Raw genomic sequence first — 72,089 nt, 5'->3', positions numbered from 1 at the left:
TCCTCAGACCACATGCCTTGGGAAAATTGACACTTTTTAATATTTGTTTATTAGCTAATACTTGTTAATCTTACAAAGAGTGAAACCCCAGCATATAAGTCATCACATGAAAACAGGGGCTTACCCAAATCATTGGTAAAAACGTTTTAATGGTTCATTAATATGCTCTTAAAACAAGATCATTTCCTCGGCTAATCACACAGATGTCAGAATTGTTATTTACTCATTTACAAGGTCCTACCTTGTTTGATTGAGCAACAAATCGTTAACACTATGTATAGGAACATCATTGAACTAAAATCCCAACAAAGGGTATTACTGGCTAGAGGCAGATATCTCAAAGAAACAGAAATGTGCATAGGATAAAAACAAGATAAAAATCTTAGTCTTTTCATTATATATGTAGATAATTACATTAAAGACAAAAACAGAAAGAAAATTACAAAATGAAACATATAACAAAATGAAGCTACTATAATAACTGAGAAAGAAGAGAAAGGAGTCCTAAGCTATGCCTTGGCCTTTGGGGGAGGGTCTTCCTTAGATTTGGTCACAATTTTCTTTGTCTTATGATCAGCCCCTTTTGACTTGGCATCAGTCTCTTTGGTCTTGGGAGCCACCTCTTTGAGCTTGAGGGAAACGTCTGGAACCTTGGCCTCAGGCAGAGCTCAACCTCCTTGCCCTTTTCCTTCCCTCCTGGCCGAGGACCACCCTGACCAACCCCCTCACTCTGGACCATCTTAGCCTCCTGACTCTGGTCACCAGCCTGGTCAAGCCCTGTGGGGACCTTAGGAGGAGGGAGAGAGCTTTAGGTAGTAGAGGGTTGCATGGGGAGAATTGGCTCGAGGGCAATGGGAGGCGGAAGGATAGTTGGAACCACACGGATGTCTTAGGGAAACCATACATTTTCAGCCCTCCTCCATTCCGAGGTAGTAGGGAATCCTGCCACATTAAGGGCCTCTGCCCATACCATTTGGCAGTAATCCCTACATACCTCGGCAAGCTCTTCGGCCAGGCGAATCTCTATTTCCTCAACCTTGCAATTATAGGAAGCCTGTGCCAAAGCCTCCACAGTCTCCTTTATGGTGTAAGTCGCTTCCTTAGCTTAGGCCAGCTCCGCCTTCAAGTCCAAAACTTGTTGTTGGGCTGTGGCTAGCTCTATCCCAGTGTAGTGGAGTTTTTTGCGTTGCTCTTCCACCTGAGTTTCAGCATTTTTAAGCCCGGCCTCAACACTCCTTCTCCCTTTCTCCTCTTCTACCAGCCTCGCAGCGAGCTCTTTATTCTCCTACTCGGCCAAACCTAAGGCCTTGTCAGCCTCGGCTTTAGCCTCGTTCCAAGCCTCATTTACCCATTTCTCAGTGACAAACACCTCCTGGATAGTCTGCATGAAAGTAACAAACAAGTATGTCACAACAGAAAGAAGAATATAAGAAGACATTCAAACTAATAGTTAGTAATGCTGGCAATAGAACTTACCAAGGCTAAGTCCCTTTTCAAGGATAGAAAGAGCTCTTGCTGCCTCATTTTCTTTAGAATAGCCATATCCTTAGGTAGAAGGATGGGCTACTCTAAGACTTTGGCCAAATAATGGGCGTGCCCTTTTTGAAATTCCCTTATAGTGGAGCTTTGGGGAATGGCAACCCCGTCCAACTCCAACCAAGGAGCCCAATTGGACTGAGAGTGACACACCTCGACCACTTCATGGTCTTCCTTGTTCTCCACAGAAGAAGCTCGTATCTGGCCCTTAGCTGTCTTCTGTTGTTTGGGCCCCTTCTGCCGAGCCAACTCCCCCTCCTCAGTTTCATCTTTGTCTTGTCTTTTCTTTTTGAGGTTGGGTATAAGGAGCAAACTACCTAGAGAATGAGAAGGGGGCGGGGAACGGTAGGGGGCTGGGACCCCGAAACACCCTTTGTAGTTTGCTCCTTGGCCCTATCTGCAAGGATGTCCCTCAAGCCTCTCCTCGTTCGCAAGGACATTTCTTCTTCCTCTTCCTCGGCACTACTATCCACACAAGCAACTACTAAATCGGGATAACGAATACCCGAGTTTCTGTCTGATTCACCCTCTTTGTCCAAAAGGTTGACAACAGGGCCTCCCGGCTCTTTCTCTTCTTCCTTAATTCAGAACTGGTCAATTTCCTCCTCAAGAAGAAGCGGTCTCTTCCCTTGGACTCGCTCGTTGTCGGATAATTTTCACTACGTCCTCTCTAGCTAAAAAACCTTGCACCTTGACGTCAATAAGATTGAGTCGAGGATCGCCCACAAGGATTGCGTTGCCAATGTCCTGAAAGGTGTTAGACAGGGGCTCAAAATCGAGGATGATGTGGACAGCCCTCAGTTGCTTGTCTGCGCTTACGAATACCTCGGATCTTAGCAGTTTGTTAAGATCGTCGACATCGACAAGTCTGATATTAGGGGCCAGCGCCTTTTATCTGCAAAACACAGCAGAGAAGAAAACTCGTAGTCAGAAAGATGAATACTTAAAAATGGGAGAGAAGAATCACAAAACTAAGCCTCATGACGAGGAACCTAAAACTAGGGTACCCCACCTGGCTCCCCCTCCCGTATGGGACAGTGAAGACCGTCATGCCACTCCCCAAAGGCGATTAAATAGTCATCCTTCATACTCTTATTGGACTTAGGAAGACACGAAATAAGCCTGACGGCCTAGGACTTGGACTTTAGGTAATACCCCGTGTCACCGAATGAATGATACTCGTACATCTAGACGACGTCGTGCCAAGTGAGCTTCAGGTCCATGTGCGCATTAAGGGCATCTATGCTACTCAGAACCTTAAATAGGTTAAGCGCACATTGATATGGACATATTCTATAGGCGATCAGATAGTCCCTAGTCACGCTACCCATAGGAAGCGTTATTCCCCCTTCTATGAAGGCGATCATGGAAATGACGACCTCCCCCTCTTTTCTATCAATATGCCACTTCCCCGGAGCACAATATCGAAGGGAGACTCCTGGGGGGGATGTGATATTTAGCCCTAAAACCCTCCATACCGGTGGGGAAATCTACGAGATGTTTGAATCTACCCATCTAAACAAGCTAGAGAGATAAGGAAGATATATCTAAAGGAAGAAGATAGAAAATTGAAGGCCGAGAAGACTGGCCGAGGAGAAAACAGTCTAAAAGAATATTAAAAAAAAAAAAAAAACTTACGAAAGTAAGTAGAAGGAACACCTCAGAAACTTCTTGAGAACAAGAAGGATCAAGAAATCTTAGAAACCTAGAAAGTTTGAAGGTGTGCAAAATGAGGGAAATGAATTCTCCAGGCGCTTTATATAGGAGGCGGGATTTGGATGGGAGTTATCCCGCCCAAAATTCGAGGAAAAATATTAACCATGAGATTTTCATCTCATCGTTGAATGCGGGGAACAGGGCGCCGCCTAGAGCATTTGATGAGGTGTTGCGGACTCCGAAGCGTCAAGTACAGTTACGGGACATGCGAAATGACATTCTCGCATCAAATCAATTGCTTACAGTCAAAACCCCATTTCCCTCCTGGGATGGGAGGAAACAAATTGGAGTTTTGAGGGGCTATTGTGGGGTACAAGATTCCAAGTAAGGTGATCACACCACATGTCACGCCTGGCCGAGAAGGACGGTTGGTGAGCCAAGAAGGCCATGTCCTTGGATTTTATGATCATGTCATCAATGCATTATCAGAGGAGGCTCTACTATGCAGAAAAAGGCTTTGGGAAGGGGGATGGCACTGACGTGATTGAAAAGTTAGAAACTGCCACCACATTTAATATATCCCACCAAACCTTCTGGCTGCATTTATGTGGAGAAGACTTTTGAACAATGTTGCCTTGGGCGCCGCATCTCCCAGGAACTTGAAGAAAGTGCTAGATGGAACTAGAACTGGGGGGATGACTTGCACGATCAACAGGTGGAAGGCCAGGATCATCTGAAATGGTCTATATAAGATAAAAGGTCCACCATAGGAAAGGGGATCAGAGAAAAAGAGAGAGGGAGAACACTGTAGACTCAAGAACAATGTCTGTAATTTGTCTTTAGAAGAGAGAAATATAAGAATCAATCTCCTCGGCTTGAGTCCAAGAACAAATCTCATTATACAAACTATTCCATCTTCATCCCACTATAATTTTAGCCCATTATATTCATTAACTCTCAATAAATTTATTGTATTGGGCTCTTTGGGTCTATACCCATCTTGTTTTGGGTTTAGGTGCAAATTGCGACCTTACACATTATTTGTTATTGGAAAAACTAGCCTCTAAGCATGCAACTTTTCTATTTTTTGGGGTAAAGGTTAATAATTTGTAACTATTATAATTTGGGAATACTACATTTTCCAATCACAACAAATAAAAAAAATAAAACCTAGGTGTGTGATGAATATTATACGCTTGTGAGTGATTTTTTTTATTACACCCTTAGGTTTTTTTGTGATTGAAAAATCTAGTAATCTCAAATTATAATAGATGCAAATTATTAACTTTTATCCAAAAAATAGAAAGGCCTTTGAGCACACATGTGAGCGCGTGCTCAAAGGCTAGTCTATAACTAATTGGTGTTTATCACTTTGTTTTAAATTTAATTATTTTTGTTTAAGATTTTAAAAAACCATGATTTTGATATGAGAATTTTTTTTTTTTGACATTTTTTCTTTCTTTTCTTTAAAGTAACCCAACATACTTCCCTATAAAACAGATTTTTTTTTTTTTTTAAAGGAGTAACCGAACAATTAAAAGTTTTGAGTTAAAAAAAAAAAGAAGCTTAAATTCCAAAAAAAATGAGTAAATTTTTTTTTTTTTTTTTTTTTAAGAAAAACCAAACCGAGTAGCCTAATTCTCCAAAAAAAATTGCGTAAATTCCAAAAAAAATCCCCAAAAGAGATTTTGCAAAAAGAAAAAGAAAGAGTCATACTAATATCCTTTCTCAAGAAGCCAGTTCAAGCACAAACCCTCTTGTCTGAAATTTCTATGTCAGCCACGACCTACGGGTAATAAGCAACTGTCAAACACCGTTCAATCTCTAGTCACATTCACCCACGAGTAAGTATTTGGCAGCCATGGCAGGTAAAAACTCAAAGAAAGTTAATGATAAACAAAGAAAAATAAAATAAAATAATGAGAAACTTGCAAAAAAATAGAACTTGGAAAGCCGCTGGAGCCTTTGATAAAGTCCATTTAAATTGTTTAGAAACCAAATCTAAAAGTAGAAGAAGAAGAAGAAGAAAGAAGAGGATGTAGAGCTAAACTGAATGTTTTCAATCTGAAGAAGAATGAGAGAAACTGTCAAAACGTACGTGAGTTTGTGGGTCTTGAAGTGTAAGAATTTTACATATTTATCCTCGTTAGTTGAAAACTTGTAATTGAGTATGATGAGGGTATTTTAGGAATCAAAATTGAGGAATCCAAATAGAGGAAGCCCCTTAAATAGTAGTATAGATAAATCTCTCCTTTTAATTAGTTGTGGGTGGAGCTGATTCTTTTTACAGTATTTTTTAACCTTTGCTTGTTCCATTGCACATTGTAATTTTTTATTTGACATTAACAATTTATCCATATGTATAAAACTGAAATATTATTGACGTTGAGACATGGGAGCTCTTTTTTTTATCTTTTTTTTTTATATAAGAGACAGGGGAGCTCTTTTAACATGAATATCCTACCCTTTATAATTTTTTTTTTTTATAAGTATCCTATCATTCATAAATGGTTTAAATTCTTTTTATTTTTTTACCTTTGCTTGGTCCATCACACATTGTAATTTTCTACTTGATACAAATAGATTACTCATTTTCCATTAAAAAAAAGATTATTCACTTGTAAATTAATATGATATCAGCATTGAAACATGATAGCTTTTTCAATATGAATATCCTACCATCCATAAATAGTTTAAAATCCATGCTTCCTATCTAACACAAATGTAGAAGTCATTTTGCCAAGATCACTAACAACACACTATTACTTTAGTAAATTTTAATTTGTCGAAAATTTAATGTGCATGGTGAACACAACCAAAAGCATTAGAGAGATGTAAAGCAATAATAAAAACAAAAAAATCTAAATATACAACAAAATTTTGTTGAGATAATATGTTATGATATTTAACAAAAGCAATATCAATGGCCTCACATATTGTGAAAAAAGTTCTAAAATTTATTGTCTAAAGCATTATTGAAGCAATGCTGCCAAGATTTCACCCAAAGAAAATCCGAAACAAAGAGATATTTAAGCACCACTAATCCCTTTATAAAAATATATTGCTACAATTACATTGTTTGATCTCTAAACACATAAACCTACAAACACCTATGATATGTATCAATTTCAATATTGAAATTACTTGCCAAAAAAAAGAGATTCAATATCGAAATCAAGGACACAAACAATAAAAAGAAGCAATCCTAAAAGTGTATTCAAATGAATCTAAAATGTGCCTTTCATCTTTGCCTACCATTTGAATATAAGAGGGGAACAAAGCAATTGCGATAGTAGACACCATTTGTAGTTCCTACACATATGTAGCACACCTTTTTCACAGCAATTGAAAACACTCACACACTAATTATGCACCCATTAGGCCAAATAGAAGACATCATTGTGCACAGCAGCAGTAGCTTATGACGGGGTTGCTTTGCTGCTGAGCCTGTTTCGGATGAATTGTCAAGAAAATTTAGAAAATAGTATATAGTTAATTCATCATGGAATGATCCAATCAAAATGATTAACGAATGAAGTCTAAATGCACAATTTTTATGAATACAAAATTCTTTCAAATGCAAAATAGCACAATTTTTCAATCACTCTGTTGGGAAATTTGGACCCTAGTTAATAGAATTAATAAGTTTTAAACCCAAGTTGTTAATTAGATTTATTATGAATAAACCTTGTTAAAACAAACAAACATCAATATCATGTCAATATCATGTAAAGCGGAAAAGTAAATAAGACAAGATATGATGACCCAGGAAAACCAATGAAATAAACTAGTTTCACAGTAAAAAACTTAGGGGGAAACCTTCCCAAAAAGCAATCCACTATAATAAAGAGAAGTTTTAGATCTAGTACAAAACCTTTGTCATTGGACTCTACAATTCCAATAAATAAACTTATAGCAGAAACCTTCTACCGCTTCAGAACCTCTGAACTCTCTAGTATATGAACGCCACCAATGATGCACAGATCCCAGTACATAACTAACTCCAGCAACTTGAAGTAGATGTTTTTGGCTGCAAAGTTCTTCACTTCATCAATAATGAAGATCAAGAAGCACTTAGTTACAAAACCATAAGGCGCAAAGACGCAGTAACTTCTTGCAAAGAGAATAAAATACTAGGTCACTTTCTACATGTGTTCTATATGTATAACGGCCTTTAAAATAAGTCTTATATATGTCTAGGGTTGTGAGAAAAGAAACCCTACACATACATGTCAGCATAAGCCAAAAATCAGATCTAAAAATTCTGATTTTGTAGATCTCGACAGATTCAGCTTCTGTCGAGCTTTGTTCTTAAGTCTCGATAGGTACTGTTTCTGTTAAGGTATCTATCGAGCTTTAAAGAACAGCTTTTCTTCACTTGTTTCTTGGTCCAATCTTCATGGCTTTAATACTTGGCTTGAACAACATGTTTTTTGAAGTACTAAACTCATCCTAGATCTACCCAATTATAAGTAAAGTTCATTTTGTCAAAGAATCAGTCAATTACATAAAATATGTCCCTAACACAATCTACTAATGAGATTGAAAACATGGCTGAAATTTGGTCCAAACAATAAGACCATATACATACAGAGTGAAGAAATTATGTGGTTTGTGAGCTATACCTCTAATTTTTTCACCTGTTTCTGGTATTGTGACACCAGTTGCCTCATATGTTGCAGACCTTGATGTTGCATATTCATTGCTTGTTGGAGAGTTAAAATTTACCAATTGTGAAAATTTTAAAACAATAGAAAAAATTAAACATACATCCTGCTAAGTGCTATTGTTGTTCAAATAATCCATAAAGAAAAGCACAAAATAAGATAGAGCTCTTCAAAAAAATTTCTTCCTATACATTTGAACTCCTAAAGTTTGGATTAAAATGAAATTGTTAAGATTCCATACAAATAAATGGATTTTTCATTTTGTGGACAAATTTTACCCCATATTGTTTGGTCCACACATAAGTCAATCTCACAAATGTTTTTGATTGCTACATTTTAACCCTTAAGATTTTGATTGAAATGAAATCATTAGGGTTACTTCAGAGTTCAGATGAAATTTTAACGATTTCATTTTAGTCCAAACTTTAATGGTCAAAACTCAAATGTAACAATTGAAAATTTGTGGAATAATATTATGAAATGACCAAACTGTAAAGGCAAGTAACACAACATCTAATAAGGGTGAAGCATATGACAAGGCAAAAGGGAAACAACCTATAGTAAAATAACTTTATAGTCTAAACTATAGGTAGTATATGCTTAAATGTATTAATGAAGTCAATGATGGTTGCAAGTCCACGTGTAAGCATCTGATGAGTTAGGCTATAGTTAGTTACAGTGATCCTAAACTTTATGGAATAGGTTGAGTATATGTACTGGATTCAGTAAATGAATGAAATTAGTTCATCAAATTTCATCTCTTCCTTGCTTTCGTTTCTGCTCTTTACTCTGCTTCTTCATATTTTCCCTTTTCTTCATATTGCTTTTCACGGTATCAGAGCCACCATTAATGGCTTCTGCTCCGAGCTCTAATTCCTCAACAACTCCCTCTACTTCCACTACAACAACTACTCCTACAAATTCTTTAGTGACTCCATCGTTGCTACTCCTATCTAATATGGCGAGTATGATGACAATGAAGCTGGATTTCACCAATTATATGGTCTACAAACATCAAATCGTTGTGATTCTTGAAGCTTATGTTATGATAGGCTTTGTTGATGGTTCATGTAGCTTTACTAGTGAGCCAAACCCTGAGTATCTCAATTGGAAGAATCGAGAGCAAGCCCTATTCACATTCATTAACTCCACTCTGTCTCCATCAGTTTTAGACATGACAGTGGGTCAAAAATCTACTAAGGGAGTCTGGAATTTGCTTGAGAAAAGGTTTGCTTCTGTTTCTCGATCTCATGTGTTAAGTCTGAGAAATGAATTGTTAAGTATTAAGAAAGGTTCTAAGAGTATTGATAGTTTCTTTCAAAGAATCAAAGAGTTAGGGATAGATTGAGTTCTATTGCTGTTGTTATTGATGAAGAACTTATACATCTAGTTCTAGAAGCCTTGCCTCAAGAATATGGTGCATTTTGTTCAGCAATAAGAACTAGGAATGATGTGTTTACTTTAGAAGAGTTAAATATTTATTAAATGCTAAAGAAAGAGCTATTAAAAAGAAATTTGAGGCTAGAGATACTTCTATCGCTATGATTCTTCAAAGTGGATTTGATGAGAATAATAATAGAGGTAGAGGCAAGAATGGTAATCAGAGGGGTCATGGCAGAGGTTTTAATAACTTTGGTCCTAATTTTGGTTTTAATAATGGCCAACCATCTGGGAATCCCAATTTTGGGTTCAATTCTGGTCATTCTTCTAAGACTGCCAATACTACTCCTCAATTTCCTAGTTTCCTATCACATTCTTGGTTCAAGAATGGTGGAACTAGTTCTGGTTTTCATCAAGTTCAAGGTCAATTTCAGAAGTCTAGACCTACTTGTCAAATTTGTGGCAAAAATGGACACACTGCCTTAGACAACTATCATCGTATGAAATTTGCCTATCAAGGCGGGAATGCACCAGCTAAACTAGCCTCTATGGTAGCTAGTTATGTGGCTGCTTCAGCAACTGCTAATTCTACTTCAGCATCCAATTCTGCTTGTCTCACTAATATTGGATGCTCAGATCATGTGACTCCAGATTTATCTCAGCTTTCCATACATTCTCAGGTAACTTCAGGGAATGAATCTGTTACTGTTGGCAATGGACAAGAATTTCCTGTGATTCATATTGGAAATGGTAAGCTTCTTACACCTTCTTATCAATTTCGTTTAGATAATATCCTTAGGTTCCCTGCTTTAGCTTCCAATTTGTTGTTTGTTCATAAACTTTTCTCACAAAACAATGCTTATTGCTATTTTGATGCTACTCAGTTCTTAATTGTGGACTTACCTATAAGGAAGGTTCCCTATCAAGGCCAGAGTAAGGATGGTGTCTATCCAATCCCTCTTTCCTTTCAACTATCTACTCCTCCCACTCCTTCATCCTTTGCATTCCAATCATCTATAAATAGTGTTGTCTCTCCACAAGCATTGTTATGGCATCAAAGACTTGGACATCCTTGCTCCAAGTTTCTTCAATCTGCCTTGTCTTCTTTCAATAATACTGTCAAAATTTCTGTTAATGATGACATTCATTCACAATGTACATATTGTATAAGTGCTAAGATGCACAAGTTTCTTTTTCCAAAACATGTTATGTCAAGTACTTTTCCTTTACAATTGGTTCACAGTGATGTTTGGGGCCCTGCCCCTATGACTTCTATCCTTGGCTATGGATTCTATGTCATTTTTGTTGATGATTTTACTAGGTTTACCTGGTTATTTCTACCTAAGCACAAATCTGAAGTGTTTACCATTTTTCTACACTTTAAAGCTTTTGTAGAAAATCAGTTTGGGTCTACCATCACAACCCTTGGTGGGGGTGAGTACATTAGTAATCATTTCAAGTCTTTTTGCTTAGAAAATGGTATCCAACATTAGTTGTTATGTCCATATACCCCTCAACAGAATGGGGTATGAAAGAAAACACAAACAAATTGTTGGGAGTGGTTTGTCTATGCTTCACCAATCTAAGCTTCCTTCTTCTTTTTGGTGTTATGCGTTTAGTTCTACTACTTTCCTAGTTAATAGACTTCCCTCATTTGTTCTTGGTTTCAAATCTCCATGGGAAAGGCTTTTCCATACTACTCCTTCTTTACAGGGTTTAAAAACTTTTGGTTGTGCTTGTTTTCCCTTTCTCAAACCTTATACTAACTACAAGCTTCAACCAAAGTCAACTGAGTGCATTTTCCTAGGGTATCCACCTTTATCCAAGGGTTACATTTGTTATGACCCTCAGTCCCAGAAAGTGTATATCACTTCACATGTCATTTTTCATGAATCAATCTTTCCTACTCTTCTTGCACCTTTATCTGCTCCTTCTTGCTGTACTGGTTCTAACAACCCCTCCTTTGACCTTTGGTTATCAACTCTTTTACCTACTTCTCTTGCTACTCCTTTATCTATCATCTCTGATGCCCTTCCCTCATTTATTAACCCTTCTTTTCCTATCCCTAGGTCTGATACAGTTTCCAATGTCTCTGCTAATATTGTTTATGATGATGTACTTCCTTCCTCATCTGCTTTTGTGCCTACTTCCAGTGTTGTTCCATCACAATCTACCCCTTCTGAGTCCACTCCTTCTGTCCCTTAATTTAGTTCTTCTTCTCACACTAATACTCATCCAATGCTTACCAGATCCAAACATGGCATATTCAAGCCCAAAGCCTTTGCCATTGTAAGGGATTACTTTCAGGTAGAACCACCAAGTTTTAATGTTGCTTCTCAGTTCGCTCATTGGACTAAAGCTATGGGTTCTGAGTTTCATTCACTTCAAAAGCAGCATACTTGGTCTTTAGTTCCTCTTCCACCTGGTAAGAATGTGGTTCATTGCAAGTGGTTGTATAAGATTAAAAGAGGGAGTGATGGTGTTGTTGCTAGATACAAGGCATGTTTGGTTGCTAAGGGGTTTTTGCAACAATATGGTTTAGATTATGGAGAGACATTTAGCCATGTTGTCAAACCAACTACTGTGAGAATCATTTTAGCCTTGGCTATGCAAAATCATTGGTCTTTGAAGCAATTGGATGTGTCTATTGCTTTTCTTCATGGCATTTTGCAAGAGGAAGTTTTCATGTCTCAGCCCCCTAGCTATGTTGATATTGCTCACCCTGATCATGTGTGTCTTCTTCATAAGGCCATTTATGGTCTAAAACAGGCACCAAGGGTCTGGTTTGACAGCTTCACCTCTGAACTATTGCACATTGGTTTTAAGGCCTCTGATGCTGATTGTAACTTGTTCACACTTCACCATGATTCATTTGTGGTTTATTTGCTGTTGTATGTTGATGATATTATTATCACTGGGAATAGTACTTCCTTTATTGCTCATATTGTTTCCAAACTTAGGTCTGCTTTTGATTTGAAGGATCTTAGCTCTCTGAAGTACTTCCTTGGTCTTCAAATTAAGTACACTTCTCAAGGTCTCTTTGTGCATCAGTCTAAATATGCTTCAGATTTGCTTACCAAGTTCAATATGTTGGATTGCAAACCTTGTCTCACTCCTTGTTCCCCCACTGTGCATGTTAGCTCCCAAGTCAATCCTTTACTTCCAGATCCTACTGTCTATGGGAGTATGGTTGGTGCTTTGCAATACTTAACCTTCACTAGACCTAATTTGTCTTATTTAGTTCAGCAGGTTTGTCAATTTATGAGTCAACCTACCCAACATCACTTGATGGCAGCCAAAAGGATCCTTAGATATCTCAAGGGTACCTTGCATCATGGAGTTCATTTTCAGCCTGGTCATTTAGCTCTGTCTGCTTATTGTGATGCTGACTGGGCTGGTGATCCTCTTGATCGTAGGTCCATTACTGGCGTGGTGGTATTTCTAGGGAATTCTCCACTTACTTAGTCTGCCAAGAAGCAATTGACTGTGGCTAGGTCTTCAACTAAGGCTAAATATAAAGCCTTGGCTTCTACAGCTGCTGAACTGTGTTGGATAAGGATGATTCTTAAGGATTTAGGGGTTTACTTATCTCTCCCTCCTATACTATGGTGTGATAATGTGTTTGCTTTGTCTTTAGCTTCCAATCCTATTTTCCATGCTAGAACTAAGCATATTGAGGTAGACTATCATTTCATCAGGAGAAGGTTCTTAATAGAGACTTGTAGATCAATTTTATTTCCACACATGATCGGTTGGCTGATATTTTTACTAAGCGTTTGTCTTCCCCTCAGTTTTCGGATCTTGCATACAAACTGATGGGTCTTCCTCCCCTCAGTTTGAGGGGGGATGTAAAGGCAGGTGACACAACATCTAATAAGGCTGAAGCATATAACAAGGCAAAAGGGAAATGACCTATAGTAGAGTAGCTTTATAGTCTAAACTGTAGGTAGTTTATGCTTAAATGTATTAGTGAAGTCAGTGATGGTTGCAACTCCATGTGTAAGCATCTGATGAGTCAGGCTATAGTTAGTTACAGTGATCCCAAACTTTACGGAATAGGTTGAGTATATGTACTAGATTCAGTGAATGAATGAAATCAAGAAACTCAGATTTAGTTCATCAAATTTCATCTCTTCCTTGCTTTCTTCTTTGCTCTTTACTCTGCTTCTTCATATTTTCCATTTTCTTCATATTGCTTTTCACAAACCACAATGAGACCGATTGTAATTTTCTGTAGATTTAAAACTCCTACACCCCAACCCCACTCTAGATTTACCAAAGAAAAAGAAAAGGAAAGAACTATAAGGGAATTTATAATACATTGTAGTAAAAACCACAATAGAAGTAACATAAATAATAGCAAAATAAACAACCTGGATAATCTCAACATTTCTACGTGCAAGGATGGATGACTCGATAGCCTGAAGCAATCTTGAAGTACAAGCCAGAGCTTTGAGTAAGGGAGGCGGCTTTACTGTTAGTTGTGTGTAACGGTTTTAACCTTTGACTTTGCTACTACTTAGCTGTTGAGTTTTTTTTTTTTTTTTTTTGTCGGTAAGAACAAAATTATTTTTATTTAGAATTTTTTAAATGATAGGGTTGTTTATTTTAAATAAAATTGGTTAATTGAGCTTAATTTTTTTTTAAGTTTTACTATTGGTAAGTTTTGTTATTGAGCTAATTTTTTTTGGAGCTTGTATATTTTGTTTTAAATTTTAGATCTATAAATTTTTTTATAATCACTAAAATGAGGAAAATACTATCGCTACAAACTTTTTTTTTATAGATTATTGATGTAATAAGTGGTTACTAGTAACTAGTAAGTAAAAAAATGATGTGAGTGATGGGTCTATGTGCGAACTAATAAGAATTTGCTACCGAAACAGTTTCTAAAAAAGTTTGTGAGTATAAAATTAAAAGAATCAATGATATTGTTTAAGGGAAAAAAAATGTAATTTTATAGAACAAAATTGCTAAAATTAGTATATATATACATATATAATAATATTTTTCTTAAAAAAAAAGTAGGGGGGGCATTGCCCCCTAGTCCAAAACTAGCTACGTGCCTGTATAAGATCAAGTATATTGGAGGCACTCCACACTTCTCTAACAAAGAACCCCACCCAGTACCAAATAATGTCCATGGGAGCGTTCTGTTACTTCTGTTTATGTAAGAAAGGATCAATTAGTAGGGGTCAAAAGCATGCTTTCTTAAGCAATAAAGGAGAAATTGCCAATAAGAAAGAAAGAATTGAAGAAAGCAAATCAAAATTGGAGAAACCCCATTAGAGATTATAGAAAAGGAAACAAAATAAAGTGTTGCATATATAAATGTAAAAATTGGAAAAGAAGCTTCCTTTATGCTATTTTTGTTTACTAAGAAAAAGTTGGATAAGAAAGACATTTAAATTTTGTAATCTCTAATCTCTCATTTGTAACCGGGTGTATAAAACAAAGTTCCCCACACACAACAAGTTTTCTTTCTTTCTTTCCTCAGTCTTATTGACAATCAAATATAAAAATTGGAAGATAAGCTTCCTTTATGCTATGTTTGTTTAATAAGAAAAAGTTGGATAAAAAAAGAAAAGGCATTTTAATTTTGTGATCTCTAATTTTTTATTTGGAACCCGGTATATAAAACCAAGTTCCCCACACAACTTTTTTTTTTTTTTTTTTCCTCAGTCTTCTCGATAATCAAACAAAAAGTCAAAAACTATCAACAACAAAAATAACAAGCTCTCAGCTGTTCAAGACCAAAGAAGCTACAAGAAAATATTTTTAAAAAAAAAAAAAAAAAAGCAGTCAATATAGTACATAAAGAATTGCATTCTTTATTATTGGTGACTTGAACTTGCAAATATAAAATGAAACTACTAGAAGAGAATCAATAAAAAGAACCCACATGATTGTGACTGTGAAAATAAAAAACCAAATGCTATATTGAATATTAAATTATAGTGCTGGAGACATTTATTCAAACTAGAAAGGACAATAATGAAGAAAATGGGAGTACCTTTGAGAGAGAAGTAGAGGTTAGAGAGATTGAGACGTGAGAGCTAACAGTGACTCTTAGTTTGAGAATTGAGAAATATGAGAGCAAAAAGGGATACACCGATGCATGGACACTTCATTTTGAGTGCAATACACGTGTCATACCCGTGTTGTAACGGTATTCAATTTATTATATTATGTTATAATTTTTTGAAAATTACTCATGTCACAATATTGTATCATACCCATGTTTGTGTCCATGCATCTTAGGCAAAAAGGTGAAGAAAATTGAGTACTCTACAAGGCTATGACATATAAACTGACCGAGTGAATTAGTTAGTTAATTAGTTACTTTACGCTCCTTTGAATTTTGTTTGGATTTTCTTTTCTTCTCTTTCCTTTTTTATCAGCTTTTAAAGGAACTTGTTTTTTTTTTTCTTTTCTTTTCTTTTCTTTTCTTTTTGATTTTTATCAGCGGCGGTCAAAGTGATCAACGATGGACGGTTTATGAGCCACGTTAGCTTTTAAAGGAACTTGTTTTTTACTTTTTTACGGAGTTTGGGTCTCTTTTGAGAGAAAGTGTCTCCTAAATTTTGATCTTTTTTATATATAATACTGATATAACAGTAAATTGCTACAAATCACTATTTATTTTCTTCAATTTTTCCTTCCTACCAAATAAAGGAAAGATAAACCAATTTTCCAACTTCCTACTTTGTTATCCTTCCTACCTAGCACTAGAATGGAAAATTAGTACTCTCTCCCTCTCTCATATTAATAATATTTTACAATTGCTTGTAAATATGTGATTAAATTTTAAAGATGGTTCAAAAATCTTCCAATTTCACCAAAAAGCATTCTTCTAAAATAAATCACTAAAAGCGTAGTTGAGAGTTTTGTAACTCAGCCAGTTAGTGTCCAGAAATTAAATCCCTCCACTCCTAATTATCATTGTATTAAAAAATGAAGAAAATAAATAGTGATTGTGGGATGTAAGAGACCAAAGGCCAGGGGGTTAACATTTTTAAAAATAGGGTTTTACACACATATATTTAGATTAGACTAAAGTAAAATTTTGTCTTAGATAAATAAAAAAATAAAGAAAATCTTAAATGTTTAATAATTAATAACAACAAAAGCAAAAAGTACCAACCAAAAAGTTGATACTCCGTACTCAGGTAGTTGTGAAAGAAAATGATATTGTCTTTTGAATATTGAATCATTGCAATTTGATAAAGAAGACTTTAAATTCATTAAAAAAATCAATCATAGTCGACTAATAATACAAGGTAAAGATGTGGAGAAACATCCTCCATCCACACCGTAAAATATACAACATGCCTTACATGTTTAGCAAGATTATGAGTAACAAAATTGTCTAATTTGCAAGTGTGGGGAAAAAGAAATACAATTGACATTTGTAATAGCTTTGGCCAAAGCTAGAATGTGACCAAAAGGAGATAGAGAATCTTCATTACTCTTGAGAGATTTTATTACCAGTTCGGAGTTGCCTTCCAAGATGAATTCAGAGAAGCCAAGTTCTTGAGCAAAGGATATTGCCATTATTGCTGCCAAGGCTTCAACCAGATCAGAAGAGAAAGGTAGCTGAATCTGTTCCGAGAGGGAAGCAATCGCCTGTCCATGATCGTTGCAGATTATAACACCCAAACCAGCCTTGTCAAAATCTGTGAATGTTGCCCCATCAAAGTTAACCTTGAGAGAGCTTTCAGGTGGAGGGATCCATGAAACCCGATTGGAGGTTGACACCAAAACCTGGACCGGTGAGCAATGTTCGCACGGTGGAAAGCAAAAAGAGCTTGTCGAGAGTTTTGGATTATCTATGAGATGGGATATCCTTATTGCTTACTCTTATTTGATTCTTGCGAAACCATATAGTTGTTTTTTGGTTGTTTTTTTACTACTTTTACTCAGCGTGTACTTTGGTTCCCGTGATTCTTTTTTATTTCTTAGGGCATGTTTGGTAGACTGTAATAGGCACTGTAATATAATAGTTATTCCTATAGTTTAGTTATATTTTTATTACAAGGAATAGTCATTCCTTATAAATAGTTATTGTTCAAAATGAGGAATAATTATTCCTCTTTAAAATGTTATATTAGTTATTCCTTAGTAAGTGCAATAATTTCAAAATTTAATTTATTTCCAGCTAAACAAACTTTCCATATACATCTAACAATTATAAAAGTAAAAAATCATTAAAAAAAAATAACACATATCTCTCTTAAATTAAAATATAAAATTTTTTAAGGAAATATAATTGTATGAGTAAGATATTTCTTAAAATAAATATTAATTTTCATTCTAATGTTATAACTCACAACCAAACTAATAAATAGATTTAGTTATTACATTACAACACTTTTATTCCTAGTAATAAAGATTACAATAACTGTCATAATCTTCATTCAGTCTACCAAACATACCCTTAATGTTTGTTTTTCCTTATCTTTGCTCAGTCCATCACACATTGTAATTTTTTATGTCAAATAAACAGATTATTCATTTATAAATTGATATGATATTGACTCTGAGACATGAAAGCAATTTATTCACTATGAATATCCTACCATTCTTATATGGTTTAACTCTATGCTTTCTTTAACATGGAAGTAGATGTCATTTTGCCAAGATCACTAACAATAACAAAGTATAATGATATTTTAACTATCTTGATTTTAAAATGATCATGACCACCATTAACTTTAAATAAGATTGATTTGTACGACCTCTTCAATTCCTTATGTCCATGTTTATGTTTTTTCTTAAATAAAAAATACGAATAAAACTCTGTTGTAAACCAACTGATATATTTAGTGATTTTAGTCTTCTATTATTATTATTTTATTATAAACCATTGCGTTTTAAGATGAGAAGCAACTTTTAATGGCTTCACTTGGCTATTAACTTAATATAAAACATATATCCTAGTTTTGTAAATTCATGTCGACTTTGAAAGTTTGAAAATAAAGGTGGACACAAAACTGTATAGTAGGGCGTTGAGCATGACTTTGAGCTTGTTAAACTCATGGTGGATCAAAGGATGCACATTGCTCAGTTCAATGGGGTATGAAAAACCATTTTGTTTTTGTTTCTTTAGGAGTGACACTTACACTATGCTGATTTGGTGGGGCTCAGCTACAGTGTTCTCACTTGCACATTAGGCCCAATTGCCAGTTGCACGAATCATTTTCCCTTGTATGCATAGATAGAACAAATGGTTTGGAGAGCATGCCCACCATAGGTGAGTGGGAGAATGTAGATTGTAGACATTGAGCCTTATGTTTAGGCCTAAAGAAAGTAAGGAAAGCCCAAGCGGGCAACCCATCCAGAATTTAAAAAAAAAAAAAAAAAAATCTTAATCTAGAATTGTGTGTGTATTATTTCAACTATGAATGTCTTTATTGAAAATATCAAGAGATTTCTATTGAGCTATAAGATTCTTGGTTTTACACATGTGAGTGGGAGAATGTAGATTGTAGACATTGAGCCTTATGTTTAGGCCTAAAGAAAGTAAGGAAAGCCCAAGCGGGCAACCTATCCCCAAAAAAAAGAAAAAAAAAAATTGACACAATAAATTTGATAACTTTTGTCACAAAATCTAAGATGATAAATTATAATTAATGTAAACATTATTTTCACTTAAAACTACCACTGATATCATTTTTTATTATACATCGATCATAACACGCACTGAAATTACATAAACTTGAAAAGATAGCAATGTTCATTAGATTCTCAAAGTACACATGGCAAGAATTTGTAGCATGGCATACAAATAAATAAATTTGAATTTGCTGGATAAGGACCCAAGAGCCTAATAAATTTCGTTGGAAGCTGCAATGTGATAACAAATGAAAATGGTCAAATCCCACCTTCCCTACACAATCAGAAACTTTGAGACACCCTAGGCTGTTTCTACAATTCTTAATTTGCTTTCACAAAATGGGAAACTTCATATCTGTTTTCAACAATAACGATTACAATTACTCCATGGAAAGAAAAGAAATCAAGTTTCTTGTGGTCCTATAGAGAAGTTTTGTACGGTCCAAAGATTTGACCAAAATGCTATGTTCTTTCTGTTTGACATGAATCACAAAATCTAAAAATGTCAGCGGGATGAGTTGTATAATGAATTTATTGACCCATTCCCTACGATTTCTCGTTCCCATTACATGGGTCAAGGGCTCCACCAAACAACAACGCTGATGTCGATGGCTGGCTAGGACCACCGACTTACTATTATCATTCGCTTGTGCTCACATCATTATTATATCTTGGCCCTTATAATAGTTATATCACTTATTTGGCCTTTGGGCTGTCTTTTTGTGAATAGTGCATGAAGATTGGTCGTGGCTCGAGGATAGCTGCACTTGCACCCATTCCAATAATCAGTCCACATATTGCAGCCACGTTAGTAACTGAGTATAAATTCCATAATACAACCTATAGGAAAAATAAATAAATAAATACCACATAGTCTATGGTTTGAAAGTAGGAGTCTTTGTCTCAGCATGTAGAGAGAAGTGATTTGAGCAATAATTTCAATAAGGTTGGTACACGTGGTAATATCTATTTCCATCACGTAGCGTGAGGTCAATGAACCCACACCGAAGACCCATTTTTTTATTCGATAAAAAAATGAATAAGTAAAATACTATTGTGAGGAAAAAAGGTCTAGGGCATGTTTTTGGGCCTTGGGCCTAATCCAAGGGTATTAACTTGTCTGAGTAGGGTTTAGTGGTAGTAACGGTACCTAACTTAAAAGCCCACAAGCAAGCTGTTGCGAAAGAGGCTGATGGAAATAGTCCGAGGAGGTACATCTCCTCGGCTAAATGAAATGAAGATCATATGATATACCATGATGTTTAAAAGGAGATTCTAGTAGGTCTGGTGAATGAAGATGTGTTCCACAAGGGCACAGAGAGGAAGAATGAATGAGAAATATCTTAGAAAAAATTGCTACCACCGTATTAAAGACACTGCACCTACTCCTCTGGCCGCATTAATGAGGAAATAACATCTGAACAGTGGGGATCAGCCTTACAACTATTGTTGGAAGACTTCAAGAGGGCGGTGGATGGGACAAGTATCTGGATTGGTGATCTAATCCATACGTGGAGGATTGAGGGAAGGGGGAAGATGATATAAAACGAAAAGAAAGGCATTCAAGGAGGGGGGATCGGAGAAGAAAGAGAGAAACACTATACACATCACCCTCAATTGTAATCTATCTTTAGAACAAGGAAAAGAAATACAAACCGTCCTCGGCATACGTCCGAGGAGAATTTCTGTTACATAAACAGTTCGTTGCATGTGAATTGGGATCTAGCCCATCATTTTTGTTATTCAACATCCATAGAACTTAGGTTTCAAGCCCACTCTCTATAAATTTCATTGTATTGAACTTATTGGACCTGTTCCCTTGATACTATTGGGTTCAAGCACAAATTGTGACCTTACAACTATTTTAATTCTTAAACTTTACCTGAAGTTCATTTTCATCCTTGAACTTTAAAGAGTTCTTGTTTTATACTTAAACTTTGTAGAGAGTTTTCTTCATAGTTTAAGGACAAAAATATGGATAAAAAAGAACTTTTTTTAATAGTTTAGAGAAAAACAATTTTTTTTTTTTGTAAAGTTTATGGACAAGAATAAAATATTTTCAATAATTTAGAGACTACAAACAAACTTTTCAATAGTTTATAAACAAAAAATGAATTTTTTTTAAAATTTAAGGATGAAAAATAAAATTTTAGTAAAATCTAAGTACCAAAATAGTATTGAACCAAAAAAAACTTTTTAAAATTATTTTTACTTTTTTGTGAGATCATCAAACAATAATAATAGGGTATGGGAAGGAATTGAGACAGTGAGAGGTGGTTAAAGTACATTAATTACAGAAAAAAAAATATCCACCACAACTAAAAACTATAAATGCAATATATAAAAAGGGTATGAACACGAACACACACAATTAAACAAAAGAATTTATTGTTATTCGCAAACATTTTGTTCTTGCAAATTTTAAATTATGGTTACACATAAGTTATAGGGGTTGAGTTCAAGTTATATTTTGTGTAATTTTAAACAGTGTTATACTACTTAATATTTTTTTAATTGAATGCAAATTCTGACAAATTCACCATTAGATTACAATATCTTTATATATTCTCAATGATTGCAAAATTTCAAGGTGATCAAAGATTAAGAGTCATGTCATTAATCAATTGCTTAAATTCAAGTTTTTGTAATTTAGAATAATGTATAAAAGATGAGTTTATAGATTAAATGGTAAATAACGTCCAATATATACCGAAATTGATCTGAATTTTAAGAATATATAGAACATATAATTTAACGGTGAGATTTTCAAAATATGAATTCTATAACAAGTTATTGGGTGGTGTAACATTACTTAGAGTTATATCAAGTGTAACTTGAACCCAAACTTAGTTAAAAATATAAATCGACTTCTATTATTACTATTTTTATCAATCGACCTAATAAAATTTTTAAATGTGATTGAAATAAATAATTTCTATAGATGCATCACATTTAACATCTGATAGAGGTGACGTACTCTTTTTTTGGGTTAAAGGATGAAAATATTCTCTCTTTATTCATTTATTTTTTGGGAATCCCATAAAAATATTCTTAGTTTTATTTTTAGGAAAAATATTCTTAGTTTTTTTTAGTTCTATGCCATTTGTACATATTAAAAAACAAGATTACTATTAAAATCATAAGATTAATATAATTAATCGAAGTTTGATTTAACGATGTGAAAAATGAGATCGAAGATATATTAACTTTTGAACTAATGCAGACCATTGTTTAGAGTTTGTTTAGCAAAAAATGAATAAGAAAATGAAAATCTTTTTTTTTTGTGGGCCCTAGTGGAATCTTTGATAAGTTTTATATTATTTTTCGTACAAATAAAGGGTGTCCACAATTGTCGTTGGGCCTATTCTCAAAAATAAAATAAAATAAAAGGGATATGATCAGTTTCAATAACGGTCATGTTTTATAAAGCTAAAAGAAATAAAATATCTTCTTGTGCATATTGCTTATCTTATTTTACTTCTCTCCATTTTGTTTGAATATGCACATGTTGGCCACTAACATCTTACTATGTTTGACGCGCAAATTGACAAGTGTACCCCATAGCCTCAAAAAACAATAATAACTTGTTTATTTTAGATGTTCATTCTTCCTTTCCTTCACATGCTCACCCAATACCTACCTAGTTGATCACAATTAATTAATCTAAAGATGAAATTATTTTATAATTTTTTTTTTTACAATTAAGAAAATGGTAAGTCCATATAAAAATAAAAATTCTCAAATCACAACTTTATATTTTTTAGATAAAATTGCAAAATATATCTTGAGCGTGTTTGAATTTTACACCCTAAAATTTTTAAATTTAGATTTCACTAGTAAAGTTATAATCTATTTGCATCAAGGCAAATACTACATCTATATTTTTTGTTAAATTCCACATAAGCTTGCCACATTTATTTAATTTGTTCAATAAAATGATGCCACATCATTTTTGTTTCCTAAAAAGTTTAAATAAAAATTATGTGACATCATTTTATTGGACGAATTAAATACGCATGACAAATTTATGGGACACTTAACGTAAATTATGGATGGAGTGGCTGCTGATGTAAATAGAATATAACTTTAGAGAGTAAAATTCAAATTTTAAAATTTTAGGGTGTTAAATTCAAACACTCTTGAATTTTAGGGGTATAATTTATGATTTACCCTTTTCTTATATAACTTTAGAGAGTAAAATTCAAATTTTAAATTTTTAAGGTGTTAAATTCAAACACTCCTGAACTTTAGGGGGTGTAATTTATGATTTAGCCTTTTGTTATACATAAATAATTAGAAATTCAGGATTTTAAAAAGCTAATATAAATGTTAATTAAGTTACAAGATTTTCGACAAACCCAAACATTACTCACCGAATTTCTAGTAGACATAGACATGCAAACATCCCCAAAGACAATTTTACCAAGACCTTGAATAATTAAATATATGTTGGACATGGTCAAAATTTTTATGGTGGGTTTAGGTTGAGTACTTGAGTTTAATCATATTAGTTTTCTTCAACACTCAAACCCGTCTACGTGTTAACTGTTGACAGCTGAAATACATAGCCTTGGAAGACTAATAGAAATGCCCCCACTAGGGGAAGAAAGAAAGTTTTCTCAAGAACATGTTGAGCAAAACAAAAAAAAGTCAGTCTGGCTATATTATTGCTAGTGTAAAACGTTGTGTCGGTGAGACAATTTTGTATGTAAACTGATGCCAAAAAACGCGTATAGGTGTTCGTGTATATATGGCTATAGCTGGATCTCATAATGAAATTCTGAAGTTTCAAGACTTACAAAACTGTACTCAAATGTCACCTAGGAAATGATTTATTCTTTTTCGCTAAGATCCCATTGGAAATGATTGGTGAAGCATTGGGATAGATATTGTGAGAGGGAATAATAATTACATAAATCTATGATATTAAGATTATATAACCGCCCCCATTGGAGAGATTGTAATGATTTGCTTTTGACCATCGCGCACCCTTGACGTAATGGTCACTTACAAGTATAAGTATTTATGGGGTGTGTCGGGTAAGTGTCGGGGTTCAAATCTCCAAAAATAAATTTCACATACATATACACTTAAATTATACTAGAATAAAATTTTATCTTGTATTTTCCAAAAAAAAAAAAAAAAGATTTGCCTTTGCACCAATGTGTAATTTTTAATACGTACCAATAAATCACGAAGAAAAAGATAAGAGCCAATTAGGCATTTCTTTAAGGAAAAGGAAGAAGGTGAATCATATAATGAAGCCAAATCCTTTCTTTTTTGGGTGGGGAAGTTGGGGTCGGTGGGGGTGGTAAAATGTAATCGATTCCATCTTGTTGACATTTAGAGATATGTGTGGGTTTGGTTAAGTTGATTATTTATGTATCACATTGTAATCCTTTTTTTAAGTATAATTAAGTGTATTTTAGATATAACTATTTTAGTTTAAAAGTGAAAAACTAATCCAATTGCACAATGAAAATATTCTCCCATATCAATAAAACTATTTTATATTACTTTATCATATGACTGAGATCCATCTAAAATGGGCTTCAGCAAGAAGATTGTGACTATTAGAAATAAGTAATAAAAAAAATTGGAGAATGAGAGCATTCACATCTAAAAATAGACTCGTTTCACATGCTTCAATTAACCCCAAACAAAATCTCATCTTTTTTTAATGTAATGCAAGAGAACAAAAATTTTAATTGGAGATACGCGTGGGATCAAATACAACAAAAAAATTGCAGAAGAAAAGTTAAATAGCCCATGGTCCACTTTAATTGATAATTATTTAAATTTGCTTGTTAGCTGATATATCGGCAAGTATTGAATTGAAAGAATATTTTTTTGGGTAGACCTTCAACGAAATAATGATCAAGGTGGACCATGCTTTAATTTTTTTTTTTTTTTTGGTGCTAATTTGTTTGAATATTTTCTAATAATAACAAATTAGTACGCTTTTTTTCTTTTTCTTTTTTATAATTCAATTCAGAGGGAAATTTGAATCATAAATATAAAAAGCATCAAGAAGTGTCAACTAGTTGAGTTATAAAGTTTTTAGCAACAAATTACAACAATGATCTCATTAAAAAAACAGTACACTGATTTTTAAATTAAAAAATGATAATTTTCCACTTTAGCTTTGCATACTTCATATATATATAAAAGCTTAGCGTTGCATAGTCATTACTTACTATTATTAGAATATTATCATCCTATAGATTCCTAGGTTTATATGCAAATGTGCAATGAGAACAAAGAATTTAGGATTTTTTTTTTTTGAGAAGGTAAAAATTTCCCTTCTCCTCTTATAATTTATATATATATATATATAAATAGGAAATTTTTGAAAGCTAAAGGAGCCATGGCCCCCTCTGTCCCCCATTTCAGTCGAGTTTGCTACATCACAAGGACATAAGGTACTAAATTAAAAATTCAAACAATTAAGCTTGTTTCAGAATGATACTATGGGGATTTTCTAAATCCTCTACCTATTAATCTAAGGAAAACATATCTTAATACAATCCAACAACATCACAAAAATTACAGTAAAATATTTAGGTTCATTCTTATTTGAGATCTAAAACGCCAATTTATTGTGAAATTCAACTGAAAAAAAAAAAAAAAAAAAAAAAAACCAAATCTCTTTTGAGAGATTGACCCTCAAGAATCATTAATATGAGTACAATTACATATATTGGCAGTTGAGGGCTTTATCGCAAAAGATACAAGTAATAGAAACTTCAACAGAAACTAGGTCCTTCGAAAAGGATCGTGTACCAGTTCATGAATGGTTACTAGCTTTTTTAGCTAGTAGTCTAATCATCTGATAATCATGAACAATAATTTGGAAAACATATATGCTTGTATACAATATAAATACCTGTAAATCCTTACAGGCATACAGCTTGAATATTTTCAGGAATATAAGGAGTGGGTACATATCTAAAACTTTATTTCCTTGCTTGTTCCATATAATTTATCAAACATAATAAAGAAAATAATAATGGAAAAAGTAATATTTTATTTTTACATAAAATGATTAAAGTAACAAAAATTTATCAAGTATATATATATAATATCCAAGGAGTTATAGGGGCTCGTTTGGTAAAGGAGTTTAAATAATGTTGTTTGTAATTTTTTAAAATACGTGTGAATGAAAAAGTATGTAGAAATGTGTATAAAGTTGTTTAAAAACTGAAAATATAAGTTTAAATTACTCTGCCAAACAGACCCTAGTATGTCAGGATTTCAAATTCCTAGCGGATTAAGGGGAAAAGTAATACACAATTTATGACAAAAGTAAAATTACATAGAAATTGAAAGTCTACAACCAAGGCTGTACCTAGCTGTCCGAGCATGTCCATCTATCTCTATGCCGTAGATTTTCTATCATCAACCCTATAAAATAAGGCTCTAGACAAATTTACATATCTCGGGCATGAACTAGTCAATGACTTTTAGGTCAAAAATATGTTTTTTCCAACGAAAACGTTTGAGTCCAAACCTCCACTCCGCTCCTAACCTCCACTCCGCACCTCTCCTTCACTTAAAATGTATTTTAAAAACAAATCACCATATCCCATGTTGACGAAGCTTTTAGACTATGTATATATTCCCATGTTCAAATCTCCTCCCACAACTTGTGTGTGTCAAAGCTCACCAATATTTATAAATGCAGTGATTATTTCCTTTCTATTCTTTGAGATCTTCAACAGCAAATTCAGCTGCCAAATAACTAATGCACATGTTTTGACATGCATATAGCTGCATGAAAAAAAATCATGAGCTTTGCATATATATCAAGGCTGAAATAGGAACCAAACCAATATCTTTTCACTGAAAAACTGAATCAATATGTCATCTTCCCCCTAGGCCTTGCCACCACCTTGAGGAGGACCATGTATATATTACCTAAGAAGTAATACAAATATTATTGCTTTATGAAAACTAAAATGCAACTTTTGCTCCATCAAAAAGGCTTAGTAAAACTTTTAAACCAAAATAAAGACAATATCTTAACTTTTTTTTTTATGATGGAACAGGATCATCCATTTCTATACAGTCCGTTTTTCTAGGAGTTGATTGCTAAATTGTATAAAACAGTAGTCAACTAAACAGGACTAGCACCAATAATTAAACATGTAAGAACCGAGATGTTTGTATACAAATAATGTATCTGTATCACTCATCATAGTATATCTGTATCGAAGTGAAAGTAACTACACTCTTGTGAAGTTGAGAGCCATTAGCAAGAATGGAGCATTAACGTAAAAACCGAGCATCATAATGGAATGCTTATTCTAATTGACATTATCTCAAACATAATGTTTTGTGGTTTTCACCTACTTAAATATGAATGTAAATTGTGTTCTTTTATCTCTCAATGATGACAAAAGTACTGCATGATGAAGATTAGACTTATGAGAGCAAAAACAGCTTATATAATACAATGAAAAGATGCGAACTTTGTACACTGGATACGCCTTTAGTCTCAGTGAGGAAAAAACGATGATTTGCATATATGATAAAGCTATAAGAACAAAATCATCTCCAACATGTGAGTTCCAAGACAAACCTCTCAGTTTCAAAGCTTGCAAGCTCGTCCATCTCTTTGAAACACAAAGCTCAAAAGAAAAATGATCAAAAGCTAGCCAATCAGCTACTAAGTAATACTGCTACTACATATCCTCTCTCCTAATCTTGCTTAGCAAAGCTGTGATAAGAGCGTCCCTTTTCTCAGCCCTAGCTTCTTCTCTCATCCTCCTTTGCTCTTCCCTCTCTCTCCACCTCTGCTCCATCAATATCCTCTCATTCTCCAATGCTTCCATGTGTTGCCTCCACTCCATTTCCTTTAATCTCCTCTCGTTTTCTCTAGCCTCAAACGCTTCCCTCCATTGCACTTCTATCTGCAACTGTTGCTTCATGAAATCATCCAATATCTCCTTCAAATGGTTGAAATTATTTCCACTCCCACTACCAACACCGCTAGTACTACTTCCAGTAATATTGTTCTTGCTGCTCTTTTTAATCTTCTTCCTAGTGTTACCTTTGATCTCTCCCTCACTGTCTTCGATATCTTCCTCTTCATCAGATGAAAGCTGTGCAGCCTTCTTTTTTGAACCACTTGCTGCTCCTTCAGCTTCAGCCCATAACATTCTCTGCATCCTTGCAGTGAAAATCGCTTGGAGTTCATTGTAAAACGGGAATTGTTGACGCATGGCTTCAGGTTCCATTGTCTCACACCCCTTAAAATCACCAACAAAGAAATATTAACAAAACCCATAACAACCAAAGACTTTTAAGTCAAACGATACTTTTTGTTGTTTCCAAAAAGATATTTAGGTTTAAAAAAAAAAAAAAAAACAGAAACCCAAGCATAAACAGCTAAAACTTTTTCCTAATCCAAAAACTACAAAAATCTTCAAAACCAATCAGTAGGGATTGATCATATCATCATAAAAATAAAGATCAGGTTTTTTTTATATGGGTATTGAGTAAAAGTACCTTATAACGAGTAACGAGGTTTTTCCACTTGCACTTGCACTGTTCAGCGCTGCGATTGAAACCCTTTTCTTTCATCTTGGTAGAGATAACTTCCCAGAGAAGCTTGTTCCTCTTTGTTTCCATGAAAGTTCGATCCAGCTCAGCTCGGATCATCAAGAACTCCTTTGTCTCTTGGACACTCCATTGAGGAAATCTATCACTCGTATCAACGTTGACACTGATATGATGTTGCTGTTGCTGATGCTGATGTTGAAGATGATGAGGATGAGGATGAGGATGATGTCCCTCCATTAACAACCACACAAAAAATAAAAATAAAAAAATAAAGTAGGAAAAGATTAAAATTTTCTGTTCCAAAAGATGGATTGTAATAAGAGAGAGAGATAGAAAGACCAAAAGAGAAAGCGGTAGAGAGATTTATATGTATAGGTGGTGTGAAAACTATGAAAACCCAGGTGTGAATCGCCGAGAAAGAAACAAGGTTGATTTTCTTTGTTGCTTAGGTGTCCCCTAAAACAAAGTGTTATTTTTATTCGTTCAGATTCAGAAAATGAAACCAAAGAAAAGCTCTCTCTCTCTCTCTCTCTTTATTTCATTCTTTTCTTCTTCTAAACAGTCTCTTCTCAGTCTCATCTGTCTACGCGGAAACTCTCTCTCTCTCTCTCTCTCTCTCTTTCTCTTTCTCTCTTTCTTTCTCTTTCATTTTTCTTTTTCTTTTTCATTTCCCATTTGTTCCCATTGCGTTTACGCGTCGTCACGCTTACGAAAAAGTCTTCCATTGTGGGGACTTTATTCTCTGCGACCATTCATAGTAAACTTGCTATGCAAGCTTTTGATTTTTTTTAATTATTTCAAATAAAAAAAAGTAAAAAACAAATGAAAATTTAGAAAAAGAAAAAAAGTTTCGGGTTCTTTCTTTTTGAAGCGTGTGAGATTGTGAAGTTGACAAGAAAGAAAAGCTTAAAAATGGTACGTGGAGGAGCTCAATAACGATTTGATATTGTGAGGGAGCTAAAATGTTTGCATGGATTTTTTGAAATCAAAAAAGTGGGACAAGAATGAAGAATAAAAAAAAAAGATATTAATTTTTTTTTTTTTAGGGAGCTATGTGGGCCGTTGATTTTTTGAAATTTTTAATCACCAACGCGTTTGGGCCATGTCCCACGTGTAAACGCCTACCATGATTTTCCACGTGGCATGCATGCAAAGTTTGCTAGAGAAAAGTGTTCGGACCCACAGGTCTTCTGGTTCACACCAATGACTTATTCTGAATCCTTGACCTTTTTTTGCCCAAAATATTTGACCCCAATTAATGTATATCCTTCTATTAATCAATACCAACACGACACGTCGTTTGCAGGAAGGTTATGGTTGTCATTTCCGAGACTTTTGAGGAATGATACATGGGTTCATGGGCACAGGATATTGTATCAAAGATGGTAATTGTGTTTTGTGTAAGAGATAATACCTGTGTATTTTTGCTCAAAAAAAAAAAAAAACTTGTGTTTTGTGTAATAGTTTTGTACAAAGACACTCATATATGGTGATGGATCCCACACTTATGGGATTTACTTGCATATAAGCAGAATGCGGGATATCATTCTACCAAAAAAAGAGAATGGAGGATATTGAACCCAAGGCTTACACAATAATAAATCATTTTATAAAGCATCTCTAACAGTGTTTCATGACATATAAGACCTATAAATAGAAGTGTACATGATAAAACTTGATTGATTTTAGGGGAGGTTTTCCATTGAGCTAATTAATTAGGTTGATTTCTCCTCGACCGTCATAGCATTGCAAAACTATAATGGGGAGACTAGCCTCTACTCATGGTCCTTCGATTTTTAGATTGGGCTAGACATGAGGCTTGAGCGACATCACCGAAGGGATGAACTTTGTCCATGAGACAGAGAGATTGACAAAGAAAGGAATGAGATAGTGAGGGTGTGAGAGAGATAAAAGAGACTTGACAAAGTAAACGAGTGTAAATCAAGAAATGAAAATCTGATGAACTTTGAAGGTCTTCTTTAAGCCCCATTAAAAAATGACGTCCCTCACTCAAAAAAAAAATTTAAAATAATAATAATAATAACCCTTACATGAAATTACATTGTTTCATGTAATTTTATGAAATTTTTATTCCATTCATTATGGGTATGCAATGAATGGAATAAAAATGACCTGTGAAATATTCATAAATGTCTAATAGAATTGAAGAACCAATTAACGTATCTACAAAATCAACATTACACCCCAGAGATAGTCAAACAAGAGAAAGAGAAACAGCAGGAACTACAACTACTATTAGATATGGAAGAATCCTTTTGGGCACAGAAAGCTAGAAAAGACTGGATACAAAAAGGGGATGAAAATATAAAGTACTTTCATGCTTTAGTAAAGCAAAAGGAGGATAAATTAATTGTGTAGTTCGCATTAGACAGGACTCGGGGCAATGGTTGGAGGACGATGAAACTATCAGAACACATATTAGAGAACACTTTGAAAAGCTTTACCAAATGCCAAAAAAGCTGAGTAAGGAAGACATACTAAGGAAGTTGGATAGTTTCGGGGTTATCTTTCCTTCATAGGCAAAAACTAGACAAAGACTTCATAGAAAGGAAGTTAAGGATGTTGTTTTCCAATTGGGAGCCTGGAAGACACCTAGACCAGATGGTATTCCTGCTTTGGTTCCCCAAAAGTGTTGGATTATCGTGGGACCTACAATCACACAAGCTACTCTTGGGTTTTTAAAATCATATTTCATCCTCAAAGAACTCAAAAAAACTTTTATTACCTTGATCCCAAAGTGCCAAAGTCCCGGAAATAGTTGGAGCTTTAGACCAATCAGCCTATGTAACATTGTCTACAAGGTAGCATCGAGAGTTCTGGCAAACAGATTAAAACCCATTATGGAAGACATCATCACTCCATACTAGAATGCTTTCATCAAAGGGCGTCTCATTTCAGACAATCTTATTATTGCTCAGGAATTACTCCATATATACCATAAAAACCAAGAAAAAAGGTCAAGCTCGATTTGCAGCTATAAAAGTAGATTTGAGTAAAGCTTAAGACCACCTAAGTTGGAATTTTTTGGAAGCTGTCCTCCAAAGAATGGGATTTAGCCAGCTATGGATAAACTCAATTATGCAATATGTAAGCACAGTAACCTACAGAATCCTAATCAATGGTGCACCAACTGAAAACATCAAACCAACAAGAGGCATCAAACAAGGTGATCCGCTTTCCACTTACCTCTTTATTCTTTGTGCTAATATTCTATCTTGCATGTTACTGGATATAGAGAATAAAGGACTCATACAGGGAATTGATCTACACAAAGGAGAAATGCCTATATCACATTTATTTTTTGTTGACAACATCCTTTTATTCATGAAACTAAACAAACAAACTCCAGAGCAATTATAAGAGGTCTTGGAAAGCTTTTGTAAAATTTATGGAGAAAGAATAAATGATAGTAAATCCATCATGCTGTTAGTCCAAACTGCAATTCAGAAGAAAGGGAAGATTTACAACACAAGTTCAAGATTCAGATAAAAAACAAGATTGAGAAATATTTGGGGATTCCCATTGACCCATGTACCAAAATGAAGAACATAGGAAATCAAATTATTGACTAAATTAAAAGTAAACTACAAAAATGGAAAGGTAAGTTATTGTCCCAAGCAGGCAAACTCACTTTGATCAAATCAGTCATGCAAGCTATGCCAATTTATACAATGTCGGTACATCTCCTTCCAAAAGATACTTGCAATCGAATTGATAAAATAATGCGAGACTTTTGGTGGGGTGATAATATTGAGAAGAAAAATATTCACACAATTGCTTGGGAAAAGATTTGTTAAATAAGAAGCAATGGGGGTATTGGAATCAGGAAAACAGTAAAGCCTTAGTAGCAAAACAATCCTAGAGGATAGGGCAAAATCCGCAATTGTTATTAGCCAAAACCTTGAAAAACAAATATTACCCCAAGACCAACCATATATGCGAAATAGATCAAGTTCCTAAAAACTCCAGCAAGATGTGGAAAAATATATGGCAAACAAGGAACCCTTCACTAGCGCAAGCAAAGTGGCAAGTGGGAAGAGGGAACAACATCAGATTGAGAGACTCCCTTTGCTACAAGCCAAGGAATGCTGACAGTTTAGATCATCTTCAACTACAGTATGGTACAGTTAAAGACCTTATAGATCCAACATTGAGGAACTGGAATAGTTAATTGATTAATACTGTTTACAATAGGCCTGAAGCAGAAGCTATCCTGAGCATGACTTTTTCCAAATTTGGAAACATTGATAAGGTAATCTGGCCCTACTCTAGTAGCGATGAATACCAAGTAAAAAAGGGCTACAAAATGTTAATGGCCATAAATCAAGAAAATGCTAATCGTAATGACCACACAAGGAAAAAATGCTGGCTTAAATTATGGAAATTGGAGATTCCTTTTAGAGTGTCTACATTCTTGTGAAAAATTCTTCACCGTGGACTACCTACAAGAACCATATTAGCCAAGAAGCAGATAATTACGGATGAGACTTGTGCGGTTTGTGGAGAAGACCAGGAAACTCGAAATCACCTGTTCATGTCTTGTCACTTTGCTAGAGCTATATGGTATGGTGTTGTGCAAGGGCTGAGAACTCATCTGACTAACACAACAGATATGGCTAACTAGATGAAGTCACAAATTGAAAATTGTAATATAAAAAGTCAAGGGGATATAGAGATATTGACCGAACAAGGGGCGATTCTTTAGACAATTTGGAAGACAAGAAATAGAGCTATTTTTTAGAAACTTGAACCAGACATCCATCAAGCTTTGTGTATAGTCCAAAGATTAAAGGGTGAATGGATGCAAGCAATGTTATTCCAAGAGCAACACCACTACACCCCACAAGAGAAAAGACATTACAAAAATTACTCAAACTGTAAGAAATGACAGATTTTAATTATCATAGGAAACAAAAACCTTTGCGGCAAAAAAAATTGGGATGGAGGAGCCTTTGTGATTAAAAATCACTTAAGACAGTCCATCAAGAAAGGATGTTTCTCATGGCATGTGAGGAATAAGAAGACCAACAATCTTTTGACTATTTGCGAGGCGCTCTACACTGCTTGGAAGGAAGGATATAAAAAAGTCATCTTACTTGTTAGCTTAGAAAACTTAGCAGAAGAGCTGGAAACTATAAATACACACAACAAGAGAGCAGAGATCCTCCTAGAAGATATCCGAACCCAAAAGAGAATGTTTCAAAGTCTACAAATCAAATTTGCTCCTGAACCCATATTCAAAGAAGTCCAACAATAGGCAAAGATGGCAACCCAGTCTTTTGTGCACACCCTTTGGCATTGATTTTCCATTGTTACCAAAAAAAAATGTATGACATTTTTTTTTAAATATAAAAATATAATATATTAATTATATATGTCATATATCTAGCAATTTTTTTTTAGCTTTTTAAAAACTAAATTGGTAATCACACGAATTGTAACACCTTTAGTTTCAAACTTTTCTTCTGACCATCATGGATGAAATCTTCAATTTTCGGCATTAACAGCCTGTTTTGGTCGATTTATATTAATTAAGTTTGGAGAGATGCTATGTCCACAATATTTTCATAATATTTTCACAACAAATTCTAAGTAGTGAGTTGTTATTTGTTGTTATGGGTGAGCGAAAAAGTAACTTAAGTTATAAATTCAAATCAAAACCCATAACAACTTATCACCAATAGTTTATTGTAATAATGTGGTAAAAATATTGTTGTTGTTTTGGTTTTTTTATATCTCCCTACCCACATGTGTGGTTTTATGAATTCATTTGGTAAGATAATTATCTCTAATCAGAATCATATATGAGACCAATAGAATTAAGACCCTTTAAAGTTCTTTTAAGCTAAATTTGTTATAAAATTTTCAATATTTTATTTATTAATTTTGAAATGAATGAATTAGATCTTATTACATTATTAGTAGGCTGATTATATATTTTTAATATGTATATAAATTATTAATGAATAATATAATAATAAATTCAAAAACTCAACTATAAAGTTAACCTGAAAGGTCTAAAGAATCCTGTCCTAACCGGTACTAAAATAAATTGAATCAAAGCTTTATTACGCCTTTACTGACTTCTTCCTATGATTCCAATCGATTAGAACAAGTAAATTAAAGTAGATTACCCAATTACACCGACAATACTGAAATTCTACGATGAGACCAGTGGGAAGACAACTGTTTTCATGGTCAGAACAAGTACCACGACTGACTCACTATTGGTATTACTACCTCTTCCAATTAGATTCATAAACAAACATAGATTAATGCTTTTTGACCTTTTCCCCTCTATATGCTACGTGCCACGTACATGGTAGGTAATTCTTAATTCTTGCTTGCAAGGGACAAATTCACTGTATGCAAAACTATATCAAATATTTCTCATTTAGAAAAGTAGATTTAGCAATTCATTACAATTATTGAGCATTCTCGTCAAAGATTATAAAAACATTAGTATTTAGCATTTAAAAAACTAACTTTATAATATTTAATACATCATTTTATAATACAACCTACATCAAAACTTCTATTTTTTTATCACTTCATTTAAATATTCTTTCTTTATATTATTTTTATTCATTTTTTATTCTTCCTCTCTCTCGCTGTCTCTCTCTCTTTCACAACACAACTATTCTCAGCACCGTCGACCACCACACTACCAATAGTCACCGCAAAACCCACCCCCCCAACCACCCACCAAAAACCCACCACCTATACCACAACCACCACAAACCTACCACCCATGCCACAACCAAAAAAAAAAAACCTCCACCATCACCACCACCAGCTAGATCCACGACCATCGGATCGTTAAACCCATGACCCACGATCCATTAACAACACCGCACCGTGACCCACGACCCATGACCATCGGACTGTCGGACCCACAACCCACAAAAACCAAAACCATGACCATCGGATCGTCAAACCCACGACCCATGCCCATTGAACCACAATCGTCGACCATCGGATCATCGCCTCCACCACCCACAACCAATGAACCATCATACCACAACCCACGACCATCGGACTACGACCCACAACCCAAAATCAAAACCGACAGTCATCGGACCCACAACCCACGACAGCCCACAATCATAGAGAAGAGAGAAGTGAGAGAGGAAAGAGATACAAAAATGAGAAAAAGAGTCATTGGCTGAATAAAAAACATTTTTTTTTTACAATCTAGTTACAGTGAGTTGTTATTGATAACAGCTCACTATAGCTCAATGCTAAATTTTTTAGGATTTAGTATATTTTATGTAGATATGTTTTTATTATTTGAGGTGCTAAAAAAGCTAAAAAATAGCATTTAGCATTTTTAGCACCTTTGATAAGAATGGTCTATGTTGGTGGAGTCATAATTTTAACAATTTGGCTCCACCAAAAGTTAATTTATCTATTTTACTTTTTCATTTTACAAAACACCAAATATCAATGGTTTTTTTTTTAAAACTTTCAACACAATAAAATAATATAAACAACACATTAAAATAATATATCTACTACAATAAAAAATATATATACTACAATAAACAATAATCACAACCACTATCATTGGTTAACCACCACTGCACACAACCCACCACCACCACCAGTCAACCACTACTTCACACAACCCACCACCACAACCGCCAAAATCAGCCCACAACTACCCAAGAGAATCAACCCACTACCACAAAAATAAAACCGACGACAACCCACACCCACAGCATGACCCGAAACCGATGACCCACCACACCCATGACGTGACCACGACACTGATGACCCACCACACAAACCCTATGGCATGATCCACCACACAAACCCTACTGCATGACCCACGAAACCATGAAACTGATGACCCACCACGGCAAGACCCACGAACACCCGACACAAACCCACACTCATGGCATAACCTAAAACCAATGACCCACCATACCCGCCAGGACATGACCACGACGATGGTGACCCACCACACCCACACCCATGGCATGACCCACCACACCTACACCCACATGGAAAAAGAAGAGACCCTCACACAACAAAGGAAAAATTGAGAAGAAAAAGAGAAAAAATTTGAGAAGAAAAAAAAAAAAAAAGAATTTGAGTGAAAAATTTAAGAAGAAATAAATAAATTTGAGAAAAGGAAAGAGCAAGAAAATGAGAGAGTAGAGAAAATGTGAGAGTGGAGAAAATGAGAGAGTAGAGAAAATTAGATAGTAGAGACGGAGAGAGGGGTGAAGGACAAAGAGCAGAAAAAAGAAAAAAAAAATATTATAAAGCAACATAAAATTTATATATATATATATATATATATATTGTACGGGCGTACCCTCCTTCAAGCCCATTTGTTCATAAAAGCCCATTGCAATGATGCCACGTGTAGAACTCGACACCGATCAGACTTACGGGCTCACTCCAGGCAGGCTTTGATGCTCATCTAAAACCTGAGACCCAGGGATGAAAACGTTTACGACATGAACGGCGGAGGTGGGGTCTCTTCATCTTCGATGGGAGCGTCCCTGGGGCAGGTGGAACTCGGAATGCACGGCATAGCCTGGGGAGCATTTCTACCGAGCAGTCCCTCCAACAGTGGAGCTATTTCCAATGCCACTACCACCTTCTCCCACTCACGATTAAACATCCACTTAAGAGCAATAGTATTGGACATTCCTTTCATTACCTAGGGAATGCCGCTGCCGGGTAATACCTCTAACGGTGGAGCTAGTTCCAATGCCACTTTCACCTTCCCCCACTCACAATTAGGCATCCACTTAGAAGAAACAGTATTGGACTTCTCCTTCCATCCACCAGGAAAATAATCATAGCTTTCCACTTACTTTAGCTATAAATAAGCAAGGAAAATTCAGTTCAGGGGTTGGCAATTCTAGAGAGTAAATACTAAGGAGAGAAGGTGATCATCCTGGGAAAAAGGGGGAGAGTGACCCTGAGAACTTAGGGAACTAGGGTACTTGGGTTGCCGAATATAGAACCACCCGTTGTAGGAAATCCAAAAGCCCACAATACAAATAGATTGTGAGTCCACATAGATTTTATGCCCAATAGCCATATTTGGGTGCGCGTGCGCGCGCGCACACACACATATATATATATATTACCTTTGAGCTACAGTACATAGCCATCTTTGGTTGTGTACTATAGCTGTAGAGCCAAATTATTTAGTTTTGGCTCCACCAATATTGCCATATTTTTGTATTTGGTGATGCTAAAAATAACAATATAGCTTTTTAGTACCATTAATACTAATGTTCTAAAAGGTAGAGATTAATAATGTTATAAATAATTATCAGCTACTTCCAGAGAATGGTGTAGCATGATCTCTCTCTTATTATATTTATGGCTCATTTAGATTGAGGGAGAGTGAAGGGAGTAGAGTAAAATTGACCAAAAATAAACTGAAAGTGCATAATAATTTTTCTAATGTTTGTTAAAATTATATGATCTTGCAATTTGTTTCCATTCTTACCAAAGTAAGGTTAGTCAAATCTAATATATTAGAATAAATCTAAAGTATAATTTATTTATTTTGACTTATTAGAGAATGACCATTCTTTATCTACCTAAAAATTAATCTCTTACATTAGAAACAGATTTATTTGTACTTCAAATTAAATATAAAAAAAAAATTAAAAATTTAATGTGTATATAGTGTCATATTATTTAACATTTAAATGTCGTAACACTATACTTACCGTTAGACTACATGAATAAAATGTTGACAATGAAATGGACCCACTCAATTTTAAAATTGAGATATAATCATATTCCACATAATCACCTCTAACCTAACCTACGGTCCTAGTCAACATAAATGATCAAACATATATATGGGGAAAAAAAAATCTTTGACATGTGAATTGACTTTCCTAAGTCAGAATTTTTATTAGAAGAAAACATACATAACCAGATATTTCTAATTTTGAGAATATTTATGAGGTGTTTTACCACTTTAAATATATGAGTAATTATTCAATATTTTAATAATTCTTCTTCTGATTCTCAAAAAAATTAATAATTCTTCTTCTCACATAATAGTGGATTACACTTAAATTTATGGAACAATTTACAATTCATGTAAGAGGAAGTAGCATTATTCTCATAGTATTGAATTTTATTTTTTAGATTAGATTGTGTCAAGTTGTCAACTTGTATAATTTTGAATATGTGTTACTCTTTCGAAGACCTCAAACACTGAAAGACTTTGCTTTACATCAATCTAGAACACATCAAATTTAAAGTGAAATAGAGCGGAAGTCAAATCAAAATAAAATTATCCATTTGATAAAAAGCCATAAGGAAAAGCCGAAAGCAAAAGAAAGGGATTAGAATTAATAATTGTTTATGCTTTATATATGTGTGTAATGATATGCAAAGATCTATGGGGTTTGAACTTTGAAAAATATATATATATATATATATATATATATATATATATATATATATATTTTTTGAGAAAGGACTTTAAAAAATAAAATTAATTTGTCTTGATTTGAGTGTTTCACATTATGTTTCACCAATTGTAATATGACACGTGTAATTTTTCTCCATTTAAACATTGGTTATTTTATAAAGAGAAAAAAAAGGTTATAAACCATAATTGATAGAGTATAAGCTTGAACAACTTAATTAGATAAAGTATAAACTTGAACAACTTAGAATGAGATAGAAGATTTGTATTCGGGGTTTGAGTTTGATTACTTATAAATGGATAAATGAATTAAACACTCCTACCGTATCCCATTAATTGAATTGGAATTTAATTTAAAATCCGATCCAACAATCTTATAATGTGTTTGGCTCAATAGGCTTCATAATTAGCCTAGATTCAATTTATTAGAACTATTGTATTGTTAGTTATACGTTTTAAATTACACTTCACTGATACTAATTTGCCTATTGAGAATTGATAGTTATGCTTAAAATTTTGAGAGTAAGTTTTTCTAGTTATTGTTGTATTTTTTAATTAAATATTGTTTTTACCATTTTATTATTTTATCCAAAATTATACTATTTATTATTTCTTTAATTATGTGACACGTTAACGTAAATCAGCTCATACTTTTTCATTGAGATTAATTACTTTTCATGAAACATGTTTCAACCTTGTCAAACGATTCTTTCCTTTTATCTTACATCAATAAGACTTTTCATCAATAGAGGCCATGATGTTTTAATTGGTAGTACAAGTAGAATCTAATTCCTACCCTACCTGAGCTTAATCAGATTCTATCAATAATTTTATTTTTTGTCTTTTGGTACATACTGGCTTTGCTATTAGCCTAATACAAACATAAAAGGACTAGTAATGAAGCCATCAAGGTGTTTCTCTCTCTTATGGGCCCTCTGATGTGGAGTCTTTTGGACTCTTGGACACATTGACTTCACAGTAATAGTGAATGCCGCCGAAGATGGCTGAGGAATCAGGATGACTGTGAAAAGTTTAAAAAAAAAAAATCATTCCAAAGGTACAGCATTCATTTTGGAATACTCATTTCAGTCGTAATTTCTTGCATGCACGTGAGCATGATTTTAAATTCAGTCGCTACAGAACAATTTTAAGCCCACCACCAGTTTTGCGCAGTGGTAATGGCTAATGGTTATAGTTAACTTCGGCGCATGATGATTTCAAATGTCAATTCTGTCTCATAATTCGAAAGCAAGCTAGGTACGTACAAACGCAAAGGAAGTAAACGTTCTGATTTCAAGTCATTTTTTTTTCCAGGGGGCGGAGCCATGTTTTGGGATTCATTTTGAAAAAACAATAAAACATTTTCAGAAGAAAATTAAATTTATAAAAATAAAATAAATATTTTATCGTCCAGAAAAGTATGAGTTCCCTCTCAAAAGGGGAAAAAAAAAAATACTACTATATCTTTTAAATTCAAACACTCAAGACCCATGAGGGTTTTGGTCACCTCGCACACTTGCAGGATATTTAGTCTTCTTTTCAGCCTATATTAATATTCATGTTCCATCCAATCTGTACTCTACCTACCTGGTAGTTACACTTTTTGTTCCAAATTCAAACTAATGTGTTCAAACTTTCATCTTAAGTTGAGTTTGAGATATGCATGAATTCAGGGCCCAATTGCTCATTATATAATTTTAATCCTAAATAGTTAATATTGCTGTAGTAATAATCTTATTGTACTACATGTACTATCGCTCTAGAATTAGTTTAGGGTTAGCTTAAAAATAGGTTATTTTTTGCAAGGAGAAATAGGTTTTTTTTTTTTTTTTTGGTAAACAAAAATAGAGGTTAACTAGGTTATGATAGCTTCCGGGCAGGGCACTCGGGTTAAAACCTATTCTTTTTGGATGCAGCCAACCCTTATGGATGCCCACCAACAGACTTCTACTAGTAGCGGGACTTGAACTTAGGTAGGTTAGACGAAGTGCCTAATCTTTACCAGTTGAGCCAAGCCCCTGATGGCAAGGAGAAATAGGTTACTATATATAGATAGGTACATTGTAATGCATATAAGATAGAACTATATAATAAAGATGTGACATATGAGCATTTAGGAGGACCATTGAGTGTGTGTGTGTGTTTTCTTTCTATTTCTTCTTTACTTTTTAAGTGCTTTAAGTTTTAACTAGCTAATTCGCATTGTTTTGTTTTTCCGAAGCAATTCGCATTGCTTTTCTAAAGAATATTAAACTTTCTTAAATGAAAATAGTTAAGGAAATAATAGTAGACCAGGAATAGAATTGAAATGTAGATACAAGTATAATATTAGTTTTTTAAATTCTGAATTTTTCTTTTTCAAAAAAAAACACCACAATTATGGCGCAAAGTAATCAAGCAATTACCTCCTCATATTTGTGGTAGGGGCGTAGGGCACGCACTCCTCATGATCAATTCAAAAAAAAAGCTTCTTTTTTCAACAAAAAAATATTGTAATTGTCAATGATTGATTGGGAAGTCTTACGCTCAAAACTTACAATTACATGTGTTTGACTTAGGAGCTAAGGCAGCCCCTTCTTAATGCTTATATATAGCGACATTACATCTTTGAGAGAATTAAAAGTTTAAAACACAAAGTGATGATGACGAATAAGCTTACGTATAACATAAGTGTGCATTACATATATCATCTTTGATTGACACGCAGTTTTCATCAGAAAGCTTTAGAAACTACACGATCTGCATGCCTTGAAATTTTACTTGAAAAGTTTTTCAAAAGCACTTCCAATTGATATTGATATTAAATTTTTTGCATACAATTTAATCAAACCCCGAACGACATCACTTAATGAAGGAATAGATGTTGGGATTTTTGTTTCAAAATTAAAGGTGTGTAAAAGCATGGTTTGAATGTCACAGCAGCCATATTGCATGTGTAATAAATTGACAACTTTCTTATCAAAGACAAACACAAAAGGAACACAAATCGCTGAAATCATTGAGGCGGCGGGGCCACTGTTCTTGAATCCTGGAAATTGTCCTCGGGTCTACATGTTTATGAAGAACCATGTTTACATCATTTTTATAAAGAAGCTAAAGAAATAGTTTTGTCTATTATTTATTTCATAACTTGATAAGTCTCATATTTACATTAATTTGGAAGGTAAATATGGATGAAATTTGCTAGCTAGGCCGAAACACCAATATTTTTGTGACCTTTGATACTTCATTAGAGCTTGTTTGATTTAGCTTATTTTCATTGTAAAAAAGAATGTGCAATTTATTTTACTTTTGTTCAACTTTTTTTTTAAGCAAAATGAATTAATGAAACTAATCTATACAAACCAAATGCTTAAGATTAATATTGAAATACATATTCTCATATTTTATTGATACATGCTGCTAGATTAATTTGTCTATGGTATCTTATTGAGTTATGAACTCTCAAATATATATGATCTTCTTAAATGGATGAAACAAAAATTTATTGGTACAAATTAAGTATAGCTAGTAAAAATGTAAAATACGTGTATTATAGTATGTCACATCATGTATGCATGCATTTATTGTTTGAACTAGTTTCCAGAATATTCATAATGCTGCACTTCTCTTTTACACTAGTAGATTTCTTTTAATTATTAGCCTTTCGATCACATGTATTATACTCGTGGGATTTATTTATTTTAATATAATACTCAACAGTATGGTTCAAGAGCCTCTATATAATTAACACATGGTAAATTTTTTTTTTTTTTTTTTTTTTTCAAATCATTGAAAGACACGTAAAAAGAGAAAAAATAAAATATATTAGGGTAACAAATCAATGATTTTACTTCACACTTTTTTATTGAAGGTCAAGAAGCCTCGGATTAAATAAGAATTAAGAAGTTTTCCTTCATGTTTCTCCCTCTCTTAACAAATTCGTGTGTGCACGTGTCTATAGTGTGTGAATACAAATTTATATGTAATATAATTTCTACAAACTTCGATATCATGTAGATCTTAGAAAAATTGTATGGAATCTCCACAAAAAAGAGGAAAGAAGATAGGGAAACCTCTTCAAAAGTTCAAATGGAAACGCAAAACTATGACTTAGGGGATCATGAACGCATGCATATGCTAAGAAATTATAAATTTCAATTTTCTGCTTCTACATCTTGAAAAGCAGGAAATCAAAACAAACTTTAAGTCAAATTAATAACGAAGAAACAATTATAGCATTTGAAAATTTAGAGCTGTTGGCACATTATTGGCACATAACAGGATAAGCGTCTCAAGTCTCAATATCTCCATATGATATCGTTCAAACGACGATATCTCTTAAACTCGTTCCATGTGTCTAAGTCTCGTAAATACTTAACAATATAGAACTCACATATATATTATGAGAGCTCTACTTCATAGAATAGATGTAAGAGATAATTGTTCGTCAAAAAAGTAAGAGATAATTGCTACCTAAAAGGGGATTTTTTTTTTTTTTTTTTTTTTTGTAATGTCTATAACTTAAAGTGATACGAAATAAAAATTGTTAGCGCAAAATTGACATCTCAAAAAATATAAATGTTACATTACCCACACTACATTCTTTAAGCCTCATAGGGACACCTTTAAATAATAATAAAAAAATCATAAATGTGCCTAATATTACAAAATTGATTTTAGTGCAATTTTTTTAACCTAAAAAAAACTTCAAATTCCAAAATCCTTAAATACAAACTCTAAAAATGCTAGGGAGTTGTTTGATAAGAATATTTAAATATAGTTTTTTATTTTGCAATCCATAAAATGGTGAGTCCCACACTTGAATTTATTGTTTGTCTAATATTTTCTAAATACAATTTTCAAAAAACTATATCCCATTTTCCTGATTTAAAACAAGATTTTGAAAACGGCTAAAGGATGTTTTCAAGATATAAAAAATGTTTTTAATGACATAGTTGTAAAAAAAAAATTGAAAATAGTGGACCCCACATATGTCCAAACTCTTTTATTTCTTAAATTAAGGAATTTATTTTTATCTCAAAAAGAATTCTCACACTTCAAATTTGAAACTTATCATTAAAAAATATATATATGATGAGCTCTATTCCCTTCTCATTATATACAAAAAAAAAAAAAAATTAATCTACAAATTCTACATGTTACTTTTTGTAATTTTTTTTAAATCTCAAAAATAGAAATAATCTCCCAAACAATTATTTTTGTTTTTAGTATTTTGAAATTGTTCTTAAAAGTGGGAGCCAAATACATAAAATATAAAAATTATTATCTGAAAACTAGTTTTAAGTTAAATTTTTTGAAATTTGTTTTTATTCTATTTTGAAAACAAAAACAAAAATCCTCCTATCAAATCAGGCCATAAACCACACTATCTCAACCGAGTCTATTGTAGCTTAATTGACACTTCCTCATACACAAAGTGCTTGGAGGTCTAAAGGGGAAAGCGTTTGAGCTACGAGGCCAGTAGTTATATATTGTAACTATCTTTAAAAAAAAGATTTCCTAAATCAAATATCATTTTAGCAATCGACATTCAAATAATTAAAATTTTAAGACTTTTGAGGTATTATTATTATTATTATTATTATTTATTTCCTTCAGACTTTTGGGTATAAACTTGGTTATGCAAAATTTATTCACTTAAAAAAGAAGAAGAAGTAGTGTCCTATCCCCTCACATGAAAATAGGAAAACAAGATGAAAAAATATATATATATTTTTTAATACAAGATAGAATGTTTACTCTAACCTAATCTAAGTGTATATGTGTACGAAACTTTCTCTTGGAGACTTGAACCCTGACCCTTGTTCTATCCCACAAGTATTTATACTTGTGAAGTAATCACCGCACCAAAGTCGTGCGGTAGTAAAATATTCTATTAATTAAGAGATGAGAATCTCTAACGTAAAAAAAGGGGCATGCCATGTGGACCCTATCCCGCTAGATCATTTTAGTATTTTTATAAGATTTCTTAGATAATATTATCAAATAATTAAATGTTTCATTATTATCTTTTATATTTCTTCCCAACTAATTGCGATCTTACATTAGTTGAGTGAGAATTTTTGCTGTTGTCGGATTGACTTATTATTATTTTTTTTCCCGATTAATTTGATGATTAAATAAATAAAACATGACTTTAATGCCATGTTTTGATTTTTATTTTCTTAATTAATATTATGTTCGCTAATATGTACATGTGTGTCAAAATTAAGACTCAAAACAAATGTTAATGATGGTTGTATTGAAGTAATTAGTTGGTTATGTATTGATTTGAGCCAAGAAACAACTTGATAATTTCCTTTGAGTGTTCTCGTTATGAGTTCTTTCTACACTAATTTACAGTGTTTCTCATTTCGGATCATATATTTGCATACCCGTTACTAGTGCCTTTATTGGTGTATCTCTCCAAAGAGTTACGTGGAATATTAGAACTTTGGTGGTTGTAGACAAAGACATCCATGAAGTGGGTTTCATTGAATAATTGCAAAGTATTGGTGGTTGCTGCAATGTGAGGCAAATATGGATTATAAGCTGAGGTGGCAATGAAGTCTATTTACAAAGATTTTCTAAGTTTAGACTATCTTTAGGGTTTCTTCTAGACTAAAATTCTCAATGGGTAGGTTATCGGAAGTGGAATTTTTTTTTTTTTTTGTGAGAAGGGGAAGTGGATTTTATTTGAAGAATTTTTTAAAGGTTTTTCATTTCATCAACAAATATTTATGTTCTTTTATTGATTTGGATTATGGTAATAATTACGAATTGTACTATCTATTAAATTGGAAACTCTAGACGTAACTAAATCAAGATTTTCAATGAAAATAACTTAAAAATGAATTCAATTGAGAAATTAAGCCTAAACAATGTTAACGTACACGTGCATAAAGAAGAAAAAAATGTTTTGAATTAAGACTATTTTCCGATTATGTTTTGAATTTTCTCACCTTTAAAAGCAAAAGTCTTTTTGTATTCCATAAGCATATATTACAATTTGTTTCCGTGATGGCATAGAAAGTTGGTTACAATTGAAACTATTCTCTGCTTTTCTTCTAACACACACCTAACCCTAGAGATAAATTCCATAGGTTTAAAAAGTCTCGAATATTAAGACTTTTCAAAGAGTAAACATAACAACTTCCCCAATCTCTGCAAAGAAAATATGATAATCTGCTTGCCTAATTCAGCTGACGTGATCTTCATGACCTTGCATTTGTGTGATTCACGAAGAATGAAGACTGAGAATTAACTTGGCTGGGGTCTATGTTGAATCAAGAAATTTTGGTTGTTTTAATTCAGAGAATGAGCTAACCACCAGCTTGGTTACCTTCTATTTGCACCTGCACGACTCTTATGGGACAACATTTAAACATTGAAGTTTTCAACTAGTTAATTAGACTTTATAGTTTATAGTCAATATCTTTCCCAATTTCCATGCCAAAGGATGTGTCCCTAGACTTTTTGTTTAAGAATATGTTAATCCTTGATTACGGAAAATAAACGATCGATCTAGGTTTGATTTTAGTTTTAAAACCAACGGATTGTATTAGCAAAATAAAAATAAAAATAGATAAATAAACAAAATAAAAACCTTGTTCCTCTATTATGTATTGATCTAATGATAAGCTAAAATTGCTAAATTTTGCAACATGTGATGCTGACTCGTATTTATTTATGACTCGTGTTGATGTTATTTTGTTCTCTCAAGTCTCAAAGTTTTGAACCTCCTAAATTTTTAGATTTCTATAATTTTGGTCAATAAATGTTTTTCTTAAGTTTTGAAATAAAATAATATAACTAATTAACCTATAGTCAATATCTTTCCCAATTTTCACGTTAAAAGATGCGTTCTGAAACTTTTTGTTTTAGCATATGATAGTCCTCGATTACAGAGAACAAATGATTTGGGTTCGATTTTAGTTTAAAAAACAACATACTTTAATAGCAAAAGAAAAATTAAAATAGATAATATCACTTACTAATTTAATGATAAGGCTAAACAATGTTAATGTACTTGCATAAAGAAGAAAAAAAGTTTTTTTAATTAAAACTATTTTCCTATTATGTTTTGATTTTTCTCACCTTTAAAAGCAAGGTCTTTTTGTATTTTATAAGCAAATTACAATTTGCTTCCATGATGGGTCATTTGTTAGAGCAAGTGACGGCATAGAAAGGTGGTTACAATTGAAACTATTCTCTGCATTTCTTCTTCTTCATCTTCTTAACACACCCAACCCTAGAGATGAATTCCATAGGTTTAGAAAATAAAAAGTCTTTTATATTAATACTTTTCATAGAGCACATATAACAACTTCCCCAATCTCTGCAAATTTAATCTGATATTCTGCTTGCCTAGTTCAGCTGACGCGATCTTCATGACCTTGCATTTGTGTGATTCACGAAGAAGGAAGACTAAGAATTAAATTGGCTGAGGTCTATGTTGAATCAAGAAATTGTGGGTCAAATTTTTGTTGCTTTAATTCAGAGAATGAGCTAACCACCAGCTTGGTTTGCTTCTATTTGCACCTGCACGTCTCTTACGGGACAGCATGTAAACATTGAAGTTTTCAACTAGTTAACCTATATGGTCAATATCTTCCCCAATATTACCGTTAGGGTGTATTTCTAGACAGTTTGTTTAGGCAGACGATAGTTCTCAATTACAAAGAATAAATGATGTAGATTCGATTTTCATTTAGTTTAAACCCTAGATTTTTTGTTTAAGCATATGATAGCCCTCGATTACAAAAAGTAAATGATCTAGATTCGATTTTCGTTTAATTTAAACCCAACATACTGTAATAGCAAAAGCAAAATTAAAATAGATAAATAAACAAGATAATGTAGTTATACCGTCAATATTTTAGGGAACATAATGAGAGAATCAAATCGATAACAATTTGAAAGTTTATAAGTTGAGGATCCATATCCAATCCAAAAAGTTTGAAACTAAAAATACTAAAATGACAACAGCATAAAAATGAAAAGAAATAAGATATATTTTAGTTTCTATTATTTTTTTTTTGGTGGTAGTTTCTACTATTTATTTATTATATTAAAATGGACCAAATACTTTCTTCTTTTTTCCCCTTATAAAGTTGCATCCAAAGCTGATTCACAATCATGTACTTGTTCTAGATCAAGTTGTACTAGTCTTGCAAGCAACACCAAAAGAGGAAAAGATGGTTGTTTGAGTGTCAAAATGAGACCCACTTAGTCATTGACACTAATAAAAACGCAGAGAGACGACAGACAAAGGTGCCCCCCCCACCCCCTTGATTTTAAATGTATGCTATTAAAAGAGACAACAAAAACAGCATCTTTTTCTCTTCTTAATTCACGCACTCAAACTCTCTCTGTGTTTTGCATTTTTGCACGTTGCTCCTGCAATTTGGGCTTAATTTTTCTTGATGCCCATGACATTTAGTTAATATAATCATGACATTACCCAAACTACAATTGTATTTGCAAGTGAAGGAAAGCAATTTTCATGCAAATCTTCCCCAGATTTTTCTTTGTAAACTTTATGTTTATGTAGTTTCTTGACCTATTTCCTATGTATTCATCTTTGTAACAAGTAACATCTGATAAAGTTTATCATTTGTTGATTGTTATTCCTTTGGTTTGATCTTCTTAACCAACAAAAAAAAAATAAAAAAAATTGAAGAATACGAATCTTTCAGGTTATGATTCTTTAATTTTTTTTTTAAAATTTTTTTATATACAAGATAGAATTTCTACTTTAGCCTAATCCAAGTGTATATGTGTGTGAATTTCTCTCCTGGAGGCTTGAACCCCGGCCCTTGCTTCCCACACCCCACAAATATTTATACTTATAGAGTGATCACCGCACCAAGGGTGCGCGGTGGTATGATTCTTTAAAATTTATGAACATATGATTCTAATTAACTTAATTGATAAATTTTATTGTTGTTGAATAAAGGTTTTAAGATTTCATTTTTTTTTTTTACATCAAAAGAAACCTATTAGAGACTTGTCTTGATGTCAAAGAACAATAGTCTTGAATAAAATACCATAAGTTCAAATTCTATGGTATATAAAAACAAAACGGGTAAATTGCAAATTACAACCCTAAAGTTTGAGGGTGATTAGATTTTACACCCTGAAATTTCAGAATTTGGATTTTACCTCCTAAAGTTTGCAGGTATTTGGATTTTACACCTTGACATTTTAGAATTTGAATTTTACTTCTATATTTTAAGAGAGTTTGGATTTTACTCCCTAAATTCTAAAACTTGTCTTGATGTCAAAGAACAATCGTCTTGAATAAAATACCATAAATTCAAATTCTATGGTATATAAAAACAAAAAGCCTAAATTGCAAATAACAACCCTATTTAAGGGTGATTGGATGTTACATTATAAAGTTTCAGAATTTGGATTTTACCTCATGAAATTTGTAGGTGTTTGGATTTTACACTTTGACATTTCAAAAATTGAATTTTACTTCTATATTTTAAGAGTGTTTGGATTTCACACCCTAAAATTTCAAAATTTGGGAGTATAAAATCTCAATACTCCCAAATTTTAGGAGGTAAAATCTAAATTTTGAAACGTCAGGGTGTAGAATCTAAACACCCCAAACTTCAGGGAGTAAAATTTAAATTTTGAAATTTCAAGATGTAAAATCCAATCACTTCCAAACTTTAGGGTGTAATTTGCAATTTACCCAAACAAAAATTATGAACATGCTTTACTTATTATCATAGGATCCTACTATCGTCATGAGTGAAGAAAAAAAATATTATAAATAAGGAAAAATTAACAGATGCCTTAAAAGCATTGATTTATGATATATTTTAGAAAATTTTTTATAGGAAAAGAAAAAAACAACTGATTTTTTCACAACCTTTTTATATTATCCATGAAAGTGGTATCAAATCTTCTTCAGATAGTCCATTAACAAATACTTTAAAGACACCCGTCAATAAGACACTTATTATTATTACTCTAGTAATAATATTATTAGTTTTATTTTGGATTGATAGATGTTACATGCAATTTAACAATAAAATTACAAAGGATTCAACTTATTTTTATCATTTTTTTATGGTACAAAGGTATTATTAAAAATTAAAAAAAGACCCTTAAAAAAATGCACATTCTATTTTAAGAATCACTGAATTTTCTATTAATTGCTACTTTTGAAATAATAGGACTATGATTTAACAACACTTCCATTAATTCACAAGCAATCAAAACATTAACCGTAGTACAATAATTAAACCAGTTAATTTCCTTTTTGTCCTTCCCAAAAATGTTGACAGATTCACAAAATCCCAAACTTTTATTATCATGGGTCAGAAAACAAATATGCCACAAGCCAAGGGGGGACAATAGTGTAAACGCCTATTCACTATTTATTATTTAATTAATCACTTATCATTCTGTCCCTTCTATATTTAGCAACATAAATTAAAATAAAATAATTACTTAAATTAAAAAAAAGAATAAAATAATTATATAATATTAATTAATAATTATTAATAATAAACCCATCCTCTTCATTTTCACACTCACCGTCCCGTTCCCGACCGTTCAACCCTTTCGATTTATAGCCGACAAAAGTCTCAGAACCAAAGCATAATTTTTATGTATAAAAAAAATATTAATAAAAATTAAAAATATAAAAAGCAAAAATATATTAGAAATTTTAGAATTAGAAACTCTTTGTTTAGCTTAGCTTAGCTTAGCTTAGCTGAGCTTCTCAGTCTCTCTCTCTCTCTCTCTCTTTCTTACTCTCACTCTCACTCTCTCTCTCTCTCACACAGTCGCTTTCGTCGCTTTGATCTTAGGGTTAGGGTTAGGGTTTTCGAGCTCAGGAGTTTCGGCATTATCATGTGACACGGTGAGCTAGGGTTTTTGGGAAGATCCGCCGTGAGATCGAGGAGGATTCGGAGAGTATGGGGAATTGTTGTAGATCTCCGGCGGCGGTGGCGAGAGAGGATGTGAAATCTAACTTTTCCGGCCACGATCACGGCCGGAGAGACTCGAACGCCGGGAAGAAGGCTCCGATCACGGTTTTGGCCGGTATGCCTAAGGAGAACATCGAGGAGAGGTACATGGTGGACCGGGAGCTCGGTCGCGGCGAGTTCGGCGTGACGTACCTCTGCATAGACCGGGACACGAAGGAGCTACTAGCTTGCAAGAGCATTTCGAAGCGGAAGCTGAGGACTGCGGTGGATATCGAAGATGTGAGGCGCGAGGTGGCGATAATGAAGCATTTGCCGAGGAATTCGAGCATTGTGAGCTTCAAGGAGGCGTGCGAGGACGACAATGCGGTGCATTTGGTGATGGAGTTGTGCGAGGGAGGCGAGCTTTTCGATCGGATTGTGGCGCGGGGCCACTATACGGAGCGCGCCGCCGCTGCGGTCACGAGGACTATTGTGGAGGTTGTGCAGCTTTGCCATAAGCATGGAGTGATTCATAGGGACTTGAAGCCTGAGAATTTCTTGTTCGCCAATAAGAAGGAGAATTCGCCTTTGAAAGCTATTGATTTCGGGCTTTCTATATTCTTCAAGCCAGGTCAGAATTTGAACTTCGCTGTTTCTGTTTTGGTAAATTTGTTTATTGAGATTTGAGATTGAGACATACGCTTATGTTTATATTAGTGAAAATGCTAAGTTTGGTATATGGTACTTGTATTGTGGATTAGGCTGTTATAACTAATTTAGCATGTTGTACTTGCCTTCCATAATTGGATAGGATATACATTATATTTAGTTTGGTTAGTTAAAGTCTCTTGTTGTAGAATAAAGGACCCGGGATTGAATCCCGCCTATGCCAAAAAGAAACCGATTGGTATCTTGGTCATGAAGCAGACTCCATAAGTTCAAATCCTGTCGTACCTATAAAAGAAAAGTGTATGTGTTGTGTTGTTTTATAGATAATGGTAAGTTTTATTGTGTTAGATATGTTAGAGCCGGAATCGGTTTGTACATTTTTTTTTTTTAAAAAATTGATAAGAAAAGTACAATGTGTTTACGATAGTAAACCCATGCAATTGAAATGAATACAAACAAATGAAAGGGAATCAGTTTGCACTTGTATTCACTTGTCAAACAATGTTGATGTGGATGCCTCCTAAAGTTAGATGTTATTTGAAAGTTTTTGTAGCAAAGTGGCTAGGTACCAATTGGGATCTTGATGTATGTCCAAAAGATCTAAAATGACCTCTCGACAGTATGCAGCTTTTTAAACTAAGGGGTCATTGGGGGGAAAGGTACTGGCTGGGTTTTGTGCTTTATTGCACTAGGAAATTAAGAGGATGACATGTAGCCAAACAAGAATGTGGAAATGAAAAGAGATAAAGGACAAAATATAAGTTGTTGACGTTTTATCTGAGTTATTGGAGTCTGTTGACCTAGAAAATCAGATATTTGTCTCTTTCTCATTCAAAATATATGTTGTTGGGGACTAGAAGATAGTACAACCCTTTCAACTTCTAAATTTGATTTACATAAGATTTAGTATCTTTTTTTTCTTTTTTTTTTTGTATGTTTTTGCTTCTGTTTTTTAGGTTAAGTAATAAAATTTTATTGAATAAAAAGAACCATCTCATGAACACAGGATAATCTAAAGAATTACAAAAATAATGCAAGTTACAATTGAAATGAGAGAGAATGAATAAAATCTACAATAGAATAGATATTGCGAGAACCCCAAACATTGGACCATTCAAACAAAGATTTATTGCAGCCATTTGACCTGAAGATTACTTTCACTCTACAATGTCCACAACAAGCATAAAGGTGCTAGATTCCAAAAAAAACAAGAGTATTTTCAAAACCACTTTTTCATCCCATTAAAAGATCAACAACACTCTTTGGCATTACCCACAAACCCCAAACACATGGAAGACAAAACCCTACAATTCATATGCAACATCACAATGTAACAAAAAGTGGTTCATTGTCTCCACTCTCCCCACTGTGCCTACACAATGTAACCATCTTTGTATTGTATAAAAATCTCTATGAAACCTTAAGTGAAGAAAGTTTTTGCCACCCTGGCCAAGCTCACTTTTAGCCTTTAAAAAAAAGGAAAGGAAATTAGATGCTTAGTTACATGAAAAGTATGACCTCAAGTAAGTGTTAGTGCTCAGTGGATGCTTAGAAGCTATAATGCTTGCATACATGTATCTGGTGGTGCCACACTGAAACTTGACTGAAATGTGGAAAGATTGGCATTGCTGGAATTGTGTGTATATAATTTTGTAGAATCAATTTCTCTTCCCTTTCTTACTTCTTGACAACTATTTCTGTCTTGATCAGATAGTTGAGTTATTTATTTTTTGATTACCTGCATTTCATCTCCTGACTGGGTGGTTTTATATATCTAATCCTGTGAAAATTCTTCTGAACTAATTAGAGGTTTTTCCAAATTATCAAGCATGCATTGAGTTGGTGACTGTCTGACTGATAAGTATAGTATAATTAATATTTTTGGGACTTGGGCTGTCCACTATCCTTATATAATTGTTTGGCATCTGTATCTGATTTTTACTATGTCCACTTCTTTGACAGTAGTGATATTAATACATCAATCAATAACAGTTTGGTTAATTGGTCTGGAGTGGTTTTAAAAGGCCTTAGTTACAATAGAATGATGGCTTAAGTTTTGCTCAGCATTACCTTGGGGAAATAAAACAATCAGCAGTTGATCCAAAATCCAAAATGAGAAAAGGAAAACAGTTCTTTTCACCTTCATTTCTCTTCTCCTACAACTGTTGTTGAGGTTTTCATCGCTGATTGTTGACTTGTTCACTATTGTGTTGTTATTAAATGTTGTTTCTTCAACCACACATGATGTCAGAGAGTTTTTTTTTTCTGTATGTCTTTATTGCATTGTTCAAAGAGATAATGGTATAGTATCTCTAGTCAGTAGTATGAAAATATTGTTTCTTCACTCATTGTGGAGAAGTTCACATGTAAAAATGACTATGCCCTTTGTGGAGATATAAGCATTCAGTATATACTGATGCTGGTAAGAGTGTTAGCCAAAGAGCTTGGAGCCTAGGTGCAAAGCACAAGACTCAAGTGCGTGCTTGATAGAATAAAGAACACATTTAATATATATATATATATATATATATATATATATATATATATATTAATGTTGTAAATTTGAAAACAATTGTTAATGGATAATATAACAATCAAGTGATCAACTAATAATATAATATTGAAATATAGTATTTTATATAATTATTTCACGATTTACAAAATATACGGAAACATGATATTTGATAGCTGTGATATATGTGTGTGTGTGTGTGTGTATTTTGCATGAGGGAACTTTTTTTTTAACAAAAGGGGGCGACAACAAAAAACTGGGTATTGGTTCCAGAAGAAATTAGAAAGATCAAGGGAAAAAAAGGAAGAAGAAGGTGAAGGGGGTATGCCCCAAAAAAAGAAGAACGGGTATCAGTTATCTCTTTCAAGACAAACCTCAAGACCGCTTATCAAAAAAAGACAAACTTTGAAGACCAAGAAAAAGCATGAGAAGGGAGTTATACCAGGAGAGGAAGGAACTAGTAGTTGGGTCAAGCAGAGAAAAAAACAAGAGAAGGGAGTTATACCAAGAAGGGGAAGAAGGAACTAGTAGTTGGGTCAAGTAGAGGAGGTAGAGCTTAAAGCTGAAAGTCAAAAGAGAAATAAAACGAGAGAGAGAGAGAGAGAGAGAGAGAGAGAGAGAGAGAGAGAGAGATGTACGTCATAAAGGAAAATGGAAAATGGAAAACTTTGTCTTTGCATTAATAACTGTTTTTTTTTTTGAATAATATTAAAAGCTCAAAAAAGTGCTCTTCATGCTTATTGGAAATAGCTTCAAAAGCGTGCCTTATACACACTTTTGCTAATGCACTGCGCTTTAGAGATGCAAAGTGCTAAAGGCTTGGTACTTTGCGCTTGAAGTGCATTTTTACCAACATTGATATACCAGCTTTTTGTCTCCCCAATCTCTTAGTTATAGATACTTACTCATGCATGTTCTAAGAGGCTTCTAAGAGTTCCATCCTTCTCTAGGAAAAAAAGGGTCATGGGGGGAGCGTGGGCTTGGTGTTAAGTAGTCTGCCATTTACCAGGAAACGTCAGGAGTTATTTTAAGTGGTTTACAGTTGCATTACTAATATTTTTTGACCATTGTCTCATTGATTTTGGTGATAATTGTCTGCTTTTAGAATGTTTACTATTGCACTGATGTTTTCTGATGATTAAATATAATGCATTACTAGGTGAGAGGTTCTCAGAAATTGTTGGAAGTCCATATTACATGGCTCCGGAGGTGCTCAAGCGGAATTATGGGCCAGAGATAGATATATGGAGTGCAGGGGTTATTCTCTATATTTTGCTCTGTGGGGTTCCCCCATTCTGGGCTGGTAATTATATTCCTAGCATCTCTCTCTCTCTCTCTCTCTGTGTGCGCATGTGCGCACATAGGTTTGTGTGTCTAACATTGTTACTGACCAGGTCAGAGTGTACTTATGATGCAGAGTCTGAACAAGGTGTTGCACAGGCTATTCTTCGTGGGCTAATAGATTTCAAACGGGATCCATGGCCTAATATCTCAGATAGTGCAAAGAGTCTAGTCAAGCAAATGTTGGAGCCAGACCCCAAGCTTCGGCTCACTGCGAAGCAAGTGCTTGGTATTCTACATCTCTTTTGTGCATAATACCTCATGATAAGAATGCATTGTATGTTCAAAAATTTGGGTAATATGAACTAAATTTATTGTTCTCTGTATCTGCATGTGTATTTCCATTTTTTTTTTGTCCAAGCATTTGGCATTTTGGTAATCCCAGCTAACCAGCCTCCCCCCGTCTCTCTCTCTCTCTCTCTCTCTCTCTCTCCCCCCCCCCCCCCCCCCCAAAAAAAAACCTCCCCCCTCCTTTTATTTCATTTTGCATTACATTGATCAATGGCCATTTGCCAATACAGAGCTTTAAATCTACTTTTGACAAATTAACTCAGCCCTTGACAAATTAATAAAGAAAGTAAAGAACATGCAGACTAACAGTTAATTGAAGAAACACTGAGCCACTGGAGTTTAATGTTAGTTTACAAGATTTTAAAATGAATAAAAAGCTTGTCCCTGTTCTCAAAAGGCCTAGTTTCTACAGGAAAAAGTGTGCATATTATACAACCGGATTGATCATATTAGGAAATATGTTATATTGTTGGTCATGTTAGTTTATTTCTTGTATGATAGGTGACATATCAATGATATATCTGTTTTTGATAGGTATCTATGCAATTGTATGTAGATAGGTATATTGATATGGCTACATAAATCTTGACACTCAGAGATCTTTAGGGCAATTGAAATCCTCTTTCCTATGTACCTTTGAGTGGGTACGGGCTTGCAGATTTGCACATTATACTTCCATCTTTGAGTTTGATAACTCTCTTAGCTTTTCTGTTTGATCATTTGTAAATTTTTTTTGGATACTTTCTGTTTGTTATTGTAAACATGAAGTTATTCTCTCTCTCAATAAAACTTCAATACTTATCACAAAAAAAAAAGACATAAATCTTGACATTTTAAAATTTGGCACTCTCTGACACATAGATTACTTGGTTTAAAACTTTGTTCAAGTATGTTTAATGTGGTTTCCCAGCCATTTATGCTTTATTACTATTAACATGTTATCAAAAGCTCTACTTCTAAAAAAAAAAACATGTTATCAAAAGCTCCTTATCAATATTTTGCTTTTGGAAAATTTGAATGGTAATTTCCTTACAAGCAAAATATAAACACATAAATAACTAAATATGCAGTTTGTCAATGTTGCATGAAAATTTATGATACAAGACTTTGATCTTTGTAACTCTTATGTACATTCTGATTTTAGGTTTTTGTCGGATTTGGACATGTCTGTTAAATATTGATTATGTTTTGAATACTGTTCTTTTCTGTTTACAGAGCATCCCTGGCTCCAAAATGCTAAAAAGGCTCCTAATGTTCCTCTTGGAGATGTTGTCAAGTCAAGGCTTAAGCAGTTTTCAATGATGAACCGATTTAAGAGAAAAGCCCTGAGGGTTAGTTGACTATTTCTACATACCTTTTATGTTTTGAGTTATATGTTCTTTTGACAATTAAATTGATTGGTATGCCGCTGAAACAGGTTATTGCTGATTTCTTATCCATTGAAGAAGTTGAAGACATCAAAGAGATGTTTAAGAAGATGGACACTGATAATGATGGTATTGTTTCAATTGAAGAATTGAAAGTCGGACTTAGAAATGTTGGATCCCAGCTTGCAGAGCCTGAAGTCCAGTTGCTTATTGAAGCTGTGAGTTTACATCCCGTTAATTTTACTTTCAACAATATATCCTCATAACATAAAGTATTACTTCTCAAAATTCACATTTATTACTCCCCGTTCTCATCAGTGCCTATTCTACTCATATGCTGCCTTGTTTAAGGAGGCCCATCATATTGTTAATATGACCATCAGGACCATAATAATTGTTCAAACACATATCACACATTAAAATTTTCCAAGAATCCTTTTCACTGTATCCAACTATGTTCAGTGTTACCTTTGACAAATCATTCCATTGTAGCAAGCCTAATCACCGGATCTGTTTTTGTTGTTTATGCCACTGAAGTGGTGGGCAGTCCTTGAAGTACCTTCTGGACAAGTGCTTCACACAGTCTTGTTGACAATTTATGCATTCTTGTACTGGTGCCTAGTTCCAGGAAAATCATTTTTAAATGATTATGTGAAATTATTCTATTGGGTCTAGAAATTAGTTTCGGTAGGGGTTGACTCTAGATAGATTCTCAGGGTGTTGATGATGGTTCATGTCTTCCTCTTTTTCCTTTCCCCTACCAAATAAACTTTATTCAAAATGACACAAACCATCATGAAGTTGATGATGATTTATGTCATTAATCATATTGGCTGCCTCATATGTAGCAGATTCCTTTAATGAGGAGTTGGTCTCCATGTGGACATAGCATCCCTTTGACACACTGGAAACATGTTGGAAATACTTTCTAAACTTTAACAATAAAATATTTTGACATTCTATGCAGCAGTCAGACATGTAAGGAACATGTTGGGACACAAGTGCTCTGTTGTAACATAGACATAATTGTTAGGAAAGAAATACAATGACAGGCAGACGAATGATTAGGACACCCTCATTCTTAGACAAAAATTGTCTTTCCATCTCCATTAAACATCATTTTTTGAAAGGTGCTAAAAGTATAATCTAAGTGTCTGTGGTAAATTAGTCTCTTAAGGATTGAATGGACAAACTTCTTGGCAACAGGTAGATACAAATGGGAAAGGTACACTTGACTGCGGAGAATTTGTTGCTATTTCCCTCCATCTACAAAAGATGGCTAATGATGAACATCTTCACAACGCCTTCTCCTACTTTGACAAGGACGGGAATGGATACATTGAACCAGATGAGCTTCGGGATGCATTGATGGAAGATGGAGCAGATGATTGTACAGATGTAGCAAATGACATCTTCCAAGAAGTGGATACAGACAAGGTGAATGCCCAACAATTTCCACATACCCGGTTTTTCTTAAGCAGGTTACAAATCTAATGCTATTGTTTTATGAATGCAGGATGGGCGTATCAGCTATGATGAATTCGTGGCTATGATGAAGACCGGAACAGATTGGAGAAAGGCATCTCGACATTATTCTAGAGGAAGATTTAACAGTCTAAGCATGAAGCTGATGAAGGATGGTTCTTTAAACTTGGGGAGTGAGTAGTATATATATTTGAGGTTGGTGTTCTGTTTATTCACACAAAAAAAAAGTACTGTATTGCCCGTGTATCTGGGACTCACTTCCTTTGTGATTAGTTGTTGGGGTCCCTTGACCAAATGGAGTGCCGTTTACTTGGTGCCTTAAAAAGGGTCATGCAGGCTTGAGTGCATCTAACTTGTCCTTGGGAATGTTAATTGTGTAAAAGACGGTGCCTAGAGCTAGAGGCCATGGATTGGCATGTATGATTCTGTTCCTTTGTTTTTTTACCACTCCTTGAGTTGTTTTTCTGGTTGAGTATGTGGAATTGAACTCTTCCGTGGTGTAGAATATTCTTGTCATAGAAATATGAAGGTCTTTTAGTGTATGCGTTACGGGTCCAAATCATTCACGAAAATATCTGGTAGGAAATCACAAGACCATCTCACCCCCCCCCCCCCCCCCCCCCCCCCAAAAAAAAAGAAAAGAAAAGAAAAAAGAATACGAGGTTATCAGACGAAATGCCATCCTTTTTTTTATCTTTCGGATAATTCAGTAGTTGGGAAAGTGGGATTTGAATTCCGGAAACTCCAAAAAATGCCATTTGAGCTAAATGACTCTTGGTTATAAGTGTCGTCCTTTAGAAGTTAAATTGGGGTAAATATTTCTGGGACCCATATAATATGGCTTTAATGATGTTGTTATAGGCCCAATAAGCTGTTAAAGAACATATTACATGCATCTTGTTATAGGCTTAACATACTTCATGCTGTTAATTGTGTAACTGGAAGGATACTAGACGTTCTTAAATTAGAGTTTGGCAATTGAGGAACAAAGCAGTCCATGAAGGATTTAAGCCAACAGGTGAAGAGCTGGAAAGAGCGTTTCAAAGAAAAATCCAGGAGCACTGGATGATTATCTCCAAGAATCATCACATACCACCTTCATCTACGGTTTCGGTCACTCATTGGAATAATCCAACAAGGGAGAGAACAAAGATAAATTGTGACGCAGCTGTGGGAAAATTTGACTAAGCTATTGCCATGATTGCCAGAGATTGGAGAGGGGATCTGGTGTTTGCTTGTTCCATCAAAGAGAACACCAACATCCCTGTCCAAGCTGAGGCTGAGGCACTTAAATGGGTGTTTTTACTTTTTACTGCCATGAATCACAAACTTATCAATGTAAGTTTTGAAAGTGACTGTCAGGTTTGCATCCAATGGTCTGACTTCCTCCACCGATTTTGTTCTATGGAGAGTTAGTAATATTTTGCAGGAAACTAAGTATTTAACTAGTTTAGTTCCTTCTTTTTCTTTTAACTGGGTTCCTAGAAAGGCTAACCAGGCTGCTTATGTTCTCAGCCGTTGGTCACTTTCAAATAAATTTTTTGGCTTCTTTGATTCTAATTCAACTCCTCCATCTGTTCTGGATGTAATTAAGGAGGATGCTCAGTTTGTATCTTGTTTCTGTTAATAAAAGTTTTCATTCTCAGCCAAAAAAAAAAAAAAACGGGGAGGGATACTAGACGCAAAATTGGTTTGCAATGTAAAGGCATTTGACAATTGGCATCAAACTTGGGTGCGAGTAGGACACTTAACAAAGAATTGGAATGAAATCAAAACCTAATTTGATTTTTTTTTTTTTTTTTGGACGAGAAAAATCTAATTTGAAATATTAATTGAATTTTTATTTTAAGAATATAGACGTGGCAAAGACTTTTCAGAACGTCTTAAAGCAAACTCTTGCAAATTTGGTCCGTGGACAATTTGACAACAGCAATGCAGCATACCCATGGGCTCGTGCCTACAGGCCATGGGTCTAATATATCGGATATGACGAGTGAGCCACCATAATTCCCACGCAAGTAATACTCGTGTGTGTTTATATTTATATATTAAAAAACAGCACTATTACTCAACCAAACTTGAAGGGTCCTCTTGAGATGGATAGGCCCAAATATTGGAGATGAAAATGGGCCCAAAGGCATTAAAACCATTAAAAAAAAAAAAAAGCCTAATTAACAACATTGTGGACAAAGCAATTTGCTGACCTACAAACATGAACAACGACCCAAGCAATACTCATTGTTTAAATATAGTTTTTTTATAATAATAATAATAATAATAATAATAATAATAATCAGTTTGTAATGGGGTCTCTCTTTTGGTGTACTTGATTTGTAACTAGGATCAAAGAATTCATAATGTCTCAATTTCACGAGAGTATCTTATGAGACAGTCTTATAAAATTACCTTATTACATTATATAACATCCATGCATATTGAAAAAGAGGGTATAATGAAATTGTCTCACCAGATTTTTTTTTCCAATTTCACGTTCCAATCCATCATGGAGCTAAAATGTGTAGTGACCTAATAAAAATAATCTCATATTATTTTAATGTTACTTATTCTCTGTCTTGTCTTGCACAGAAATGAATAAACTTATTAGAGGTCAATACTTGTACCAAGGTTTAGGTCGTCACTCATCAGGATTAGTTTATATTAGAGATTAGGAAAAGTATATGACAGCTCACAGCATAATACAAACAATCATTAAGTTGGGAAAAACAATTATTGTTCTTAGAAAAGTAAAAATTTAAAAGATTTTACATAAACCAAATAAGCTGGATAATGTGAAAAAAGGGTTATACATTATATGTGTGGATAATATCCTTTTTTTTTTTATTATTATTATTTTTTTTATGCTAAGATAGTGGTTCTTCAAAAACATGAGGGGAATTCGAATAGTAATGATGTCATTTTGGCTGACTGCAAAGAGGGGTTGCAGAAAGTTCCAAGAGTTCAAGTCTAACACTGTTTTAGGAAGGCAAACAAGTGCGCCGATGCCCTTGCTAGGAGAGGTGCTCTACTTTCTCAAGATTTTGTTTTTTAGCAATCCCACCAGCTGATGTGGCGATGTTGGTTAGCTTTGATGCTGTGGGCACTTTGTATAAGTGTTTTTGCTCCTCTGTTTCATTTTCTTAGTTAATAAAATTTCTACATGCTTACCCAAAAAAAAAGAGAGATAATATCCTTTTGTAGGTGGTGGGAGTTTGGGAAGAAGAGGAATCGCATTATGGACTCCAACTGAGCACAAGGCGAGTCTGGCTTCTCGCTTCTTGGTGATGGTCGTTGACACGCGGATGCCAACAAGCCTATATTATACCTTTAATAGATTTTGGAGTTGTTTGTAGGCAGCAAGGCCAATACAATTTGAGGCCCAAGGTAAAAAGTTTAAATGAGCACTTTTATATTCAAATATTACTTACGTAATATTTATTTTATTTTGCTTTGTTTTGTTTCAGGTTTACGTAATATGAGACAGTCTTAAATATCACTTTTATATTTATATATTGCTTAATTTATTTAAATATCACTAACGTTTTCAAAGTTTAGAACAGACCTTAAAAATGAGATTAAGAATATTTTTTGATGATTGGTATGCAATTTTTTTAAATATTTCTTGTATAATTTAAAACATGTGTATTATGTAAACCAACTTGTAAGAACCAAAAATCATGCACAAATCCCACAGCCTAAAGGAGGTCCAATAATTCAAGGCCCAAAATAATAAATTTGTAGAGAGGGAACCAAACAACAAAGATATTGTCGTTCTGATAAATTCACCAAGATCAACAATACATTCTCTCAGACTTTCTTTCTCAAGAACTGGCCCTTCTCACTTCTCCGTTTCTTCCTCTCCTATTTATACTCCCTGCTCTTGCTATCTCATCCCTTCATCTCTCACCTTACTAGCCTCATTTGCTGACATTTATCCATTCATTTGTAGTCGGTAATGGAAAGAAGTTCTAGTACTGTGTCTTGTATTGTTCAGGTTACCTCCACATTAATGTAACAGATAAAGCTGGTGCTCCCTATTCAATGCGGTTAGAAAGCTTGGTGCAGAGCATTCAATGCAACGTTCACAGTTACCTACCCTCAATCCAGATATTTTCAATACCTTTCTAATGCATCACCGATTTACCCTTTGTGTTTCTCCGGGTAGTCCTACTTCCACATCCTCGGACCCTCGAGTCTTTGACTTCCGTCCTCCTTATCATACCTTTTATTCCTTAAACTTCACATTCGATCCTCGGGTCCCCACAATAGCCCCTTAAAACGACTGTTGATTCCTAATTAATAGCTGAGTTTTAATTCCACAAACGATTTTCCCACGTGCCATTTGCTTTCCCACGTATAAACGTCTTTTCGCTTCCTGTGGCACGCTCTTGACGCCTCAGAGTCCACGATCAGTCATTTATGGCGTCAGACGGCTCCCTGTCTCCGCACGTTCTACAGCTCGATCAACATCGCACGACTCTGATTTTGCGTTCATTTACGAGCGGGAAAACTACCGCACCCTTTTACCCCTATATAAACAAGACTTGGGGTTGGTTGAGGCTCATTTTTGGCATTTTGAAGGAAAGGAACCTCTTGAGGAGCGGTTTTAAGCATTCAATCAGAGGTGTGTCAGCTTTCCTATTGATTCTTTTTCATTGTTTTGTATTTTTTTTTTCATAAAAATTAATGGGCAGATACGCTAAGTTAGTAAAAACCGATGAGGCAAAGGAAAATTTTAAGACCCAATACAAAATTCCCGACGATGTTGACATTCAACACTGTGAGGAGGGAGAGTGGCTAGTCTTACCTTGGCCTCCCGAGTCAGTGGTAATTCCCATGATCGCCTTTATTGAAGGTGGGATGGAAATTCCCATGGGCAGGGTAACTCGGGATTTCCTTTTAACTATAGATTAACCCCGGCCCAATGTTCCCTAAATGTCCTTAGGATTTTAGGATGCGTAGATGCCATCAATCGTAAAATGGGAACTAACCTAACCTGGCATGACGTAAATTGGGTGTGTAACTGCCAAAAAGGAGAGAAAAACAAATATTATATGAAGTGTAGGATTCCAGCCGTTAGGCTGATCTTCTGTTTGCCTGACTCAAGCAAAGGCATGGACGAGGATTACCTCATTGTCTCGGGGAATTGGTACGATGGATTACACTACCCTACCCAAGATGGGGTGCTAGGTAGGGTTCCCAATGATCAAAATTATACTCGGGATTATTAATTATCTTCTTTTACCTTGTACTTTTATATTTTTAATCTTACTAACAGCACTCATTCCTTATGGCAGACGACTACCACACCGCTCCAAACAAGCCTTCGGTCAACTTTCAGGATCTAAACAGAATCCTTCGATCAGAAACATTTCTGCATAGGGATGGACAACTTAGAGTAGCCCACGTTATTCTTGGCTACAAACCCTCCACCAAACGGTTTCAAAGTCCAAAAAACGTTATCAGAGCTAAAGATTTATGCTTAGCCTATATTGACGTAGCAGTGCCCGGCTTTTTGTTGCCTTCACCTCCTCTAGAAGGGACTCAAGACGCGCAGCTTCCAGCACCCTTAGCAGCCCAACTCATTTACTCTCAAGAACCCCTTACTGCTCCTGAGGACGAGGAAAAAGAGGCAAACCCCAAGCCTCATCATCCCGAAGTAACCGAAAAAGACTTCGAAGTCTTTTATCGCGAGGATGCCTCTAGTACTTCGACACCTCCTTCCTCAAGTAACATGGGTTTTCAGGAGAAAGAACCAGACCTCCTTGCCCTGCTGCAAGCCCATGCTGGGGGTTCATCCCCAGCTGTTGCTGTACCCCCCCGTCCTGTAACACCAATGATGACACGCACCCCTCCTCCCAAGACTGGAGACAAGCAAAGGAAGAGAGGTCAAGGAAGTAAGAATACCCTGGAGACCGAGGCGGGAGAAAACCCTGATCCGCCCACCAAGGACACCCGGATGGGAAAAGGACATGCCAAGAAGTCCACGCATACTGGGACTTCTAAAGAAAACAATGGAGACCAATCCAGAAAGGCTTTAGTTTGGAGGCCCAATTTCAGTCTAAGTTCAGGCGGTCCAGTACTTGATGATGCCAATTTAAGGGACTCGAAGAAAGGTAGCTCGAGCTTAGTGGCTGAATGCTTAGAGATAGCACTATGCCTCCCTGAGGATATGGCTGAGCTTAGATCCTTCCATAAAAGAGAAGTCTTCTTATCTCTAAAACAAGACCTAGCCAAGGTACCGTACCGTGACTCTATACTAATGCAAATTTACTTTTTTAGCTATGTTACTCATATTGTTATTTAAAATTTTTTTTTTGTCACTCTGCACACATGCTAGGCCGTCCAAGCTTACTTTATGGCCGAGGAGTGGGTAGATCATTCTTTGGACTTAGCCAGGAAGGCTGAAAACAGCCTGGAGGCCGCTGTGAAATCCTAAGCCGAAGCGAAGTAGAAGCTGAAGGAAACCCTCATCCAATTGTTTGAAGTAGAGAAGGTTCATAAAAACGCGGAATCCGCCTTTCATAGCTACAAGACACAAGCAACTAATGCCCTGGAGGCCCAGAAGCAAGCCCAAAACAGACTGGCCCTTACAGTGGTGGAGCTAAAACAAGTACAACAGCAGCTAGAAACTAAGGAGCAAGAAAAAGCCGAGGCCGAGCAAGCAGCTTACAATGTCGGCATGAAAAAAGCGGCTGAAAGCCTTATAGCCCAACTCAAAGGTGTTGCCCGTGCATTCTGCCTTGAAGTCTGGGGCTATGCTTTGGACGAGGCGGGAATAGATACTGAGTTTGAACTTCGAGCTCCGGAAAAAGTTTGTTATCCTTCCGCGTTACAAATAGCATCCTCCCCTCCAAAGCCCACAGGTGGCTTAAGCTCTGTTCCTCCCTCCTCTACAATCACCCCAGATCCAAATCCTTCTTCTACTTCTTCCAAAGGCAAAGGAACAAGCGAGGACCCTCCACCCCGCGATGAAGTACTAGAGGTAGAGAATGAAGAGGATGTGGTTGAGATTGGGCAGTCCAAAAAGAAAAAGAAAGATAAAGAACCAGAGAAGAAAAAACAAACCACTACTTGAAGCGTTAGCTTTAAAGTATCGTTGTTTTGTTTTTTTTTTTTTTTAACTGGATTTAATGAACCAGTGTTGTTTTACCTTTGCATTGTACTGATCTTTAACCTTTATAAAATTTATGAACTAGTGTTGTTTTACTTTCTCTTCGTTGTTTATTTTAACTTACTCATTTTTGTTTATATCTCGAACACTAATCAAAACATTACATCATAAGACCTTAAGATTGAGGCTATTCGACACATAATAGCTAATCAAGGACTAAATTTATTCTAACACTTAGAAGATTTTACCGCTGTGTTAATTTTCCTTAGACTTGTGGCCCGAGGAGCCGAATAAGGACTAAGTTCAGTTTAACACTTAGAAGCTTTTATCGCTGTATTAATTTTCCTTAGACTTGTGGCCCGAGGAGCCGAACAAGGACTAAGTTCAGTTTAACACTTAGAAGCTTTTATCGCTGTGTTAATTTTCCTTAGACTTGTGGCCCGAGGAGCCAAACAAGGACTAAGTTCAGCTTAACACTTAGAAGCTTTTATCGCTGTGTTAATTTTCCTTAGACTTGTGGCCTGAGGAGCTGAACAAGGACTAAGTTCAGCTTAACACTTAGAAACTTTTTATCGTTGTGTTAATATTCCTTAGACTTGTGGGCCGAGGAGCCGAACAAGGGCTAAGTTCAGTTTAATACTTAGAAGCTTTTATCGCTGTGTTAATTTTCCTTAGACTTGTGGCCCGAGTAGTCGAACAAGGACTAAGTTCAGTTTAACACTTAGAAGCTTTTTATCGCTGTGTTAATTTTCCTTAGACTTGTGGCCCGAGGAGCCAAACAAGGACTAAGTTCAGTTTAACACTTAGAAGCTTTTTTTTTTTAATTTATTTATTATTTGTTTTTGCCATAATAATGATGCCAATAAGAGAACATTCATAAGATATACTGACAATTTATACACCACAAAAAGAGACCTTATAGTTAATAATAGTAACGCCTTAAATTGTTTACATTCCAAGGATGACAAACTACTTTTTCATCTAAATCCTCCAAGTAATAAGCCCAATACCTGCTACAGATGTTATTCTATATGGCACTTCCCAGTTAGGACCCAGCTTACCCCAAGCAGGATTTTTTGCTGTTCCCACTACTTTTCTTAGAACTAAATCCCCTGGCACCAGGGGCCTCGGCTTCACTCCTTCATCATATGTTTGTTTGAGCTTCTGTTGATAACTGCCCATCTTCATGTTGGCTACTTCTCTTCTTTCCTCAATAGTATCTAAATGATCGAGTAGCATACGCTGGTTTCCCTCAACACTATACTGTTCAGATCTCAAGGTTGGGAAGCCTGACTCTAGAGGGATTACTGCTTCCATCCCATATGTCATTGAGAAAGGTGTTTCACCAGTCGACCTACGGGGAGTAGTGCGGTAAGTCCATAATACATGAGGTAGCTCCTCTACCCATTTTCCTTTAGCATCGTCTAGCCTCTTTTTCAATCTAGCCAAAATGACCTTGTTGGTGGCCTCGGCTTGACCATTTCCTTGAGGATACGCCGGTGTTGAATACCCATTTCTTATTCCTAGACCCCCGCAATACCTCCGAAAGGCTTTGCTATCAAACTGAAGTCCATTATCAGAGATCAAAGTATGCGGGACTCCAAAACGAGTAACAATATTCTTCCAGATGAATTTCTTAGCATCCGCGTCCCTAATGTTAGCCAAGGGCTCAGCCTCTACCCACTTAGTAAAATAGTCTGTGCCGACGAGGAACCATCTTCTATTACCAACCGCCTTGGGAAAAGGTCTAACAATATCCAAGCCCCATTTAGCAAATGGCCATGGACTGGATAACGGATTTAAGACTCCCCCTGGTTGATAAATATTTGGTGCGAACCTTTGACACTGGTCACATCTCTTTGCATACTCCTGGGAAGCTTTCTGCATGTTTGGCCACCAATACCCTTGCGTTATGGCCTTATGAGCTAAAGACCTTCCCCCAATGTGACTTCCACATATACCCTCATGCAATTCTTCCAGTATAGGCTCAACGGCTTCAGTGTGTATGCACAGCAGATATGGTCCCGAGTAAGAACGCTTGTATAAATTTTGTTCCTCGAAAAGCCAATAACGGGGAGCACTTCTCTGTACCTTTTCTGCCTCCACTTTATCTTCGGGTAATAAACCATGTTTTAAAAAGGTAATAATCGGATCCATCCAACTTGGTCCCACCTGAATGCTATGAATCACAATTGCCGGGATGTTGGCAAGACTAGAATTCATCAAATCTTCCACCATCATCGTCCGCGGAAGCTTCGATCCCAAGGACGTGGCTAGCATGGCCAATGAATCAGCATGGGCATTCTGTCCTCTAGGAATTTGTCTTACTTTAAAATTTTTAAACATGTCCAACGCACATTTCACCTTGTTGAGATATTTCTGCATCCTTTCGTCTCTAGCCTTAAATTCTCCATTGACTTGTCCAACAATTAACCTATAATCACAATAGAATTCTACCATTTCTCCTCCCAAATGCCTAACCATTTGAGCACCTGCTAAAAGAGCTTCATACTCGGCCTCATTGTTAGTGGCTACAAATCCCAACCGTAATGCCTTTTCCATAATTAACTTCTCAGGAGTAATCAACACAATCCCAACTCCTTCTCCCTTTCGGTTAGACGCCCCATCCGTATAAACTTCCCAGGGGGAACCTTAACGGGTCTAATAGACATCACTGTGAGTATGACCTCTTCTTGCTTAATGCTGCCCTTCATAAACTCTACCACAAAATCGGCGAGAACCTGTCCTTTGATAGCTGTTTGAGGCATATATTTAACATCATAAGCTCCAAGCCTCGTTCCCCATTTCGCCACTCGGCCAGTGTAATCTGATTTCCTCATGAGAGCCTGTAAAGACAACTGGGTAAGTACTACTACTATATGGGCTTGAAAGTAATGGGGAAGCTTTCTTGTTGCATGCACGACGGCTAGCATAGCCTTTTCCAAAGGTAAATACCATTTTTCCGCTTCTTGCAAAGATTTACTAATGTAATACACCGGCTTTTGAATTCCATCATCATTCCATACAAGGACAAGACTTATAGCATAATCCGTGATTGCCAAATAGATGTACAACACCTCTTCCCTCTCCGATCTTGATAATATCGGCGAATTCGCCAAATATTGTTTTAAATCCTTAAAAGCCAGGTCACATTCATCAGTTCACTGAAAGTCTTTCCATCTATGCAAAAGATGATAAAAAGGTCGACACCTGTCCGCAAATTGAGAAATGAATCGATTTAATGCTGCTACCATACCAGTCAGCCTCTATACCTCCTTAGGATTCCAAGGAGAATGCAAACCCATGATAGTCCTAATCTGGTCGGGGTTAACTTCAATTTCCCGATGCGTTATCATATACCCAAGAAACTGTCCTGAACTTACTCCAAAAGAGCACTTGGAAGCATTCAAACGCAATTTGTGCCTCCTAAGGACCGAGAAGGTTTCTTCCAAGTCCATCAAATGGTCTTCTACCCATTTACTTTTAATTACTATATCATCAATATATGCTTCCATGTTACGCCCCAACTGCAATTCAAACATTCTAGTTACCATTCTTTGATAAGTGGACCTTGCATTCTTGAGACCAAAAGGTATTACTCGATAATGATAATTGCCATTAGGAGCGCGAAAAGTTATTTTCTCCTGATCAACCAATGACAAAGGTATCTGATGATAACCTTGAAAAGCGTCTAGGAAGCTCATCCAAGGATGCCTAACAGTCGCATCCACTAGTTGATCAATTCTCGGAATGGGGAAGGATCCTTTGGGCATACCCTGTTCAGATCAGTGAAATCCACACAAACTCTCCACTTCCCGTTCTTCTTTTTAACCACAATAATGTTAGCAAGCCACTCAGGATAAAAAGTCTCCTTTATTGCCCCAGCTTGTTTTAACTTATGGACCTCTTCCTTTACAGCCTCGGCATGCTTTTGAGACGCGCACCGATGAGGCTGTTTGCGGGGCACTGCCTCTGGACTAACATTCAGTTGGTGGAAAATAAACTCTGGATCGATCCCCGGGACATCATACGTCATCCAGGCAAAAACGTCAATATTAGCCTTCAAGAACTTAATTAATTCCTTCTTTTCTAATACAGGCAACTGGGATCCTACTTGGAAATATCTCTCCTTATCCTCCCCTATAAATACCCTGTCAAGCTCTTCGGCTAAACCTCCACCCAAGTCGGCACCTAGCCCCTGGGTAGGTTTCTTTAATTGCTCTAGAGTTTTTTGAGTTGCCCCCATTTCCGCATTCTCATTTGTTCTAATAATCGCGGACATTACACACTGCCTGGCTACTGATTGACTACCATGTAACACTCCCACCACCCTTTCCCTGATGGGATACTTAACCTTTACGTGCAAAGTTGATGAAACCGCCCCCATTGCATGGAGCCATGGCCTAGCCAATATAGCCGTGTAGGGCGAATATGCCCTTACTACTATGAAGTTAACTTGGACTTCCTCATCCTTAACCTGCATAGGCAACCTAATCATTCCCTGTAGAACCACCGGCTTCCCATCAAAGCCTACTAACGGTGAGTCATATTTTTCCAGGTCCCCAACTTTCAGATTTAAACCATTAAATAAATCAGGATACATAATTTCCGCTCCATTTCCGTCATCCACCAAGACTCGTTTCACGTCATATCCCCTGATCCGAATAGTTACTACTAAAGCATCATCATGCGGTTGGCATGTCCCCTCCTTATCTTCTTCAGAAAAACCCAATACCGGAGTTGCCAAGAACTTCATCCTTTTAGCTAGTTGATTGTTTCCTTCCACAGCTCCATCCCCAAAACCACCCTGCACGGACATGACCCAAGAAGGCTCCTTGGACCCTCTCCTCGGCTTTGCCAAAATGACATTAATGGTGCCCAATGTTGGTCGGGGAGTATTACCACGATATATTCCCATCCCCTGGTACCCAAATTGCCCCTCCGGCCGAGATAAGAAATGATTGAGCTTCCTCGCCCTGGCCAATTGGTTCAAATGATCACACAACGTCCTGCATTCTTCCGTGGTATGTCCCTTGTCCTGGTGATAATGACAATGAAGACTTTGGTTCCTTAAGGATGCATCTCCACTCATCTTATTAGGCAATCTAAAATAAGGTTCATTCCGTATCTTCTCCAATATTTGGTGTATTGGTTCCTTGAATAGTGAATTAACCAAAGGGGTCCCGACTGGCAATGAATGACTTGGGAAATCTCGCCTAGGACGATTGCCTTGATACCCCACCCCTCGAAGATCTTTCCTCTCCGGAAACATTTTTGCCTTTCCTTTGCCTTGAATTTGATCCTCCTCAACCCGTTTATACTTATCTATACGATTCATAAGCTGGCGCATATTTATAGATGCTTTCATTATTAATGACTTCCTCATGCCGTGTTCAGTAAGGAGCCCCACCTTAAAGGTCCTCACAGCCACATCCTCAACATCTCCATCAATTTCATTATAGGTTTCCCAGTACCGATCTGAATAAGTTTTAAGAGTCTCCTTCCCTCATTGCCATAGATAGCAATGCATCCAAAGGCTTAGGGACCCTATTACATGTTATGAACCAAGCTCCAAATGCCCTTGTCAGCTCTTCGAAGGACCCTAAGGATCCTTCCTCCAAAGCATCAAACCATCGCATGGCCACTGGTCCAAGACTGGAAGGAAAAACTTTACACATCAACGCTTCATTGTTCGAATGAACTACCATCTTCTGATTGAAATGGCTAACATGTTCTACAGGATCAGTCCTACCATTATAAATGGTAAATACAGGTTGAGAAAACCTATGGGGGAGCTTTGCCTTGTTTATCCGCGTTACGAAAGGGGATTTAGAGATTTGCCTCAAAGCTTTACTCATAGCATCATTTCCCGTGCCCTGATATGACCATTCCCCCACTTGTTTTCTCCCCCCTTTCTTTGCCTTACCCCCAGAAGAAGGAACAAAACGGGACTCACTAGGAAGGGACTTAGATGCCTGATGATCATTCCCCCCTTGTCTTTCTTCAGAATTATCACTGGACGAGTAAGATATGCTCCGCCTATCACGCTTCCTTTGTTTCAGCCTTTTGCGCAAATAGTCTATCTCTGACTGCATCTTCCGTAACTCATCATCGTGAAAGACCTGACCCCTAGTATGTGACCGTCTTCTTCCTGCACAATCACTATGATACGATTCCACCACCACACTTGGGGTGCGTTGCCTACCGTTTCTGCGTTGCCTACCGTTTCTGCGTTGCATGCTTATGGGTTGATTCTCCCTTTGTGAATCAACTGATTCTTCCTTTTCCTGACTTTCCTCCGCCATCTATCCTCAAACCAGAATGTCACGCTTTATTGTTCCCACAGATGACTCCAATTGTAAGGACAAAAAATCATGCACAAGCCCCACAGCCTAGAGGAGGTCCAATAATTCAAGGCCCAAAATAATGAATTTGTAGAGAGGGAGCCAAATAACAAAGATATTGACGTTCTGATAAATTCACCAAGATCAACAATACATTCTCTCAGACTTTCTCTCTCAAGAACTGGCCTTCCTCACTTC

General features: G+C 35.1%; 2 protein-coding genes across 4 annotated transcripts; one reads left to right on the top strand and one right to left on the bottom strand.

The window, feature by feature from the left end:
- Positions 1–26,070: 26,070 nt before the first annotated feature.
- On the bottom strand, positions 26,071–28,906 carry LOC142609651 (trihelix transcription factor GT-3b-like). Of its 3 annotated transcripts, none has more exons than XR_012839645.1 (3): positions 28,365–28,906; positions 27,436–28,105; positions 26,071–26,624 (listed from the first exon to the last, which is right to left on the bottom strand). XR_012839645.1 is itself a non-coding variant. In XM_075781292.1 (2 exons), exons 1-2 carry the CDS (start codon positions 28,653–28,655, stop codon positions 27,539–27,541), a joined length of 858 nt encoding a protein of 285 aa, XP_075637407.1. In that variant the 5' UTR covers positions 28,656–28,905; the 3' UTR covers positions 27,352–27,538. The 3 variants fall into 3 exon arrangements, 1 of the variants encoding a protein (XP_075637407.1); XR_012839646.1 differs by lacking the exon at positions 26,071–26,624 and adding an exon at positions 26,656–26,771; XM_075781292.1 differs by lacking the exon at positions 26,071–26,624 and having other exon boundaries at positions 27,352–28,105; positions 28,365–28,905.
- A 21,643-nt stretch (positions 28,907–50,549) lies between these two features.
- On the top strand, positions 50,550–58,978 carry LOC142610512 (calcium-dependent protein kinase 13). Its single transcript, XM_075782323.1, has 7 exons — positions 50,550–51,402; positions 55,112–55,255; positions 55,370–55,522; positions 56,800–56,915; positions 57,002–57,169; positions 58,158–58,388; positions 58,468–58,978. The coding sequence occupies exons 1-7, from the start codon at positions 50,781–50,783 to the stop codon at positions 58,615–58,617; spliced, it is 1,584 nt and encodes a 527-aa protein (XP_075638438.1). The 5' UTR covers positions 50,550–50,780; the 3' UTR covers positions 58,618–58,978.
- Positions 58,979–72,089: the final 13,111 nt, after the last annotated feature.

This window comes from Castanea sativa, chromosome 9 (genome assembly GCF_040712315.1).
Source record: "Castanea sativa cultivar Marrone di Chiusa Pesio chromosome 9, ASM4071231v1".
Classification (NCBI taxonomy): domain Eukaryota; kingdom Viridiplantae; phylum Streptophyta; class Magnoliopsida; order Fagales; family Fagaceae; genus Castanea; species Castanea sativa.
The sequence above is the reverse complement of the archived record's forward strand: the minus strand, read 5'-3'. Positions and strand labels throughout refer to the sequence as shown.

Bases quoted from the DNA above. Each gene is read 5' to 3' on its own strand.
- LOC142609651 (XM_075781292.1), bottom strand. From the start codon at position 28,655: ATGGAGGGACATCATCCTCATCCTCATCCTCATCATCTTCAACATCAG. The intron at 28,106-28,364 runs GTACTTTTACTC...GGTGATTTTAAG, and splicing joins ACCTCGTTACTCGTTATAAG to GGGTGTGAGACAATGGAACC.
- LOC142610512 (XM_075782323.1), top strand. From the start codon at position 50,781: ATGGGGAATTGTTGTAGATCTCCGGCGGCGGTGGCGAGAGAGGATGTG. The intron at 51,403-55,111 runs GTCAGAATTTGA...ATGCATTACTAG, and splicing joins TTCTATATTCTTCAAGCCAG to GTGAGAGGTTCTCAGAAATT. The intron at 56,916-57,001 runs GTTAGTTGACTA...CCGCTGAAACAG, and splicing joins TTAAGAGAAAAGCCCTGAGG to GTTATTGCTGATTTCTTATC.